Raw genomic sequence first — 72,089 nt, 5'->3', positions numbered from 1 at the left:
GATTTATAAAGGTAAACAAATGACTTAGTGCTTTAACTCATTGAAACATTATTGATTGTATAACAATAATGCTGTTTGTTGGCTCCATGAATCAAAAAAGTGGTTATAAGAGAAGAAGATAAGGTGGCTGAGGATTCTGCTGCTGCGGTGGCGATGCGGCATGATACTGAAAAGCAGAATGACAATGAGTGTGCAAAATTATAAGTGGAGAGACAAATGTGACAGACTGTGATTGACTGACAGCGACTGGTGACAGGACGAGGCAGGGAACCCACTCTTCCTCTATGGATTTTAGCTTTATAATCAAATAGTGTAAAGTTTGTACAAAGTTTAGTTATACTTCCTTGATAATGAATTCATTCACTGCTTATGACCCATCCTCATGTAAGAGCAGTGGGCAGCTGCCATAGTCACAGCCTCTCCAGATGTAGAGGTAAGAATCACCTGGCAGGAGGATTCACCTATTGTACATGTGAATGTGGAGAGAACATGCAAACTCCACAAAGACCACCCTGAATATCAAGTGCACTCACACATGACTCACCTGCAGGTCATTTGTGGTCAAAAGTTAAATACAGCTTCAGCAGGTTTTAGAATTAACTTAAATGTTTATAATTTTACAGCACCTATAATACTATGATCATTTCAGCCTTTCCTATTTGTAAAGTGCAACCATAAATCTGCTGCATTGATGTGATTGTGATTGCAGTCCCACTCGCACAAAGAATAAACACATTTGCGGCGGCGGCGGTGGACAGGTCAAGACGCGCACAGGGACACTTGGCGAGCGTGTGTGCACTGCCCTCCTGTCGCCGCTTTTATGAGAAAATCTCCCCTCCACAGAGAGCCGTGAAAACGGGCCCGTACAAGGTCACGCCTTCACCCCTCATCTGATGGATCTGATATTTAGCTCACATCTCCGCACTGTCCCATTCTCATCACGCGCTCCTCCGAATGCGCCGCTGCGGGCTCAGAAATATTCCAGCTGAAGACTGGCACTTCCATTTGAATAAACCATGCACCACCACAGGGCTGCACTCGTTATAAAGAAGCATTTTATTTTCACTGCGCCATAAAGGAAACGGTTTGGGGTTTTGGGAAGTTATAGGCATTGAGATGGACATCATATAGTGTTTATTATTACGGCATAAATTATCTGCAGCACATTCAACTGACGTTTAAGATTTATATATTGGGTCCTTTCATGCTGCTATGAAAACATTACTGAGCCCAATGTGAGAAACAACCTCATCATCCAACATGGTCAACGTGTGATTCTAAATGAGTCAGAGAGTGGGTCAAAAATGTTCTGCAGGTTGTGCAATTAATCGAATCACAGTCTGTGGTCCATTTTAGTTGTCCTTATGGGGCGTTTTAATTGTCAGATCTACAGCCAGTTCAGTATCAGCAGTGATTTGGAGTTTGGAGGAAGAATATTGTTTTGGTGAACTGGATTTGAAAGTATAAGTGTTTGATATAAACTGAGGGTTCTCTTGACAATGTCCATGAGCGATAAGCCTTTTTTAATAACTTTAAATATGCAGCAATGCCATTAATATATATATATATATATATATATATATATATATAAAAAAAAACTCTTCCTCACCCTCCGCGGGCGGTCTCTTTTTCCTCCTGCTCGGGTCCTCTACCAGAGGCCTGGGAGCTTGAGGGTTCTGCGCAGTATCTTTGCTGTTCCTAGAACTGCACTTTTCTGGACCGAGATGTCTGATGTATTTCCTGGGATCTGCTGGAGCCACTCCTCCAGTTTGGGGGTCACTGCCCCGAGTGCCCCAACGACCACGGGCACCACTGATGCCTTCACCCTCCAGGTTTTCTCCAGCTCTTCTCTGAGCCCCTGGTATTTCTCTAGTTTCTCATGTTCCTTTTTCCTGATGTTGAAGTCGCTTGGTATTGCTATGTCGATCACAACGGCTTTCCTCTGCTCTTTGTCCACCACCACAATGTCCGGTTGGTTCGCCATTACCATTGTGTCCGTCTGTATCTGGAAGTCCCACAGGATCTTGGCTCGGTCATTCTTGACCACCTTTGGAGGTGTTTCCCACTTTGACCTTGGGGTTTCCAGCCCATATTCTGCACAGATGTTCCTGTACACCAGGGGTCACCAACCTTATTTCAGCTGAGGGCTACTTTAAGAGCATTAAGTTGTTCGAGGGCTATCAGTTAAAAACAAATCCTAAAGACTTAAACGTACACTGTTCATTTATAGGATATTGACCCCATATTATATTAAAATAGCTTTATTTTAAACTCATACTGAGTCACAAGAACCGAAATAACTGTAATTTTAAGAATTAGATTAGAGAAAATGAAGTGTTTTACACTTTAGAAAAAGTCCCAAGGGCTACTGGACATGCCCCAAAGGGCCCCTGGGTGCCCGCGGGCACCACGTTGGTGACCCCTGCTGTACACTATACCAGCCACTTGGTTATGGCGCTCCATGTAAGCTTTCCCTGCCAGCATCTTACACCCTGCAGTTATGTGCTGGATTGTCTCATTGGCCTCTTTGCACAGTCTACACCTGGGGTCATGTCTGGTGTGGTAGATCTGGGCCTCTATTGCTCTGGTGCTCAAGGCCTGCTCCTGTGCAGCCATGATGAGTGCCTCTGTGCTGTCCTTTAGTCCGGCTCTGTCTAGCCATTGGTAGGATTTCTGTATATCCGCCACTTCAGTTATGTTTCGGTGGTACATGCCGTGTAGGGGCTTGTCCTCCCATGACGGGACCTCCAGCACCTCATCTTCTGTTCCCCATTGTTTGAGACATTCACTGAGCACGTCATCTGTCGGAGCCTTGTCCTTGATGTACTTATGGATCTTGGATGTTTCATCCTGGATAGTGGCTCTCACACTCACTAGTCCTCGGCCTCCTTCCTTACGGCTAGCGTACAGTCTCAGGGTGCTGGATTTGGGGTGGAACCCTCCGTGCATGGTTAGGAGCTTTCGCGTCTTAACATCTGTGGTCTGTATCTCATCCTTTGGCCAGCTTATTATTCCTGCAGGGTATCTGATTACTGGTAGGGCGTAGCTGTTTATTGCCCGGGACTTGTTCTTGCCATTGAGCTGGCTTCTTAGGACCTGCCTTACTCGTTGGAGGTATTTGGCCGTAGCCGCTTTCCTTGTCACCTCTTCGAGGGTGCCATATATATATATATATATATATATATATATGTATATATATTACTGATTCCTCCTTTGAAAATTAACTTAGTTACTTTGCTGATTACTTGATGTTAAAAGTAACTAAGTTAGATTACAAGTTACTTTATTAATTACATTCAGCAGCAGTCGACAACATCACCATCACAGCACACTAATGACAAACCCTTTTACCAACACTCAATCTGTTGGAAGTGCATTTTAACATTAACATCTACAAAGCTGACGAAGACTCAGAAAAGTAACGCATTTCTATCTCTCTCCCCAACCACTGTTAATGTTTTCAGGCTGAAAACGTGACTTGTCATATTATGTTACGTCATTCGCCAAGATGCAAAAAGAAATGTATCTTTTCCAAAGGAAAATGACAAAATAGTAACTTGCGGTGATTTGGAAAAGTAACTTAAATCTGATTTCTTTGTTTGGAAATAGTAACACGTTAGATTACTAGTTACTGAAAAAAGTAATCAGATTACAGTAATACGTTACTAAGTAATTAGTTACTGGCATCACTGATTATGATACTTTCAATTCATGTTTGATAAGGACTTTGTTGAATTTTTCCCAATCCCAATCTGAACAAGAGCCAAGGACTCGAAAGGAAAATACCACTTTCTCTGATAACGGATGAAGCAGGAATTAATGAAACTTCCACAAAGGTCATTCACACGCATTTCCAGCCCAAAAGTCTATTTCCACTTGAAACAAGGTGCTGATATCATTTATCCTAGCCATACCGCTCAGATAAGAATTGAAAGGCTCTATGAAGAAATGTGCAGGAGATCAAACTACTTGGCATTGAAGTGTCAGTATGCTCAAAGTCTGGTTCCTTTCAAACAAATGATGTGACAAATCATGTAAAAATGAACAACCATCAGAAATCTTTCAAATAAAGTGCATCCAAATACTCAAATGTATTTCATAGGCTGAAAAACAAAATGAACCATCCTGCATAGAAAGCTTTTCATCTGGATTCAGGCTCTTACTTCTGCACATAATGTACAGTTTGTGTGATGTTATCTCAAACCCCAGATCTCTACCTCTCTAAATGACGGCCGCTGACCTCGCACAGCCCTGTCCGCTGATGAGTCGGTAATAATCGACATATTCAGGGGTCATTTTGAGACAAACTCTTGTCATTTCCTCACTCTTTTTCTTCATCCACGTACTTCACCTTGAGTTAATGATTTTTTTTTTCCCTTTGTGTTTCTCCCAAAAGGCGTTTCAACAGTTGTCCGTGTCGCTGCATTCAGATGAGCCGGGAAGCGTCAAGTCTTATATTGTCACAGCAGATAGAAACTTGAAATCAAGATCTATTATTTGGCTGGTTTTTTTTTTCACATGGGTCACATACCTGATTTGTTTCGTTTACAGACACAGAAGGAGGTAGTGTGGACTTTAAAAAAAATATTGTTACTCACACCGTGGTCCAAATTACTATGCACATTGTATTTCAGTGTCATAAAGGTAAAAAAAAACAAAAGGGTTTCAATGAAACTCATGGATGGTATTGTGTCTCAGGGCTCTTTGAATCACTGACACTGTGATGATTAGTTGTCACGTGAGTCCAGTTAAGGGAAAAACTACTGAAAAAGGACGTTCCACATTATTAAGCAGTCCATAATTTTCAAGCAATAAGGGGAAAAAAAAGGGTCTCTCTGCTGATGAAAAGCGTGAACTAGTTGAATGCCTTGGATTAGGTATGAAAACCTTCGTGATTTCACAAAAGATTAAGCATAATCATTGTACTGATAAGAGATTTGTGTCTGATTCAGAGCACACGTGGGTTTGTTCAGATAAAGGCACAATGAGGACGGTTTCTGCCAGTTATTAGTGAGAGGTTTTTTTCAATCACATTCAAATGATCCTCTAAAGGCTTGAAAATTATGCTGACTGTCTTTTCAGTTGATTATTTAGAAAATCTATCATAAGAATTTTGAACGCGGTGTACAAACTCATTCCTTATTTCTAAACTAAAGCCCAGCCTTTACAAGTGAAAACAAATAGAGAGCAATCCTCATTATCACCACATTTAAGACTCATGTTATTCTCTGTGTTGAGCTGCTTATATATTCATTCTAGATTTTCCCTTTACATAACATTGGATCTACGTTGTGAAACATGCTCCAGACCATGACACAGCACATAGACGCGGTCAGTCGGTGAACACGCTGCTCTAGTCCAACTTCAGGAGTCCTGCCTCAGCGCCTTTGAGCCAATCACAGCCAAAATCAGTCCAACCATGCAGCCGCATTACAATCAGAGGACAGTGTGTTCTCCTGTGGGGCACTGTGGTGAGCCCAGAGTTCTGCTGGCGCAAGTTTCAGCTCAAAATGTGCAATATACATACAAAACATCTCCTTTTGAATTCATTGGATTTGTGGATAAAAAAAAAAAAAAAAAAAAAAAAGATCTTTTGCATGTGAATGTTGGAAAAGGGTTAGTAGTTGTAGCATGGTGGTAGTGATGCAACATTAGAGTCAAAGAAATACAAGCTGTAATAGAAGTAGTAACAGTAATTCTACTTGAGGTTGAGATTAGAAGAATAGTGGTTATAGCAAAAATATGTATATTGTGTAGATCTCTCTCACGAGGTCTGAGGGAACAGATCTCTCTCACGAGGTCTGAGGGGACAGATCTCACTCTTGAGGTCTGAGGGGACAGATCTCTCTCACGAGGTCTGAGGGAACAGATCTCTCTCACGAGGTCTGAGGGAACAGATCTCTCTCACGAGGTCTGAGGGAACAGATCTCTCTCACGAGGTCTGAGGGAACAGATCTCTCTCACGAGGTCTGAGGGAACAGATCTCTCTCACGAGGTCTGAGGGGACAGATCTCACTCTTGAGGTCTGAGGGGACAGATCAATCTCACGAGGTCTGAGGGAACAGATCTCTCTCACGAGGTCTGAGGGAACAGATCTCTCTCACGAGGTCTGAGGGGACAGATCTCACTCTTGAGGTCTGAGGGGACAGATCAATCTCACGAGGTCTGAGGGAACAGATCTCTCTCACGAGGTCTGAGGGGACAGATCTCACTCTTGAGGTCTGAGGGAACTGATCTCACTCTTGAGGTCTGAGGGGACAGATCTCACTCTTGAGGTCTGAGGGGACAGATCAATCTCACGAGGTCTGAGGGAACAGATCTCTCTCACGAGGTCTGAGGGAACAGATCTCACTCTTGAGGTCTGAGGGGACAGATCTCACTCTTGAGGTCTGAGGGGACAGATCAATCTCACGAGGTCTGAGGGAACAGATCTCTCTCACAAGGTCTGAGGGAACAGATCTCACTCTTGAGGTCTGAGGCGACAGATCTCACTCTTGAGGTCTGAGGGGACAGATCTCACTCTTGAGGTCTGAGGGAACAGATCTCTCTCACGAGGTCTGAGGGAACAGATCTCTCTCACGAGGTCTGAGGGGAAAGATCAATCTCACGAGGTCTGAGGGAACAGATCTCTCTCACAAGGTCTGAGGGAACAGATCTCACTCTTGAGGTCTGAGGCGACAGATCTCACTCTTGAGGTCTGAGGGGACAGATCTCACTCTTGAGGTCTGAGGGAACAGATCTCTCTCACGAGGTCTGAGGGAACAGATCTCTCTCACGAGGTCTGAGGGTACAGATCTCACTCTTGAGGTCTGAGGGGACAGATCTCTCTCACGAGGTCTGAGGGGACAGATCTCTCTCACGAGGTCTGAGGGAACAGATCTCTCTCACGAGGTCTGAGGGAACAGATCTCTCTCACGAGGTCTGAGGGAACAGATCTCTCTCACGAGGTCTGAGGGGACAGATCTCACTCTTGAGGTCTGAGGGAACAGATCAATCTCACGAGGTCTGAGGGAACAGATCTCTCTCACGAGGTCTGAGGGAACCGATCTCTCTCACGAGGTCTGAGGGGGGACTCTTCTCTCCATTCCTGTCTTCTCTCTCTCTCTTCCTCTTTCTCCCTCTTCCTCCTCTCTCTCTCCTACATCCTCTCTTCTCTGTCCTCTCTCATCGCTGCTAAATCTTTTGTCTTTCTCTTTGTTTCAGATGACCGGTCGTCGTATCACAGCCTTCAGCCCTTTCCCTGGAGGAACCGAACTGAAGCTCCAACTTCTGGACGTTCCCCCTTATTTACTTTAATAAAAAAAAAAATTGAAATACAATTTGCATAATAATTTGGAACATGGTGTATGAATTTGTATCACACTATATCTGCAAACTGAAGCATATTTTTAAATTTGACTTAGGGTTGAAGGGGGTTAGGGTTTACTTATCCAAGCACTTATCCAAGTTCCTTTGAGGAGAAATTACCTCGTTACAACAGCTCTTGGGAGCTTTTGGAACGATCTTGTCTCTTAGGCTTCAGAAGCTAAGAGCGATGCTACATCCATGTTTTTCAGTCTATGATTCAGACAACATGAGTTTTCCTTCTAATCATATAAAAATGAGCCAGTCCTTTGAATGGCTCTTTTAAATATTTAGTCAGTCAACAAGTAACTGTGATGTCATGAATACATGTTCAGGTGTAACCTACATTTTAAAGTAAACAAAAGCTTGCACTGACGTCTCTGAAGTCTTGCAGCACCTTTAATACTGGGTGAATTTAAACTACCCCAGAGTGAGTTTTCAAATGAAGTTCAGAAGTCGTGTGCGTTTCTGGAACAGTTTTTAGTTGGCCACCTTGGTCTATAGTGAGCTGCACTCTGTTGTTAGTATGAGCTCAGCAGCAAAAACACAGAAAAAACACTTTTCTTCTTCACTTCTGTGTTCATGTGTTCTTTTTATTTGCTATGTCAAACTTTAAATACTAAATCTGCTTCCAAAATGCGCATTATTATTAAAAAATCAAGAATGACCCGAAGCAAGTGGATAAACTTTTTAGGGTTTTAACTGCAAAATGTGTTTTTCCGTCACTCATGCAATACTTGAAAATACACATTAGAATAAGGTGATGGAATAAAACATGGACAAAAATCCTGCATACCCTCGACTTGTCCTTGTGCTTGATAACTCTTCCCCCTCTCTCTCAGTCAGTGTGATATTATTGCCCTCCTCACAGTCTCCTGCACAAACACTGTACGACTCTGTAATGGGGCCTTAAGTGATTGACATGAAAATCAATGAATCACCTTTTTCATTCACCAGTCCAGTTTATTGTTGAGATGACCACCCTCAACAAGGCGACAGTGGCACAGATGGTAGAGAGGGTCGTCTCATGATCGGAAGGTCGGGGGTTCGAATCCCACCTCCTGAAAGTGCACATTGTCGTTGTGTCCTTGGGCAAGACACTTCACCCACATTGCCCCCAGTGTCTGCGTACATTGGTGTATGAATGAGAGTATGAATGGGTGAGTGGATCCTTGCTGTAAAGCGCTTTGAGTGCCTAATGTAGGTGGAAAAGCGCTATTTAAGTTGAGACCATATACCATTTACCATATTGACTATTTCGATTGACAACATAAACTTCACGCATCAGGCTGATGTTGTCGGGATGATATTGATGAGACGCTTCACAAAAGTTTCATTCATTTTATATTTAAGGTGAGATGCTGCAGATGAACAGGGAAAACAATTACATTTAGAGATATCAATATGAATCTTTTGCTGTAGATTTGTGACATAAACTTGAGGAAAAATGTATAGATACAGACGGCATCTCGTCATAGAAGTGGCGTGGCCTCTTTTTAGCCTTTTTCTGGTGGAATATGAACTTAATTATCACTTACAAATAAAGTGTAAATCGGGTCCATATGGATATTTTCTCACAGCAACAGACTTTGTATCTTTATTTAGTAGAAAACTATATTCATAATTCAGCATTTGTTAAAGTACTTTCTGAATAATTAGAGAAAGGTCAGATTTTTAGGCGAGCGCTTCTATCAAACATGCACTAACGCACTCCTCTCGTCGTGCACGTTCCGTGCACATACATATATAATGCAAAAATCAACATTGTAATTGTACAGAGCCCACAAGTCAATGGGCGACTGGTCCTTTTTGTAGTTGTAATAATAATAATAATTTTCCATATATTATGTTTTTACTACATATTTGAGTTTCAGAATATGATATGACTCTTAAATGCAGCAGAAGTCTGAAGTTCTGTCTAAAGCAGAAGCTCCATGACTTCCTTCTTCACTTCTCAGTCTGTGACTGAAGAGCAATGAGGCCTCAGCCTTTTTACTGGAAACAAAGAGCTCACTGCATTTAGCCTCATGTTATTGTCACTCATGATCTAAAGTCTAACTCTGAAGTAAGTCAACTTACATTTACACTGAGAAGGTTGGAAGCAGTGTTAATTTCGTCGACTAAAATATTTAGTCTTAATTTTAGTCAAAGTGTTATTTTTGACGACTAAAATTGTACTAAAAATAAATTAAAAGTTTTTCATGAGAAAACTATGACTAAAATGTCCAGATATTTTAGTTGACAAAAATAAGACTAAATAAAAATGAAAGGGAGCAACTAAAACCATTCAAACTTCTATTGACCATCTGAAAGAGCCTCATATCATGTAAATTCACTGCCAAAGGATCAGCTCTGAGCTTTGTTCATGTGGAGCAGCTCCATGAAGCAGAGGAACAAGATTAAATATGATTATAATGAATATTATCAATGCAAAGTCGACTAAATTCGTTTTAAATTTAGTCGAATAAATTTACTTGAAATTTTAGTCGACTAAAACTAGACTAAAATTGAAGATATTTTTTTGACTAAAACTAGACTGAAATCGAATTACATTTTCATCAAAAGACTAAGACTAAATTAAAATATGTTGTCACCTTGCATCCAAATGCCCCGAACGTAACAGCGGGTCAAAATGACCCGCGAAGGCCACACAAGAGTTATTCTGACATCCTGAAAAGAAATCCAAGCAGAATCTGTCAAGTTTAAACTCACAAGTTTAATGGATTTAAGAATTTTGAAGCTGCTCAAAGAAGGTCCTATGGTAAAATATAACTTGACCTGTTGAGATGTTTTTGATTGAAATAGCTTTTGATTTCAGTAAATATGACCTCCTAATGCTGCAAATTCAACAAATGACCATTTTCAGTTAATTACAAGCTTTAAAATGTATTGAAACGATGAGTTGCATAATAATTTGTAACAGTAGATTGTTTTTTTTTACTATATTTATTTTTGAAAAAAATACTGTTATCACTGGGAGATTTTTTCAACCACATTTAAATTATCCTCGACCAGCTAAAGACTTAAAAATGATGCTGACTCTCATTTGAGTTGACAGTTTAGGAAATCAGAGAAAAATGTTTGCATAATAATTTGGAATGCGGTGTACACATTTTTCTCTGTATAATGTATAAATTAAGAGCAGAGTTCTCAGCATTGTCAAAAAACGTTGTTTTTTTTCTGACAAAAACTTTGTCAGATACCGAGAGGGCACATTAGCGCATTCCAAAAATCCTAAAACTAAGGGAAAAAACTTAAAAAACAAACAAACATAAAGGTAGCAATACTGTAAATTTAGATTGAGGGGGACAAAAGGGGGCAGGGCGGTCGGCGAGGGCCGATAATCACCGCTTGCGGCTATATTTTATACTGTTCCCTGTTCTCCCATACGTGACCGATGGCCTAGAAGTGTGGGGAAGCACTTACAAAACGAATCCAATTATTCAAAAAAGAGTGATCCACATTGTGAGTTAAGTGGCTTAAAGGGCTCATACAAATGAGCTTTTCATTAAACTAAAAGCACTGAAATTTATGTATGTGTTTATAATTTCAGAAAGGAAGAAATTTGAAAACTATGTCAAAACGAGTGCAACGCAAAATTGTGTTTCTTTTGTTGGGATTAATGTATGGAGTAAATTGGACCAAGAGCTAAAAGACTGTAAAAAAAAATAACTCAATTTAAAACTGTTGCTGTTTATTTATGTCTATATCTGTTAAATGTTTAAATGTCTGAATTTGAATCTGCAGAACCCGATTATTGTTCTTCAATCGGGTCATTCTCCTCGTTCTGGGAGACCTGCCAGGAAGCTCACACCTGTAGCCCAAACCGCCTGAACCTGAACAGGCTTCTCTGCAAACAACATCCTGCCGGAGTCAAGGCAAAGCTTTTACTGTCTGTGGAATACGCTGGGCAAGGATCTCAGAAACAAACAAACGAGGAAACAACACAACTTGTGGTGTCAGTCTTCTGTGAAAAATCTGCAAAACATATTTCCTTTTTAAATTCCACAATATTATAAAATCAGAATTCCTCCCCCTGTGTGCAGTGGAAGAGCAGGTGCAGCCCTGTGAGTTTTGAACACACAGGTGCCAGTCGAGGACAGGGGTTTGGAGAGGAACTTGATAAAAGATGAAAAAGAAAGCACACAAAGCACGCTCTCCTACTTCTACATCTTTGCTCTTGACTTAAAGCTGCTCTACCTGAATTAGTCCTTTATCACACCATAAAAGTGACAGGTAGTTGGAATACTGTAGGTAGTTTCTAGCTCTCACATTGTTCATTGCGAGACAGAGGTGCAATGTGAACAGGGCAGCCCACCAATGCTAACACTGCTTTAATTGTGTCCTCGGGCAAGACACTTCACCAATTTTACTCTGTAGCTCTGTCATGAACAGAAGTGAAATAAATGACGATCAAAAACTTGTGAAAAGTCACGATCTGGACATTTTATATATACTGTATATTATTGCGTTTCTTTTCTTTTTTTTCGAAGGCTGTAAAGCCGTCATTTCTCTCTGCTCTCTGGAGCACGTTTGACAAAGCAGAGTGGCTTCCCATGGAAAGATCGAAACAGTTGAGATTTGTACCTTTCTCTGACTTTTTTAATGGTTTAAATCGGTCCAAGGACGACTGAGAAACATCCTGTTTGATTGGAGAACCAGGCTGTTTAAATACACACGTGATAAAAAGCGATCGATCTGCGGCAACACGTGGTGTTTCAAAACGGATCAACAATGTTGTCATTGAAAATTGACTTGAGACGGAGATATTTAGGCATTTAGCCTTTTCCCATAACGTTAGTGTCCGGCCCAGAGAGGAGAGTAGGAGCGAGGAGTTATTCAGAAAGGAGAGTGTTTCATAAAACAAACATTATCCCCTTATCTAGAAAAACAATCACTGATTTCGATCAAAATTAGCCTTTGTACAGCTTAGATTTCTCAGGAACTGAGGCACAAGGCAGAATTAAACTGTTTTCACCTACAGAGAGCTTAGAGTCTCACCTTTCAAACGAGCATGTGTCTGAGCAAAATGGTCATGTGTCTGTTGCTGTTGGCACTCTACAGCTCAATGTGTAAACACAGCTTGTTCCATTAATATTTAATCATACTTTGTCATATTTTGCAAGATGTAAAGCAACACATTTTGGCCCTGGGTATCCTTATTCACTTGCTTCATTCACCGCACACTGTTGTTGTGTCCTTGGGCAAGACACTTCATCCTGCTTGCCTCCAGTGTCTGCATTGGTGTATGAATGAGAGGGTGACTGGGTTCTTGCTGTAAAGTGCTTTGGGCGTGATAAAGGAAGAAAAACGCTATATAAGTTGAGTCCATTTACCATGTACAGTGGGGGAAAAAAGTATTGGCCAAAATCCAATACAATGTCTATGTGAAACTGACCAAATACTTTTTTTTCCCACTGTATACATCTCAGATGCATGACCTCAGTGATTCATTGTAGCTTCTTGTGATATTGTGTCGCCTAATGTTGAGATAGCAATAACACAATAAACACATAAATTGTGTATTAATTGACTGGGGATGTATGCCATATTTGCAGCAACAAATTCTTTTCTTTAGGTACAGATCTGAACTACTCAAAATGTAAATGTCTCATTAACATCTGGTTAATAAATTCCTTTAAATGGCTCCACATAATTATCTTAGTACAACAACTGTGCTCTCTCATTTGCTGGAGCGAAGTGTAATTAACCCTCTCGTTCTGTATCTCCCTTAAGCATGTTGTGCGTCTCCTCCGGTGTAGGAGATCTTTATTTCAGGAAAACTCCGCCGGGAACACCGTGCATTTCGGTGCCTCAAAGCAAAACGTGTCCAGCTTCTAGTCAATTTTTCAAACCCTTCGGCCGCATTTGTGTAATCTTGTAGCCGCTATGCCGCACAGACAGGACGTACCAGAGTCCCCAAGCGCACTGGGAGTCAATTGTGTGTTTAAATGTAGACAGAGGTGATAATAAAGATCTGCGTTGGACAGACAAAGCATCAGAGACCACTCAGCTTCAGCGTCAGGAGTCGGTTTTATAAGACCTAATTACAGCGCTCAAAGCTTTAATTAATTGATGAACAAAGAAACTCCACTCCTCTCTTGTCTTTAAAGTGACTTAGAGGAGACTATAATTACCACTTCTATGTGAAAACACGCAAAGAATTCATATTCAAACGCAGATAAGTGGCATTAAGAAAAGCGTAATTGTGTCATTTTTTCCTTTGCATCGTCTTTTCAATAATAGGTGTCACTTTTCAACTTTACTTTCATTGCATGACCTGCTAGAGTGAAACAAAATGGGAAAAATGTGATATGAGATGCTTTTACAATCACTAGCAGTAGTAGTAGTAGTAGTCGTAGTAGTGGTGGTGCTGTTAAGAGTGAGTAATGGTCGTACTTCATACACAAGACTTTTACTGTCAATAAAGTGCATTTGAACTGCCAGTTTTGCTTTGAGAGTAGGTTTACTTCTCTGTCACGGACTCCGGACTTTCCTTGTTAAAAGTTGTGCCTTGTTGAACTGGTGCAGCCGACAGTGTCTTTACTCCCGGAGTCTCGGCTGTGCCTCTGCAGGAGGTCATTAGTTAAAAAGGTGAATCCTGCTGGAATCAGTCCACAGTCAACAGCTGCAGGAGGCGAGCGCTTTCCTTTTAAGCAACTTTTAACTGTGGGAGCCGAGAATAGTGCTGAACAATGTCAAGGCAAGAAAGCCGAAATAAGACACAAAGACAGAGATGGAAGCTGGAAATAATACTTGCACACCTGCGGATTTAGTAGTTCTAAAAACATATTCTTAGTTTTAAGATGAAGAGTGATGCTCGTTAACTAGACACCATAAACTCAAAGATTCGTTGTAGACCGTTTTTCTCATGTCCCCTTGAAAAGCTGGCTCTGTGAGAAATGCCCTGAAGCTCCGCAGAATCCAGCCGGTTAATTATCAGCATTTAAACAGCAGACAGGTTTAATCAGAGTAGCATCCACTGCCTGATTCCCTCACCCTTCTCTGAGCTTCGCACCGAGCCACTGCCCCACGACAAAGGAGCTGCTGCCTGTTTTTTTTCCTCCTTCACGACCAAACATCACCTGATGTTCCTAAGCAACTAACGGCACAAAAGAGTAAGAGAGAGAAGCAAAAAAGGATAACTCTGCCTGCGAAATGACAGAGGAAGGAAGGAGCATAAGGGTTGCAGATGAGAAGAGCAGAAGGCAATTTAGAAACACAACGCGGCTTAAGAGAGAGCAGAGGGCTCTATAGAGGAATCTCAACTAGTCACCGAAGAGTGAGGACTCTTACATAGAGAATACTAACATCAATGTGCAATTTCTTGGTTTGTCTTTGAATTCCTGTCACAATTGGGAAATGTATTTGAACTCTAAGTCGCACATTGCTCCTGCCCCGAGGCAGGCCCAACAACAGTGCAACGCCCGAGGTTCAATCTACAGATTTTGAGCCGTGATCTTGGTCAGAAGTGCCTCACTGGAAGATTAGCCTCAAGTACTGTGCATGTTAAGGAGACGAGAGACCGGGGGGGAAGAGAGGGAGAACGTCATACAAGTAATAATTAAATTGCGCCTACGCAGTCACTGGTCTGACATTTTCATGTTTATTATTGATGCAGTGACATAAAAAGAGGAAGAATTTTTCTACAGCTATGGCTACCATAGAAGCTATGTAGATGACACTTTAGAGCACATATGTCAAAGTCAAGGCCCGCGGGCCAAATCCGGCCCGCGAGAGGGTTTTTTCTGGCCCCTGGGATTATATAATTTTATTATTAGAACTGGCCCGCAGGTCACTGCACGCCAGCAGCATCCAGGTACTTTACACCCACCAACGCACTACATTTCCCACAATGCAACGGTGGCACTCCGAGCGGGAGGCCACTTCCTTTCATTATTCATCAGCGGGCATTAGCATCACTTCAAAAGTCAACTTTCAGATAGTCTACCCTTAAAAATGGCAAAACGGAAGGTGGACACTGAAAACTGGACTTTTCTGTGTGACATCACGACTCATCTGAATAGTAGTATATTTTTAGGTTTTCAGTCTGTTTAATGGGGATCACTAGACTATATGCGGTCATTACATTTTTTTCAATGAACATTCGATCAGTCCGGCCCTCGGCTTGTTCCTAAATTTTTCATTTGGCCCCCCATCCATTTGACTTTGACACCCCTGCTTTAGAGTCACCTTTGAGTTGATAAGTTAGAATGTAGAGCAGTGGTTCCCAACCATTTTTGTCTCATGTACACCTTGAGTCATTCATTTATACTTCAAGTAAGTAAGTGTTTTATTTGTCATTACAACGAAATAGTGCTGAGCCGCGCCGCCGCCACTGAGCTTGGAGGTAGAGGAAACTGTAGAACCCAGAGGAAACCTGGCTGGCTGCCTTTAGTGCTCCTCTGATCCTCTGAAACTATGCAGTGCCTTCTGGGTTTGTCCCTGTTTCAGAGCATGGTGTCCTGCACTGGTCAGCTCCACCTCCTCCTTCCTCTTCCTCCTGCGCAGCTCCCTCCACTCCACAACAGTCTTTCACCATCTTCTGGGAAGAGATTAGCAGTTAATCTGTTTTATTCTCCAGTGAACGTCCATTAGCCAGAACAGTAGAAGGCATGTGTGGCTTAGCTGTGAGTCTCGCCCGGATACCTCCTAGTTTGTCCCTGCCTTGTTTCCTGTAGCACCTCTTATGATGCCTCAACTGTGCTGCAGGTGTGGGGGCTGTAAAACAATGTGGAACATAGAAACCACAAATGCAGTTTGCTGAAAAAGGCAAACAATGCAGCCATACCGAGGGAGAGAGAGGGAGGTTGCTTCTTGTTTACACGTCACCATGACGATGAGTACCCCATAACTCAACGATTGTGCCAATATTACAAAGCGACCAACTAAACTAAGATTATTCAGTATTTAACAGTATGTTGTGTTCAAAATGAAGCTAAATTAGTCCAAATCAAACTGTTTACTGGAAAATATAATTAAAACTAACTTTCCTTTCAAATTAATAGGCTATTGAAATTCTACTCAGTTTCACTTTCTTTTTTAATCTGAAATCATTCCAAGTACCGCCCGTACCCCTGGTTGGAAAACACTGACGTAGAGGGTTTAATTTTTTTTTTTTCAGCTTTTCATCATTAAAATTGCCACTCCACTGGTGTAAAACTAGGATTAATACTTTATAAAGGCCTTATCCCATCAGACTAAGCAATTATTTGGAAAAACATGAAATCTGTCACATGTACTTTAAGGCTTTTAATTACAACAGAAAAATCTATTCTTCTCTCTGCTCAATAGTGAAATTGTTTTTCAACGTTGTAGTTTGGAGTCATGAGTTTGTTGTGTGTGGGTGGACAGAGCAGACTCGCAGTTTTGTTTTTATTTTACAGCGATGTTGCTTTTCCACAGTAATGTCTAATGGTCCAGCTGCTCTGATGGTATGACTCTGCGATGTAGCTTTATTCTCATTTCTGCACCATCATAAAACAAAGGCACAGTTGACCATATTCCTCTCTTGTCCTGCTATGTTTTTCCCCAATAATAACTCTCCTATTAGTGGTCCTGTGGTGCAGGCTGGAGCATATGTTTATGCCGCACAAGAACACAGGCATTTTCAGCAGAAAGCCAGAAAACAGCTGGTTGCTAAAGCACAATCTGCAAACATTCGGAGGTAATGTTTCTTGCTCACCTCAAATACATGGTCATATTTTTAAGAGCCGCAGTTTCCTTGTGACCTTTAACGGAAAATGAGATCCACAAAATGCTGCCTTTATTTAGAGGGGTTGTAAAAGGTGCAAAATCATTTTTTTAGAGGTTAAGGTTAACTATTCCATCAACATTTTATTCTGCCATCACAAGATCAAAGATTGCAGCCCTTTTTCATGTAAAGTAACTCATTGGGACATTTGCAAAATACTCCTGTTTTTAATAGCTTAAAGTGCAAAGCAAAAGTGCCCAACATGTAAGATTTTGCTTGTTTTCCCTTTACTGTATGTATAAATATGCTTTGTAGAAGTAAATAGGTATTGTATATGGGCAGGTATACATTTCTAGGAACTGAACTTTGGAGGTTTTCAAAGGTTGAACGGCATAATTACTTGGGCTTGTGTCCTCATAGGCAGCATCAGGCAACCCAGGTTCTTTTGTGATTGTAATGCGTTTTTTTAAGAGCACAACCAAGAAACATTAACTGCAGGGCACTTTAAACCTAATGAAGCTTAAAGGGGCAAGATCCAAGTTGGCCATTTTATGCTCACTACTGCCACCTCACCTTGTATATTAAACTTGTGCATGACGGCACTTCGGACCTGAAGTAACAACATTTGGAGTGACAGTGCAGGATTTTAGTGACAGTTGTGGTGAACAGCTCTGGGCTTATTCTACACATTAGGACATTGCTGGATGAAAGGGGAGGAAAATACATAATTCTAATCATTGTAACTAATGATTTGTTTTCTTGATTTTCATTGTGTTTTAATGCTTTTTTTGTGTTTTTAATGCTTTTTATTCTATTTTTTACTATGTTTGGTGCTACTGTGAGGCACATTGAGTTGTCATGTACATGAAATGTGCCATACAAATAAACTTGCCTTGCATTGCCTAACAGTTTTAAACTCTGTATAGTCCCTTTAAGTGTAAATTCAACCTGGAAGATCTCCATTCATCACCTCCTCTCCGACTAAACCTCACCAATCATCCAATCATCACTTCATCTCAAGCCGAACCTCGGTCACAGCATATCACTGCAGCCGCACGTTCCTGCTTCAACCACTCATCGCCCAGGATTCCCATCTTAAACCAACTTGTTCACTGCCTCGGCCGTTTCCTAGCTGTGCTGTGACCCTCCTGCGCCCCTCCTCCACCTGGCCTCACCTGTACTCTGTTCGTTGAGGCTTGTCCACTGGCTGCCTCAGACCTCATCCTCTACTACCACCAGTGTCCAGACTCTCCTACTATCAGTCATCAGGCCCATATATTTCATACCGTGGATTCACTGTCTTCCACCGGGGTCTGAGCACCAAACGTGATTCTAATGCTGCTTTGCTTCTGTACGTCTTTTCAGGTTGAAATGGGTGGTACAGGAGCGGGATTCACTCCTACCTTTGGGTCACTGGGCACTCATTAACTGAGCAATACTACCCTCCCAAACGAAATCACTAAAAAAGTCTTTAAGCTGTAATTTTCACTTATTCTGGGTCGAATAGTTTGTGATTGTAATAAAGACTGCAAGCTATCAACTTCCTATTTTACAACATTTCCTTGAGGCTACACTTGAACTTTCCTGTAAAGCAAACAACTGTTCCAATCTGGGGCACGAGTTAACAGCTCACTGTACGCAGACAGACAAAAGGCTACATGAAAATTTAACCGTATCGCTCATTCTTTCAACGCGTAACTGTAGCGAGTGCACAATCTTTCTCAGTCGTGCGATAAACTTTAGTAGGTTATAGCGCCTCATTACTGGAGCATGCTGAGGTTACAGAATGGGTGAAAAGTCACCCACAAAGTCTTTTCAATAAGTAAACTCAAGCTATACTCCGGATTTGTGGCACATTGAGGTAAAACGAGGTAAATTCCCATGTACAGCAAAGCTCGACCAGGAAGGACTGAGGTAATATTATCAGGAGCGGCCACAATAGGACAACTTTACCAACACGTGAGCCAAAATCAGTAAACCGAACCATAACCAGCACCACACAGAGCCAAATCCTTCACGAAGCACACAATAGACAGCTTACACCAAAAGCACAGGTGTTTGGGAAAAGAGATTCTACAAATATATGTCATTCAGATGGACACAGTTGGAAAAATAGACATTGATTTTTTTTTTTTCCCCGTCTGTGCTGAAACATATTTTACACTATAATAGAAAACAGGATCATACTGACGTTGAAGCTTTTATATAACTGTGAGGTACAGTTGCATTCATCTCTTTTATGTTAACATACAGTGCTTCTTGTGCTCGAGAATGTAAGTTTTTATTTATTGTGGCCCTCATTTTGTGTATAAAAAGATTAGATGATGCTTAGTTAACTGTTGCCAACAATTATATTGCAATAGCAAAAGATCAGGTATGAACAAAAAAAATGTTTTCTCCCGTTCAACTTTATCCAAATCTAAACGTTACAGCCTATAAGCCGGTGTAGCGCCTCATTTGATCACCAAAACTGATCTTTGGTGCTATTTTGTCACGTTTTTGCCGCTTTTTTGTCACCTGTTTTGCTGCTGTTTCATCACTTTTTTGTCGCTCTTTTTGTGGCTTTTTTTTAAATTGTTTTGTTCCTTTTTCCTCACTTTTTTGTCATTACATTTTTGTTGCTTTTTCATCCTCATTTACGGCTCGTTTTTGTCGCTGTTTTGACAGTTTTTTCTCGAATCTTTTAGATGTAGATTTTGTGAGGCCACACCACCTTTACTCTGCCCGATCCCGTCAGCTCTCGAAAGCTAAGCAGGGAGGGGCCTGGCTGGTACTTGGATGGGAGACCGTTTGGTAACACCTGGAAGCCTGGGTGAATGTAGTGAGTGAGTGGTTAGTGGTCCAAGGGGCCAATGGCACAGACTGCCTCTCTTCCGTCAGTCTACCCCAGGACAGCTGTGGCTACAACACTATAGCCTACCACCACAGAGTATGGCGTGAATGAATAATGACTACAGTGTTGCGCTTTGAGAAACTTGATAATACAGGCTTGTGAAGCACAATACAGTACAAGTGCAAGCCATTATTATTTGGGTAAAGCCCAACTGGAGAAAATGTTCTCGTTTAAAGGGGGTCGTTTTAGCCCAAAATGATAACAAAAGACTTCAAGGGTTTATTGAAATAGGCCTATGTAAAGCAGGTAGTAACATTTCTGTCTTAAAATGACAAGTTTTAATAATATGTATTCAATCTAACTAAACAAACCAAAACCAGTTTACCATGAGTTATTTGTAATGAACATTTCATCCATAAGAACTATTGTAGCTCATTATTCTTTGTTTGGTTGTGAACGCAGCTTGTTATCCCATGTCATCCTTGTGCCTTTGAAAATTTGCTTGCAGCATTGTTACAGGCATTACGCTTAAAATGTCTAGTGTCAATAAACTATAATACACACCTCATTTAGAGTTGACGACCATTTATTTTGAGAGCCGCTGGATGATAAACTATAAACACAGCAATATGCAAACAATCTATTAGTTCCTGTTGAGTCACTGATACATTTCCATTCTGCTGAGACCCATACATTTGTGAGCGATTTCAGGTTTTTTCCCCCAGTACTACGCTCCAGTAATGAGCCCAGCCCCGTTCGCCTCAGAGTAACACAGTGCACAGAGCTGCGCCGGCTGGTCGCGCAGTCATGCAGGACCGGCCCATAATCACCCAACCTGCGCATCCTTCCACGCCACGCCATACACACAGGAGCAAACGCATTCAAAAATTCAGCCTTCCTCGCGAACTGGGGTGGAGAGCGCCACTGCCGACAAGACTATCCGAGGACATCTGCAGGAAATCAAAAGGAGGCAGTGCTTTTTGAGTCCTGAGCGCAGAACAAGACAAAACGTGGTGAGGGGAAGGAAGCATATACGGGATGCGGAGAGGAAGAGAGTGGCTATGGAAAGACTGAATAAATTTAGATGCATATAGTTGACAGACAGTGTGGGAAATTACAAGCTGAGAAGTAATAAGGCATGAGTTTAGGGTACAGGATGAGGAAACTGCCTGAATGATGATGTGGGTACAGTGGGGATGGGTTAGAAAAGCAGAAAACACACTCTCCCAATTTATATTTCCGTAATTTCTGGTAATAAAGTAAAAAATAAATAAAGAGATGTGTGTGTGTGTCAGCCACCATGCTGCACCGATCCCGTATCCGAGGAGCGCCGTCCATTATGCTTAAGTTAAACAATGAACTATGGAGAGCTGCTTTGCCTGGGCTCCAGCCGCTGCACGACTACAACACTGCGGCTTGTGTTAAGGACTTGTTTACACGGCTGGGTTTGACTGACTGTTTCATGACACACGGGTCCCAGGGCAGCTCATTAGGATGTGCTGGGGGCACACTGAGGATCCATGCTCACTCTCTGCCGTAATCAGTCATGCATTAACCTTTAACACCAGAGCAGGTTACGCTTTAAAAATAGGAAAATATGCAAGCGGCACGTCCAGAGCGCAACCAAATCATCAGTGGCATAAACGGTCCTGCAATATTATACATAAATTGGGCTTTGCAGAATACTTAGGGGTGCACAGTTTTCACACAAACAAATACAATTGGAACATTTTAGTATTGTTAAACAGTGCACATTTGAGACATTCGTTTTTAGGCAGAAATGTGAGCTGCTGAATGCATTGCAGAACATGCTTGAAGAGGCCAGTGGTGCTCAAACTGGTATGAGACTGACATTTCCATGACATTATAAGCTGCCACCTGAATGAGAATGAAATGCTAAGCTATGTATAAAGTAAAACACCATGCTTTCCCTTTTGATTAAAGCAGTGAACAAGCCTGAAATCATGATTTCTGAAAAGAAATCGTCCTCTGCATTTTTCCATAAACCATCAATGGACCGGAACCTATGAAGTCATTACAGTGCCATGGGTTTGTCAGCATGCCACACAAGAAACAAGACCCTAAGAGAACAGCCTTTACTTTGTCTCAGTCTTCTTTTCTTTCATATTTTTTAGCTTATAAAATGTAAAATATTAGTGTGACCAAATACTGGTTTAGAAGCTACAATTATGTCGAGGTCCACAAAGGTATGCTTGCTGAATAATACACAAGTCCTGTACTCAGAGCATTATATAGATGACAGGCCCCGCTCATGTACTTTCCAAACACAATCTATTGAGGGAATATAGAAGTAAGGCCAGTTATTTGCTCCATCAGTGCAAGGTCTATTTAGCTTTAATTACTCTAAATTAACCATGTGAACTATAGCGCTAATAATAATGGACCCATTAAGACTTAATTACTTCAGTGCACTTCTACTTTCTTTGTATTCCTCCGTTCAGAGTTTGGCAGAATCATGAATAATATTTTTCAGCCCACTGGTCACATGTTAAAGAGGGGTCATTATGCTCTTTGCAGGTATTTGGTCATTATTTCAAACACATCTTTATCACTGTCTCACACGTAGAAAAAGCGGTATTGATCTAAAACGGCTGAAACTAAATATCCAGCAGCACTTTCTGATTTTCAAATGATGTGCCCTCAAGCCCCTCCCACTGCCCCTCCTTTTGTCACCCTCCAATAAAGGGAAAATCAAAAAAATAGACCACTTGTGTAACTGTGTGACTATAGTGGAGCTATGGCGAGTGGTTTTAGTCCACAATGAAAGGATTATTAGCAAGAGTAGGAAGAATAGCCTCTGGGGGAAATTTAAACATTACTCAAGTGGGTCAGAATGTTTTTGATCAGAGAACAACATTGTAACATGGTAAAAAGCTCTAAAAAAAAAAATCCCTGCTCCTTTAAAGTTAATGGTGAACCATGCACTGTACTTACAGTTTTTTCCAGGCCACTGCTCATTTCTATTTCTCACAAAATGCCTCAGTGATGACTGATCAGCCCAATCTGTGTCTGCGCAATCTGTGGATCCCCTGACCCTCTTGCCTGGATGAGTCCCTTCTTCCCCACCACCACAACAACAACAACAACCTGCTCCCGCTTTCCTGATGACTGCACGTTAGCTCTGCAGTCTTTGACATTGCATTTCTTTGTAGGTCATTATTCTTCTGTTAGATCAAATCAGAAATATTCAAAAATACCTTTCTCATATGGCAGTGTGCATCTTTTCTACAAAACAGCACCAACATGTAGTATCTATACAACTGGTATTATACACTACAACCAGAAAAGACATGTTAGGTACAGGATCTTTAAATGCCAAATTAGAGTTCACAATCACTTCAGAACAGAGGATAAAGACACCCGCTTGGTACCACGAGATAAATGAGACACATCAGTCAGAGAGAAGAACAAATCACCAAAGTGTGGGGGATTGAACTCACAATTTGCTGAACCCTGTCTCAGAGAAAGGAGTCAAAGGGTGCAACAAATGAACATATTTTAAGTGAGAAATGAAATCTTCGAGCTGGCAGAATGGTTGCAGGAAAGTCAAGGCATCATCATCATCAGGGATAGCAAACATTTGCAAAAGCCTGAATCACAATCGAAACAGCCTGTTAGATGGACAGCAACTGGTAGTTCAGCAGGAATATAAACCGTTCCCCATTCTGGAATAAAAGAAAATGCAAAGATATAGCCACATCTATTTTTTTTGCCCTCATAGGACTGTGGTTGAAGTGGTCTCTATACGTAAGTGCCCTTTTGAAACGGCTCCCACTTCGCCACTCTGCAGCTCATAACAAGCTCTGACTAGATCTGAGCGTGTGCAGGAACAATGGGCTTTCTCACCTGCTCTGAATCTGAGCAGCCGTCACAATCGTCATGGTATATTTCAAAAGCCAGGTCAGGACAAGACTTAGGATTTGTCCTGAAATGCTTGATTGGAGGATGTAAATGGGGTGGGTGGGGCCTTTCTGTGTGAGGATGTCATGTTAGTAACCCATGACATGCACTAAAATCTGGAGATGGGTCGCCTGCTGCTGCTGATAGGCCGCACAGTTGGTAAAGGATGAGTCTACAAATACAAATAAAAACTCCAAAAAAGCTACTGTAGACTTACAAAACGGATCACATAAAAGATGATCAAATTAAAGCTGGCTCCTTTCTGTTGAGCCATTCATCTTCAACTTTGGACCCGGCTCCAAGGTGAACAAAAAGGAAGCTGTTTAAAGCTGCCTATTCTTAATTCGCAATAGACTTTTGTGTTTTGGCCTTCGTCTTCTTCATGAATTAAGTCTGCATTGAGTTAGCGTAAAAATGCAATACCTCTCGCTCGCTTCAGTCAGATGAAGACATGTGTTTTAAATGCTTTGACGTGAAGGTTATCTTCTATACTAAGAGCTCCACTTATACTGAACACTGCTGTAGTGCCTGTTGCAATTTCAATGGTTAAATCTATAGCAATTTGGGAAACAGCTCCTATAGCACTGTTAGGTTTTGAATGCTTAAGAGGGAAGCCGTCACTGAGGTAAGATTGAAGAGGGTTACGTTTTCATACACGTGATTTTTTTTTCTAGTGATAAAGTAGTTGCAGTCAGTGAGATAGCTGCATTCATTCTATCATAAATTCCAACAACTGCCTGAGTTTGTAGCCTATATGATAATACTTTAAAGTTTAAAGTATAGTCCTCAAACTGCAGTAGACTTTATTCATTTTAATTCCATATAGGCTTTGGAAATGCATTGATTGGCCTTGTGGTACTTGGAAGGTCAAATATGTTATGACTGTCGGTACTTTGAGTTTGAGCACGGCCGATTTGTGTTTGTGCTGCAGGTAAATAAACCAATACATTTACAGTCGCATCCAAATGTGATTTTCTCTTGGCATTTTGCGACAGTATCTCAGTTGGAGACACACAGGGACAAACGAGGAGAAGGTAGTTAGGTACTGTTGTGGGGCGGAGGGAGCTGCGCAGGAGGAAGAGGAAAGAGGAGCTGACCAGTGAGGGACACCACGCTCTGAAACAAGGACAAACCCAGGAGGCGCTGACTTGTTTCAGAGGAGAACTGAAGGCAAAAACATGCTGGTCAGGCTGGCCCACATTGGCGGCGCGTTCAGTCGCAGTGGCTCAGGACAAACCCAACACCTGGACGCATTTTAGTTGGACAATTGTTTGACACCACAAGGAGACAGCAAACAAAAGGTGCTGGGATCAAAAAGAAAACAGCTCAAACTAGCCTGGTCTTACCACTCCCTCCTACTCATTTCGTACAGAGGGTCTGGAGCTTAACAATTGTGTTCCATTTTCAGGTGGGAGGGGTGAACTCCTTTTTAAAGTTTGAAACGATTGGATCTGATTTTACCGCCGGAGTGAGTGAAGCAAGCTATCATCTTGGGAATTGAAGAGCTTCCTTTACTTTTGCATTCGCCGACATTGCCAAACTACAACCAGCAAATCCGGTGCAAACACTTGACATCACCTACATCACCCGCCAACCCTGCTCGCTGAATGGTAAGTTGAACTTCAACCGATGTAACCGATGTAACTGAGATCAAACCCAGACGTACATGTGGAGAAATGATAATTGACCGGAGTTTACGGATGGCTAAGACTAGACTAGTTCTTTACATGTTGTTTGTGTATGTTTTTACTGCAAATGAATTTACTCACAGAGACAATACATGTTCTCCTACTGAATGTGGTTAAAAAGCTGCCAAATGGTTCAGCCCGACTTGGCAGTCGATAAAACATGGTCCACACTGACGTGACCCCTTGGCCATAGTTTGGAAATCCCTGCACGAGAGTAAAGAAAGTGACATTGGCCACACTCCGCCGGAGATAAGATGAGATGATCAGGACTTGGGCTTAGTTTAGCTGCGCCTCTCCTTCCCCTGGATCTCCTGGTCACACTCGCCTGCCTCAGTCTGCATCTCATTTTGCCGCTGCACTGATGAATAGTTTCATGAATATCTCAGCCGTGAGATATGAAGGCACAGCCACAGCGGCAGCGAGCGGCCCACCCAGCGACCTTGTAAATAAAACTCCCTCAGCTATAGCTCTGAATGGGAGCCATAAAGAACAGGCGGCTGTAGATTGCATCCCGCTGCTCCTGAAGGAACAGAGAAGATCCAAGGCATCTGTGGTAAAGGCCTTTCAAGTCGGCTAACCTTGAGGGGAGTGTTAAGTCTCAAAGGAAAACGATGTGCACCTTCAGATTATTCACATTCTGCAGAAACACCAGCTGTAGTGTCACACTTAAGATGACTTATTTGATATTAAGAAGTAGCCTACTGAATAGAAACGGGAACATTTCACATTTCCCCATTACAATCTGGACATTGCAAAAATATTTAACTTTGCCAGAACCTTAGTTGCTTACCTTAAATGTAAAACAAAGGCCGCTGAACTCTCCATGAGGAAATTCATGGCCAGACATGAATAGACGATTTGAATGGACGGACTTGCACAATGTTTTGAGGTTTTTCACCAGTACTGGCGGTAACTAATCTCCTTGGCCATTCCGAATCCTGCCTTCACCTAGATTGTTGATTATCTGATTATATTTGTCACAATGAGATTCAGACACTTTATTAGGCAAGCTCCATTCAGCAAAGACCCCACTGGAATTGAGTCGAACCCGTGAAGACCTTGTTGCAGTGAGGTGAGAGTGCTAACCACAGCATTACAAGCAGACTAACACTTATTGTTGGTTGCGTCTGTGCGCCCAAGTAATTTCATTTAAGTGCACCAGGGCATAGCTTAGGCGCACCACTTTAGAAATGTTCCACTGCCAGTGTCTTCCATATCCATACATGTTACATAATAATAAATAACATGTTTTCGTGCTTGAGTGTCATATGTCTGGTGAAGCATTTGTTCATCACACAGCTCTAAAGGAAGTGCACAATGTTATATGAGCTGATCATATAACATTCCCAAAATGGGGCTTTCGGGTGAGGGTTAAATCCAGATAATAAAGCTGCATCGATTCAGAATCCTTTCAGTGTAATTGATGATGTGTCTAAAACGCGTTGTGTCCTTGGGCAAGACGCTTCACCCTACTTGCCTCCAGTGTCTGCGTACATGGGTGTATGAATTAGATTGTGAATGAGTGACTGTTTTTTTTTTTTACTGTAAAGTGATTTGGGCCTGATAAAGGTAGAAAAGTGCAAAATAAGTTGAGTCCATTTACCATTTAAAACAAAAAAAAAATCGGTGCGACTCAGGTAAAATGTTTAGTCGTACGAGTGAAAATGGTCGCCCTTTTGAGCCCTGAAAGCCCATTGCCAAAACCAGAGTGGACCCTTGACACTTGGGAATTCGTATTTTTTCAATGACGGTGCGACGGTGGAGAGTAGAGCGGGTACGTGGTCTTGTGATTGGCGGTTCGAATCCCGCAGGTGCACACTGTCGTTGTGTCCTTGGGCAAGACACTTCACCCACCTTACCACTAGTGTCTGTGTACACTGGTGTGAATGGGTGACTGGTTCCTTGATGTAAAGCGCTTTAGGTGGTTAAAGCTGATTTTTTTTAAAAGGCGCTAGCTTTATAAAAAGTTACAATTTACCATTTCAATGCATGCAAGCCTTTGAATTGAATGCCAAACAGAAAGCTGTTACCCATGGGTTATAATCATTTATTCTATGTCTGACACGAGTTGAACAAATTTATTCTTTGTAACATATTGCCAAGCTCTTATAAGTTGACAAAGACAGGGCTGAACCGGGAGTAGCTACACGGAGCACCGCAGGAACTGTCAGGGGGAACACGCCCACGAGTTCCAGGTTGAAAGGCGACGTTTACTGGAGCTGAAAATTGTCACTTTAATTTGGCAACTCTGCTTGTAAACGCGTTGCGCACAAACTCAACAAATTTCAAGAACGGTAAGTGACATGTAAAAGAAATACATTAGCTTTCATGCCAGCGGGTTCACGGTCCAGACCTACCCTGTGATGTGACGCGCTCCTCCCGCCTCCCCTCCTGCCTGCAGTCTGCTGGGAACAAGTCATTTGAATATTTCCCCTCCTGTCGCTCAAAACTTTTCTCTCTCCGCGGCGCTGCCTTCAGTCTGAGCGGGGACCGAGGCGGAGCTGGGTGTGATGCCGGAGCTTGTGTGGTCACCCTGCCGCATGTCGGAGCTCTCTCTTTGCGGCGAGGACAGCGAGGACCAGCGGACACAGCAGCAGCGGACACAGGCGGAGCGGTAGGAGGACTGCGCCCCGGGCACGAGAGGCAGCATGCGGCTCCTGTTGAGCCTCCTGTACCCCGTCCTTTCCCTCACGGTCTTCGGGTTGTACCCTTCTCTGGTGAGTTTGCTGATTTCCATTCATTTTGCTTGAGAATTCACGTTTGTTAATGTGGGCTTTTGTGCGTAAAAAACATGCTCCTAATTAATCTGCAAGCCCGTCTCACACTTTGCCCTGTATGAACTTATTTTTTTTTTTCAATACATTTTTTTGTGCGTAAAACATAAGCCCTTTCACACTCTTCATTTAGTTTTTCGCTGCTTAATCATGCCTTCCAGCATTGCTTTTGTGCTTAAAACACGCTCCTAATGAGTCTGCAAGCCCACTTCACATAGCCTGTTTGAACTTCCAAAGACATAAAGAGCATAGTTACAATATTTAGAAGCTGTAACAAGTGTGAGTTGGGCTCATTATGACATGTCTCTTCTTTATGGCAACCTGTGTAAATGTCCTCCACACTGTGCTGCGTATTGACGCGTAGGGAAGTGCATTCTCTAAGTTAATATCCTTGTCAATATATCATCATTGAGAGAACTTGTTTCCACAGGGCATCCCATGAATCTGCTTTTGCTTCTGATTGTGTTATGGCAAAACCTCATAAGATTTGCTCTTTTTTTTTTTTGGTACACTTTTTATATTGAAGCCATGAGACTATGGGGACGCAATTCATCATTCATAAAGGCAAGACATGGAGGAGGAATCGTACTCAGCGAGCGGCATCTCATCTAATTATATTTGGGATGATCTGGTTGAGGACTAAAGGCAAGCGCTGCAATTTCTTTCGTGACATATGGATTTTGTCTTGTTCGGAGCTTAATGGGGTGTAATGTAATTGCTAGAAGAAGCTACATTAGGCAACACAATCAGGGCATAGTCAAGATATTGATTGTAGTTTTGTTGAAATGGCTGGGAAGGTTTGGTAGAAGGTAATGAGAAATGTAGTCTGCATTTTTAATCTGACTTTTTGTGTTGCTTTAGGGCAATAAAAAAAAAGCGCTGGTGTCTCGAAGCGTAGATGTCTATTAAGGGAAAAGGACAGAATTAAGGAAACAAAAGCTGACAGCGCCTCCGTACTGCTGCATGATTTATGGCCCAATCAATGTGGAGCTGTTCGTCGTTGTGGTGCTGAAACTTCTCAATGTTCACAGCAATGCAAAAGAAGCACCGATGGGAGAAGACAGGTTTCCCAGGATAATAAACACTGTAGAGAAATCCATGGAGAATCGGGAAGACTGGAGTAAAACCCCAAGACCTTATCCTCAAAGCAATAATGTTTATTATTATTACTTTTCGTACACAGATTTGTCTGACTTTCAGCAAGGTACAGGAGAGAGGAGGATTTTCTGTCAATGTTTTTCAGCTGTAAAGTGACGCTGTTTATTTCTAAAGGTTAATTTGAATTTCCTCAGCCTCCTAGCATAATTAAAGTCATAATTTAAGATTTTCACAAGGAATAGAAAAAAACACCTCAGATTGCTTGTTGAAATGCCTGAGACAGAAGGCGCTTCTTTGGTTGCAACAGGTTTTCTGATCGGCTGAGGACATAGCCAATGATACACATAGTACATGCTGCAGATGTTTCCAAGCAACTCAGGAGTGGAAATATAATATACTTTAATGTAATGTTGTGTATTTTTAGGCATTGAATTTGATTTAACAATTATTTATGTTTTCATTTTCACCTAAAAATTTGACTTTTTACCTCCCAAAAAAAGGCCTATTGATTGCAGTTATAATTAGACTGACATTTTAGCAGATTAGCAGCCAAAAATGAATCCCGTTTCAAAGAGAGAGAAGGTCACCTGGCACATCCACAAAATGGCTTTGTTTAAACTAAATGATCACGCTGTCAGAATATGAGCGTCTCCAGTATATTTCCTATCATAAACTTCCACTCGGCTCGTGATAGGTTCTTGGCATCCTTACTGTCCTTTAATTTATCCCCAGTTTATTTGTCACCACATCATTGCACACTTGTGGACTATGTGCCAATGTTGGAGAGATATTGCAGCGACTGGCCCTGCATGCAAATGTCCGGCGTGTCTCACAGGCCTCTCTGCTCCACAGTTTGAAGCCACGAGCAAAGCTTTTATGTCCCAACACTGAGCTGATGACTGCTCTGTCACTCAGCCCCGCCACAAACAGACTCTGGCAGTTAGCTAAGACTGGGATTTTAATACATCATCTGGCTTTAAAGGTTTACTGACTCTTTGTACTCTTCCAAAAGGTTTTAGCACTTCTTAAGCAGCAGGTGTAGCATATAGAAAAGGTGCTATTTCAGAGGTCTTAAGAGCTTAATTTAACAGTGAAATATTGTGTTTTTAAGCAATTACTGAATGTAGTCAAGGCAACACTCGACGCCACAAGTCAGTTATATTTGTCACCCCCAAGTCAAGATTAAATTGGAGGATTATTAAAATACCTATGAACTTGCTGCATTATATGTATTATTGACTGTGGTTATATTGTCAAAATACTTTTTTCAAACTGAATTTAAAGATTAAATTGCGAGATTAGATTACTTAGATTAGGCACTACAAAGAACCACTCACTAGGGCTGGGTGATATGGACCAAAAGTCATATCCCGATAGATTTAGGTAGAATATCGATATATGAGCGGACTTAAAGGGACTATACGGAGTTTTTGTTACAATTATGTATTTTCCTCCCCCTACATGTTCAGCCATGTCCCAGAATGAGCCCAGACCTATTCAAAACAACCTATTCACAACAATTTGCATCTAGATGCAAGTTCGTCATTGTATGCTCACTACTGCCACCTCAGGTCTTATGCGTAACTGCAGCTTCTATATTAAGCTCGTGCATGACGGCGCTTCGGATCCGAATTAACATCTTTTTGAGTGACAGTGCAGGATTTTAGAGGCAGTTGTGGTCAACAGGTCTGAGCTCATTCTACATATTAGGACATGGCTGGAACATGTAGGGGGAAGAAAATACTTTTTAAACTCTGTATAGTCCCTTTAAGTCGAAGTCAGAGCCAAATACAAGTAGTTTTATAGAAAACTCACTATAAAATGTAAACATAAACACTATATAACAAAGCTATGTAAGGTACATATTTAAATAAAAAAGATCTTAAAGGAATAGGCCACCGTTTTTACATACTGAGATATGTTCTTACCTAACCTTAGACGAGTTAATATATACCCGTCAGGTCTTTGTCCGTGCGCTCTGTCACGCTCTGTCACGCCTCTCCCACATATAGCTCCAAAAAAGCTCACTGATCGACATGCTACATTTCTGTGTAAATACACTTTGCATGAAAACAGGTTAGGTAAGAACATATCTCAGTATGTAAAAACGTTGGCCTATTCCTTTAAGTAAAAATAAACAATAAATAAAATAAGTAAATCTTTTTCTGAGGGCATTTATATAAAAATAAATAACAAAATAAAGTGCTCAGTTTAAGATAAACCTTTGACCTGTTTCTTTGTGTCAACTTAATAGCTTATCTGAACAGTCTCAGCCAGTTGCACAAGAAAAAGACTATCAACTCAATAAACATGTTCTTTTTTTACTTTGCTAAACAGTAGCGCTGTCTTGAAGTACACACTAGAAGACAGACAAGCGTGTCCTCCTTCATTTAAAGATTTTGTACAAGAAACACCAGCCTGTCAGAGATGCTCTGTGGGAGGTCACGATATTGCCACTGCCCTGAAGCAAGTATTACTGTGCAAATTTGAACTATTTCCATATTTACAATACGGTCTAATTCCATATATCATTTAAAAATATATTGATCGCCCAGCCCTACCACTCACCCATTCACACACCAATGTTCGCAGACACTGGAGGCAAAGTGGGTGAAGTGTCTTGCCCAAGGACACAACGACAGTGTGCACCTGCAGGAGCCGGGATTCGAACTTCCGACCTTCTGATCCTGAGACGACCCGCTCTCTGCACCACTGTTGCCCCAAATAACTTTATAAACAAGCAAGCACATGAGTAAATAATTGTCGGAGAACGAGAATTATTTATTTCTTTTGTTTGACCTTTATTTAACCAGGAAAGTCCCACTGAGAATGTCTTTTTCTGAGGAATCCTGACCCCGATATATAACATAAAACAAACATCATCTAACATTTCACGTCGCCTTGCTCTGAAGTGAGTAAAGCCGTGGCTTCTTTTTGTAGTTGCTGCACTCATACAGGGCCTACAAGTCAGGGCAGACGTTACCTTATACAGGGAGTGTACACAGAGAATCCCTGTGGAGCCTTTCTGAGTAGATTAAACATTTGCATAGTCCTTTCCCCTTATGGTCCACAGCCGGCCAGTAATTACTCGGGCGCTGATAGAGGTACATCGTGATCTCAGCAGTGTCAGATATTTGTGTTTGATGATTACACATTATACTTCACACCTGGAGGATATATCGATCCACGACAAAGATGGACTCTGAGTACAGTGACGTCAGTGAAGTACAAGAGCTCACTTAAGATTTCATAGAGAAGTGTTGAATTGCTGCAATTTACCCTGAAAACACGTCTCAGGTGTTGGGCTTTTGTCTGAACATAAAAGCAGCAATGTGTGTTTCACATTTATTATGACTGCACACAAAGGGCTGAACGTTTTAAAACCCCCAAAAGAACAATTTACAGTATATACAGTTATAATTATATTGATCAATCTCAATTTTCGGTTGACTTTTTTTTAACTACTAAGGAGTATTACTTTGTAGAACTATAACATGTTGCAGTAGTGATGCATATCTGGGCATCTGAAATATGCAATGAGACATGCAGCAGATGTTACAGGAGATTACGCTATGTGTGATATCCAATATTCCGTTCACTCCGGCAATCAAGCTACAAAATAAGCTTTAAAAAGAATTTGTATTGGTCTCATATTGAGTTTGACGTCTTTCTTTCATCAAATAATTACACTGTATGAATTTGGTTGCATTACAGTATGGGTATCTGAGTACTACAACTACTACCATTATGACTTTGACTTTTATGACTGCTTTGCCTCTACTCAAACACACCTCAGTATGATCTGTTCACACCATCACTCCCCTTCTTTCCCATCAATGATTTTTTCCCCCCGCACTCCTACAGTGCATTATACACTTTTGTAATGTCACACTTCAAACCAGTCCAAACATGTACTGTCGCTTGTGGCCAACTTTGTTCTCGTTCAATCGTCCGCGCTGGATCAAAGTGCTCGCCTGCTGCTCTTCAGGGACCGCACAGCAGTGGGAGAAACATGTGTAGGCACTATCCTCTCCATTTGAAATACTTTGCAGGTTGTGGATAACTCACTCCTACATGCACTAGTGATCCGAACACGCTCGGCTTTTTGCAGCGGTTAGCTTGTGTTAAAATGTTCAGCTGCAAAATGTGACATCTTTTACTTCAGGTGCAGGGCAGGAGCTTTTAGACGGTGTGCAATTTCATCATTTTCATTTGAAACCCCCTAACCTTAGATTAGATTAGATGAAATTTAATTGTCCCTTGCAAGAAATTTGTCTTGGGCTCATAGATGCTTAGTTTAGTTTAGTTTATTTGTTCATTTGAGCAGTTAAAATTCTGCTCAAAAGGAGTAGGCCGAAGCAAAAGCTTATAAACTCCTACCCTGAAATCATTACAATAAAAGTGTATATCACAACAGTAGTACAAAAGAACATGCTTGCTGAATTACACAACATTACATACAATACAACATGGATAAATACAGTATACTACAGCACAGATAGTCTATACATCTAACACACCTCAAAGTCGTGTGGCTGGCATTGCACTGAAGAAAGTACAGCCAAAAACACAACACAACACAACACTAATGCCTGACTTGTTCAAAAGACTCACCTATTTAGGGACAAAAGAAAGCTTAAAGCGGTTGTTCTTGTATTTAAGCGCCCTGGACCACCTGCCAGAGGGGAGAACCTCATATTCCCCGTTCAGTAAGTGGCCAGGATTTGTGATGATTTTTCTTGCCATGTCAAGAGCTAGTCTGCCGTGAATGTTTTTTAAAGATGGATATTCACTTTCATTGCATTTTTGTCTTTCAGTTTTAGCTCTGCTCTGAACAGTGAGAGACCCAAACCCGACTGCCATCTCGTACCTGATGACACTCTCCAACACAGAATTGTAAAAACATGACATGATTTTAGTGCTCACTCCGAACAGTCTGAGCCGTCTTTGGGAGTGTAGTCTCTGACAGAGCTTGGAGCACAGGGAGTCCACATGAATGTTCCATTTCATAAGATTGTCAACACAGATCCCCAAATAGTTAAAAGTCTCCACCTGTTCGATCGAACTGGCATTTATCTGCACAGGGTCATGAGTTACAAAAACAACATTTCTTTGGTTTTGACCACATTTAAAGAAGGATAATGGTCCTCGCTGGCCTGGCCTTAGCCATCCGTAAACTCTGGTCAATTATAATTTCCCTACATGTACGCCTGGGTCTAATCTCAGTGGCCGCGTTACATCGGTTGAATTTCAACCTACGATTCAGCGAGCAGGGGAGGCGGGGCTTGTAGGTGATGTCAAGCATTTGCGCTGCATTTGCTGGTTGTAGTTCGGCAATGGCGGCAGATACGAAAGTAATGGAAGCTCTTCAATCCGTCCTGGCTCGGCTCCCGAATATCCAGAAATTATAATTGAAACCTTGGAATGTGCAAGGAATGTCCCCAAGAGTTATGATTGAGCTGCTTCACTCACTCGGGCTCATTACATACGTCACGACCAAACGCTAGCGAAAATTAGATCCAATTGTTTCAAAGGAGTTCACCCCTCCCACCTGATAACGGAGCTCAATTGTGAAGGTCCAGACCCTTGTACGAAACGCAATGAGTACGAGGGTATGTTAAAACCAGGCTAGGTCCTCGCACCAAGACTTGGTTTCAACCTCTAGAGATTGCCGCAAGAACAGTGTTGGTCCACACAAGACTGTCATCTTGCAAGTGCGCAACTGATGTGCCATATGACTGAAGCTAGAGGACACTGGTTAGAAAAATGAAGTCCACTGATGTGTGGTGTGTTGTTCTCACTGCAAAGAGAGCTGCTTTCCCTGTGCAGCCTTAACATCTTTTCCTCCTTTACATCGTGCTGCCTTGTGTACTCCATTCAGCATTTAGGCCACATCCTTAAGCTCTTCCAGGACAAACTACAAACTTTATTTATCCCACTGCAAGTTAACCATTGGCCGTTTACAAAGAGAAAGAATATACAGCTTGCCCCGCTCTTACAATGGTATAAAGGAGCGCGGGGCTCTCCACACAGCAGAGATCCAAACAAAAACATGTGTTAACACTCACCTCTTTTCCCCCTCGCCACTTTCCGGCCGCGTAAAGAGTCTGGTACAGTCTGTAGCAGGAAAAAGGTTTTTCTACATAACATCACCAGTGGCCATGATTGTCTGTCCAGGCCACTTACTACGTCAGGTCTGGAGCAAAAAGATCTGAATGGCCCTCGTCAGCAACAAAGTCTAGTCTACATTGACACAATAATTCAAAGCTGACACTCACTTCGTTTCTGTCGCCAGGCTTTGACATCATCATCTGCATACCAGAAATATAACTGTATTTTGGGTTGTTGGGTAAAATCTATATTTGTTTAACCTTAAGATTTGAACATTGTCCCCTCCTCGAGATTAAATTTCGACTTCTTTAATATGTTGATGTCACTGTGACTACTTGATGCTTGTCCTTCAGATAAGATCAGTATTTGTGGGGCTTGAGGATGGACTATTACTGCACAGCCAGACCCACCGGCGCCATGACAAGACAAAAATCTGGAACGTTATTGCAATACTTTACTTTCAACAGAGCACGTTCAATTCAATTAAACACAACCATCACCATTGTGTCAAAATTTAAATACGTACAGAATATGTATAAATCTCACATTGCTTCACCTATGACTGTGATAACAATGACTTGGGGATCATTTGTGCAGTCCTATTAGTGTATTCTCTTTTCAGTATGTTCTTATTACTAAATGTAGGGGTGAGTTATCAACAACCCAGTTAGCCAGAGTGTGTGTTCTGTTAAGCAACCCATTCAAGCCGCATCATGTTGATCATATAAATGAGGCATTTTTAATAGTGTTGCTTTGTGCTCTGTTTGACACCGAAGCATCCATTAGCTTTTTCACAGATAATAGAAGAATAATGTATCTTGAAAGGAAATTGACATATAAATATGTTGTTGACACACTCGTTGGAAGGAAGTAAAGATGAATATCTCACATCACAGTCTCCATCAGGGGCCAAATTAAAGGAGGCGTCCTCAAACTACGTGTCCACACAAACAAACAGCAGCTCTGCCAGCCCGGTCATTAGATGCGGCACGCGGCATGCTTCAAAGTGGAAGCCTGCGCCACTGGAGTGGAAATTTACCGTACACAAGATGGATCGGAGTCGTTTAGAGTGAGCAAAACTGTAAATAAATAAAACGGCTCCTTTCTCAGAGTGATGTTGTACCTGCCAGGAAGCCACGAGTTTCTTGGACACGATCTTTGAAAACCTAGATTTAGGAATTGCCAACCACACACTGAGGAGATGGCACTTTGCATGAATTATTCAGCTGAGCGCTTTCCCCCAAACAACTATAATGCGCTGTAAGGGTGTGATAAGAAATCAGGGCAACTTGAAGCAGCCCATGATATGAAACTCAAGGCTTATGGGCCAAGTGTAGAACTTTTGAATGGATGCGAGTTAACTAAGTGAAGGATTATGTGCTCGGAATGTCTCGCTATTGCCTTCTATAAGGTCAAGGTTAATCGATAAACTCATAAAGCAATTTCAAAACAAGTCGGGCGTCTTGACAGTTGAGAAAAAGGTGATACATTTTTAAGCTGTTTGGTCAAATTAAAATAATAATAGAGTTTTCTTTGGTGTTGTCCATAATTGTAATCTCTGGTTGGATAACTGGACCAGGGCTTTTCTGTGTGGAGTTCGCTTGTTCTCTCCGTGTCTGAATAGGTTCTTCTGGGTTTCGGGTGTCCACTACTCCTAAAAACATGCACAATAGGGTCCGTTCTGAGGCAGGACTCTCCGGAAAAAGCGATTCGGAAATCTCTTAAGTAGAGGTCAACAGATATATCAGTCAGCTATTTAGGGATTTTACAATATCGGCTATCGGATTGCGCCGGAGAAAGCCGATATCTCTGGGACCGAAAGTGAAAGAGACTTCCAGTTTTTTGCATTGGAAAGAGCGAAGTCAGGGACTTAAAACGAGTCCCACAACTCCCTAGGCTCAGGGGAACAAACATCGTAATGAAAATTGGTTTCTTACAAGTTTTTTTAAACACAAGTTTCACTAAACCTCCATCAATAAAGACATGCTGCGTGTCATTTTGAATCACAGAATCTGGAGAACTCAATAGCTGAGTTTTAACCTCCGCAATTGTGTTTTTGATCGTTGTGCAAAATGCCACGGCTAGCAACAGTATGCTAATGCTAAAGGAAGGACGGCTGGATTGCTAATGCTAACGAAACTAATCAAAGCTGGGAAAAAAACTATGATTGAATCACCTAAAGTAATAACATAAAATTGGCCACTGCTGGAGCGGCCAAGTATTTATGTTTTACAGGATTATAGACCAGACATTGGGGAAAATCGACCAAAAATATTGGCCAAAAATATCGGCATCGGCCAATAAAACCCATATCGGTCGACCTCTACTCTTAAGGGCCTCTCTACTTTAATCTACTTTAATCCCACCTCCTGGAAGTGTACACTGTCGTTGTGTCCTTGGGCAAGACACTTCACCCACATTGCCCCCAGTGTCTGCGTACATTGGTGTATGAATGGGAGTATGAATGGGTGAGTGGATCCTTGCTGTAAAGCGCTTTGAGTGCCTAATGTAGGTGGGAAAGCGCTATAGAAGTTGAGACCATTTACCATTAAATTTTTTTTATTTTTTATATGTGATAAAGTTAGACAGTGCGACATCCCTTTCTGTCACACTGTTGCTAAATGAATGTTGCTTTTTTTTTTTTAATTAAATGCCAAGTAATTAAAACAAATTGCAACTCAAAACACAAGCACTTCGAGAGCGCATATCTCCGTTCTCGCAACACATAGCAAGTGTCATGGATATTGCACCAGTGTTAATTTCGTCGACTAAAATATTTAGTCTTAATTTTAGTCAAAGTGTTATTTTTAACGACTAAAATTGGACTAAAACTAAATTAAAAGTTGTTGATGAGACTAAAACTATGACTAAAATGTCCAGATATTTTAGTCGACTAAAATAAGACTAAATAAAAATGAAAGGGAGAGACTAAAATCATCCAAACTTCTATTGACCGTCTGAAAGAGCCACAGATCATGTCAATTCACTGCCAAAGGATCAGCTCTGAGCTTTGTTCATGTGGAGCAGCTCCATGAAGCAGAGGAACAAGATTAAATATGATTATAATGAATATTATCAATGCAAAGTCGACTAAATTCGTCTTAAATTTAGTCGACTAAATCTACTTGCTATTTTAGTCGACTAAAACTAGACTAAAATTTAAGATTTTTTTTGACTAAAACGAGACTAAAATCGAATTACATTTTCGTCAAAAGACTAAGACTAAAACTAAATTAAAATATGTTGTCAAAATTAACACTGTATTGCACTATAATTCTGTGATTTAGGAAAAATCACACTATTTCCCAAAGTACCAATTTCTCTGATTCGGTTTAACGAAACAAAAGGCATTAACAACGCGCTATTTACCTTTTTCCATCCATCCAGTCAAATTAATTTCGCCAAAAAAAACCAGCAGCTTTTCCACAAGTTTCAGTGAAATCATTTACATTTATTGCAAACCTTTATCCTCCTGCTCCTCCTTAGTTAATATGAGCCTGTGGATAATTGCAGGTGCGGAGAATGTGCTGTCAGACACATCGGGCCACGTCTCTCCCTCTTGTTCCCCACAGCTATAATCACTGTTCTCTCATTGCAGGACAGGGTCTCCGAGGCTGCTGCAGAGGCCAGACAGACACTCTCTATAAATTTATACTGTACTCACTCAGCCGGGGAGATGATTATGGGCTCTGCTTGTTAATTTCTTAGTAGCAGGGATAAAATGTGCTATCAGTTGTTAAGTAGCTGCAAAAGGAGGCAGATGTTGAGATGGATCAGCGGTGAGAGGAGGTTATAAAAGTGACGACGTTCAAGTTCAAGAAAAGTGAGGAAAGAGAGTGGGGAAACTTTTTCATTGGAAGTTATGGTGCGTGTCCCGATATTTTATAGCTTTGTGCGTCCTCTTTGTGAGGTCCTAGGCCTGCAAGGTCTTTTGCGATCAAATAGAAATACAGAGGATCGCAATTACTAAAAACAACAAACACCCCGTGGATAGATTAAAGCCACACCGCGTAGAATTTTACCCAAAAAATAAAATTGAAATACAAGCTTTTCTTTTATGACAGACATTTTCATCATTGAAAAATACCCCATCAATGTACAAACAAACATGTGATTTTGCTGTGAGCGGCTCAGCAGTGGGTATTCACCTTATTCCGCCCCGCCCACTTTTGCCACTTTTTGCTTTGTCTCGGCACTTCCGTTGTACAGACACTTCCGGTCGAGCGCAAAGCCCGTTCATTTAAACGGAGAGCGAGGGAAAATATTCTCCGCTCAAATCTGATGTTTCGTCAATTGATTTGTGTAAAATGGCCAATGTTCATTTGCACCAACATGTCAACACTGCACTGTGTCTCTGCGCGGCCGAAAAACGGCTTTGTTTTCGTGTAGTGACTGATTTTATGTGGACTTCTCTAGTCCCATGTTAACACATAGGAGAAAAAGGGGCGGGCACAATTAATGGTGACGCCCACGCGAGCCTCTGGAATAGGGTGAATACGTCTCCAGCTCGTTTCCATGGAGATGTCCACTAAAGTCAGCAGAATTTGACATTTAAACAGGCTAGGTCCCCATCCAAATCCATTCTTTCATCACCCACTGCAGAAATAGCGTTTTCTGTGTCGAGCTGGTCAGTAGCATGTTTTGTACTGATGGCAACAGTATAGTCCAAAATGTTAGGCATAAAACTAGAGGTGATCGGTACAATGCGCCGATCCGACTGGCCAATCCAACATAGATTTCACATACTTTCTTTCGAAGTAGCGCCGCGATAAACAGAACACAACAGCTCCGGATACACCGCTCTAAGTGCCGGCTGTATCCCTCTGCGCCTCGTTTCCAGACTGCTGCAACGAAACAAAACAACCACAGCGCTCGAGCTATTCCGCTATGGTTTAAGACAAAAGCATATTGAAGATTCATGACCATAAAGTATCCGCGTATGGCACTTCTAACAGGAGTCGAAGGAGACAAAGTGCCATGTGCCTTAATTTACCTTTGCATCTACCGCACACATGCGCTCCCGTAGGCACAGACGCGAGAAGATATTAACACTAAACTGCTGTACGAAAGTGTTGGAAACTACGATCAGAGGCAGGAATCCGTGTCCTACCTTATTTCGCTGAGAAAATGTGGTATCACTTTATTTTACAGTACCTTGATACATTGTACCTAACTAAATTTAGTACAATGTAATGTGCTCTGTAGCAATCTGTTATAACTTGTTCCTATGGGTTACATACACAATGGAATAACTTGTAAAAGTAATAAAACAATACGCTATAAACCAATACAACTTTAGGTAACATTCTATTTTACACTATCTTGATACTTTGTACTAAATTTTATTAGGTACAATGTAATCTGCTTTGTATATGTATAACTTGTATCTATTAGTACACAATGGAATAAAGTGTATTAGTACTTTGCAGGTACATAATGTAATAAGACGTATGACCTTTAGGGTTAGGATTTAAGGTAAGAGTTAGAGTTGGGGTCTTCTGTATTTATTATTATTATTCTGTATTTATCCCCTCCTGGAGCCGCCACCTTAACGTGGTAGAGGGGTTTGAGCACCCGAATGATCCTGGGAGCTCTATTGTCGGGGGCTTTGTGCCCCTGGTAGGGTCTCCCAGGGCAAACAGGTCCTAGGTGACGGGTCAGGCAAGGAGCGGTTCAGAAGCCCCTTATGAGAGACCAACAGGCCCGGTTTGAACCATGAGGCCGTCCTTCCGTGGACCCACCACCTGCAGGAGGAGCCATGAGGGGCTGGTGCAGTGTGGTTTGGGCAGCTCCAACGGCTGCCCCCACGACCCGGAAACGGAAAAGTGGAAGAAGATGGATGGATGGATGGATGGATGGATGGATGGATGGATGGATGGATGGATGGATTCTATATTTATTATGTATTACATTATGTACCTGCAAAGTACTAATACACATTATTCCATTGTGTATTTAATCCTTAGGTATAAGTTATTACACATTGTTACAAAGCCCATTACAGCCCCTGCATTGCATTAATATCAGTAATAATAAATATAATAATCATAATAAAGTTGGAGGTAAAGCAGGACAATGCACAGATTTGTAGCCAGTGTGTAATATTCAAATCGAAATATACATTTAAAATGAATTCACTCAGTGCAGAAATTCAAATCCTGATCGGTGCACCTCTACAAAAAACCTTTTCATCCTGTTGCTTCAGTAAACGAGTTCGGCTATGTAGTCATTTTTATTTGTAAAGATATGATTCATCATTTAGTTTTTCTTCATGCATAAACCTGAGCCTACAAGCTTTTTATTACATTTCAGCAAAAACTGCAATCTTCTTCTACCACCTCCTTTACCTTTGGGTTGGATGATTGAGCGTGTGGGATAAAAAATGGAAATTAGAGAAATTACCCTGCGCGCAATGACACTAATACAGCGGAAATGTAAACCATGTAACTCACACACCCACAGTTTTCCCTGGTCCTTTTGTGATTGCGACATTCCAGTATTTGTAATTCCTGCACGTGTCCCTATCTTTTTTGGCACCCTCTTTATTCCAGCGCGAGAATAAATGAACGCGGGCCTATGTCGCCTCATCAGCTCGGCAGCACACATGGCTGCTGCCGAGCGCAATTAGAAAAAAAAAAAAAAAAAAAAAAAGAATCCCAAAGGTTGCGAGTGAAATAAGAGGTGCTGAGGTGGTGCCGCTTTTCTACAACGTGACGTTAAGTGTTCGTGTTGGCCTATTCTGTGGCATTCACATGGCAGGAGTGTCCTTTTACAAAGTTGGAAAAAAAGCTGGAGAGATCTTCCTGCGCAATACTAATGAGCTGACTCTTACTTTACAAACACTTGTAAGCGGAGAGGCAGTCCCGACACATGCATTTTGATGAGAGATTGGATTCTGGCGTCAATTAAGCAACGGTTTCTCTTATCTCTGCAAGTGCCTCACCGGAATGACTAAAATTATTGGAAAAGTCAGGCATGTGTGATGAGCATCGCAAGCTTGCTACGTGTGTCAGTAGGATTAGTGATTCTGAATTGTATGTTGCAAATGAATGTATTAGAATGGCTAATCAACCATCTTTGGCAGTGACTAAGGCCAATAGGTGCGGAATACAAATTTGATTGCACAATTTATAAACATGGAGCAGTTTCCAAAGTGCTGCACAGAAATACTTGATGTAAGGCAGTAAAACAGAAAAGCCTCCAGTCTTTATTAAACAGTATAAATGAGCAAAACCAAGTTAATAGTATATAAAGGCTGTAATAAAACCAAAATAAATTAAGTAAAAAGACACAGAGGGCAACACAACTCATGCCAAAGCGTAAAGGCGGGTCTTACGATGAGCTTTAAAGAAGCACTGAGTAACTTGTTTACCTAATAAATCCTTTCCGTAGTCCCTCTGGGGGTCGTTCATCTCCCCCTGGTGTCTCAGGCCAGAAAACCACACTTGCAGATTTTCTGTCTCCGGGTCGGAGGCGCAATAAACACTAATAGAATCACGAAGAAGAAGCTAACAGGCTAATGGGCAAAGCTAACTGCGGGCTAGCGCCACTTAAACGGTATTTACAGCCACGTTTCAGTGAAAAAAAATCTCTCCATTGTGTATGGATGTACAGTATCCCTCTTTCCCTTTGTCTTTTTTATCAGTGTAGTATTTACTCTCACAATTAATGAGTAAAAAAACACAACATGCTACAACACCTGCAGTGGCGCTTATGGCCTCTCGGGACATGAGTTACTTTGTTCTGCTTTAAAGGCTGCCTAAACTAAACCTGTTGTTTTTATGAGGATCTCGAAACAAATGGCATTTGAAATGAACAGAACTCATTTGGGAGCAGCCTTATCCAGCCCAAATCACTTGAGGTTCGTGCTGGTTAACCTTTATTACGAGCACTTTCTTTTATCCCGGCTTTGAAATGGAAGCAAAAGTATGTTTTGCAAATACATTAACCAGTTTCACTTTACAGCACTGTAACTGGATTATAATAGTATGGACATAGATAACAAGGAATAACGTGGGATATTGCAGTTTTTGCAGCCCTGTTTCTTCATTATTAGCAAGAAAATAGATACCTTGAAATAGAATGATCGGCTTGTGTTCAGTTTTCATGTTTAAATACCTAAAAAAGGTGCATCACATTGAGTATTTTTTTAATTAGATTTTTCCATTAACAAAGACCTCAATAAAATGCAGTGTTCTTTTCCCCACAAATGTCTGCTTTTACAATATACTGAAGGAGAAAGAAAACAAATTCCATTCCAGGTACAGAAAAAAAAGTTTGGTTCAGGGCCTTTGAGGGTTGTTCTTTTCTGTTTGACATGTCTCCCTGAATGTCAGGAAGCCCACCACCATTCCTGCTTTTGGACATTATCCACTGCCTGTGTAGAGCCATCCATCTCTCTGAAAGATTTATTCAGCAGCGGACTTTATGTGAGCAAACAGAGAAATGGCCAGATTCCTGTCTCGGCTGTTTGGTATTCAGAGTGTGGCGGGCGCGTGCCGCTCTTGTGCCGTTTGGTGCGGCCCGGAGCTGTCCGCGGCTTCACTCTGGAGATAATGTCTGATGACTGTTTCATTATCGTCCTCACCGCTGCTTATGACGGACGTCTCTACTCCAGACCAAGGAGCACAGCAGGGAACAGTGTGATAATATTCTGGGCAAATAATCAAATGAAGATAAGTAAAAATGTCTTGATTTCTGCCAGTATAGAGTAGTGTCTAAAAAGTAAACAAAAACAATGCCAACACACCTCTGGTAAAACTTGGGCTTAGTCTTTCTCTTGACAATTCACACAATAAGTTCCATTTCACTGGCTAAACTTTCCTTAATCGAAAAATTGCAGCTTCAAAGTCAGTTTCCCACAATGCATCTTTCTCACATTGTTCAGCAATTTGGCAAATTAAAGTAGCACCTACAGACACCAAGGGGGTCATTTATCAAGAATGCAAGCTGGAAAATAGCATATATAGCTTGTTGTGGAAGTGTTGCTCGAAATGTGCCTTTTGAAATTGCCTGTACTACAGTATTCGGGCCCCAAATGTGTTATGTAAATGAGAGCATGCTGTGTGACAAAAATAAGTGTAAATGACTCTGCTGCTTATCCACTATTACACATGGTTTTGCACATGAGCAATCAGTAAATGACCCCCCAGATGTGCAGTGTTGTACTTAACAATAATTTAAAGATGAACAATTCTTGGTTTTATCTACATGTTTTCCTCCTTACATTAATACAAGTACAAAAAGCTCCACTTTTGCGCCTAGGAGATTTAATGACTGTGTTCGTGCCGTTCATATTTGATCATCTAATATTTTTCCATATAGATGAGCTGTTGCAGGAACTCATTGTGAGTGCATCTATGCTCCTCTACTCCATTATCTATTCCACGTTCTCGCCACTGGGTCAGAGCAGGCCAGGAGAAGTCATGCCTGGAGGAAATGAGTCTCCCCTGTGGCCTTTCATCAGCGTCACACCTGAGAACAAAGATGGCTCCTCTCTACATCCCTCCACCGTGAAGCATATCTCTCTTTCCCCATCTAGATCCTGTATTGGGGCTAGTGTTGCGCTTTAGCTGCGTTTGAAAAGGTTGTAGTGTTTGCGATCGCCGCCGCTGATGTCTCTTTCAAAGAGTGGACTTTGTTTAAGTGATGGTCAAATGGTTGTGTGCTGCCAATCTGTCAATACTGACAAACTAATATCATCAGGGACAGTTGAATTGAACCAATCACAGTGATGTTTTAACTATTAGAAGAGGCAGATAACATGTATTATCTCTTCAGCATAATGTGCGACGAAGCACTAGCCCGATTAAACATGATCAAATGGACCTACATGTGACCTAAATCGATCTATGGTGCCACTTTGGTCAAATTATCCATCCATCTTGTTTCACTTATCCGCCCTGGGTCGCGGAGGCAGCACACTAAGCTGCCTGGACCCGTCTGCATCAGCCTCTTGGCTCTTGGCTGTTGGTACCTCAAGAACCTGCCTTGTTGGTCTCTCATCAATGGGGCGACGGTGGATTGGAAGGTTGTGGGTTCAAATCCCAGCTCCCGCAAATGCACACTGTCGTTGTGTCCTTGGGCAAGACATTTCACCCTACTTCACCCTATGGCAAATGTCATGTAAGTTGTGCTTCACTCACACATATTTTACACATACTTTTAGAAACCACAGTAAAAGGTCTTGGTTTTTAAATGAGGTATCACACTGACACTGACCTGTCAATATGTTTTGGGATTTGGATATGAATAATTGCTAACCCTAAACCTAACCCTAAGATGGCATTTAACAGGTTAATTGCTTTGTCTGGCCCATCATTTAGGATCTGTTTGCCATGGGAGACCCAGACCCTGCCAGGGCACGAAGCCATTGACAACATGGCTTCCTGTAGGACTGGACGAGATGGAAAAATCTTGATTTTTGATTAGATTTTTTTTTGATTAAAATAAATACATGTAGCTGAATAATGAACTTAGACACATCTTTTATACAAACCTCAGCTCAAATGTTTTCCTCCAGTTTCATTTAACACACAAAAATAATTCATTGTCTCGTCCAAACTCCAAAGCCAGGTGCTGTTTCTGCCAAAGAAATGGCTGTAAAATGGTCAATTATAAAGTCCCATGATGATTATGATCATGAGATTGAGTAGGGATTGTGTTTTCGATTTCATTTCGATTAATTGTCTAGCCCTATACCTTCCTGGATCCACTCCACTCCAGTCCGGTGCTTAAACTGCTCCACCACGCGAAGGTGATGATTCGAGGAGGGGATGGTTACTTTAATTCTGTATAATTGTATAATTTCGTAATCTTGTGGCAAAATTCCCAGTTGTTTGGTCATATTTGCATTTAAAGTCCTGTTGCCTCAGTGGACGGAGGCTCGTGGATGGACAAACAGGTATTGTGACATCACCAAGCTTTCAGATCAGAATTGTTTTGCTGTGAGTGTTGTGGCGGAGCTGCGTCTACTACACCCATAATTCATGCAACTTTTGTTTCAGATTTTCTCCATATATCTCCTCGCTGTTTGACATCTGCATCAGTCTAAAGTTGCAAAGCCGGTTGCACGCGCAAGTTCATCTTCCCTGCCATTACAGCTAAAATGTTAACTCATTTAAACACTATGATCATCAGTTACAGCAGTGACGCGCACACTCCACTTCACTTGGCTCCAATGCCCTGGTGGCTTTTTGTTTGGACAGGTTGATAGATGACTGGAGAGATAGCATCTGTTTAGGGCCCTGTCTGGTGGCAGGGACGACGGCGGTGCCATTGTGATATGAGATTTAGCATTTTGCTGCCACCGCTGGCACACAGATTTGTTATAGAATGGAGTAAATGGGCGTTTTCGAGGTTTTTCTGATGAAAGCTAATCGGACGTATAGAGGCAGAGGAAAGTAGATAAGGAATAATACTTGGCATGTTGAGGTTGATAACTTCAATAGGAAACAGTTTGTGTGGCTTCTATTTCGACAAGATTATAATCATTTGGCAAGTCTTTTCAACAGTTCCCCGTTTTGTGTGGGTCAGTGTTGGTTGGTTCGTGCAAGATTGTTTGGATTTACTAAACAAAACAAACGTCATATAACGTTTATATAAACGTTCTCATAGTTGATGGTTCAGTGGTTTGTTTTTGCTTTTGCTTATGAAACATGTTTACAATAATACATGTAATATTACATGTACATATTTAGGGCTAGTAGCTACCCCGAGGCGACACCAGGCCAGCTCGGAGACATAGTCCCACCAGCGTGCCCTGGGCCTTCCACGAGGCCTTGTCCCAACAAGGGACAAGGGCTAGATACCGTTAAAATGTTTTCAATAACAGTATTTTAATGATACTTGGTTTACGATACTGATAACTTACTTTTTTCAACACCTATACTGAAATATTTGTCATCTAGAACCAAAAAACAAAGCAATAATGTTAATTCATTCCATAAAAAAACAATTTCCGTATTTTCCGGAGTATAAGTTACACTTTTTTTTTTCATAGTTTGGCTGGAGGTGCAACTTATATTCAGGTGCGACTTATATATCAAAATATATAATTTCACATGTTTGTTATTTTCATACTGACTGCCGCTAGAGGGCGCTCTAGGCTTGTGTACAGTGTGGATTAGCACAAGAAAAGTGAGTGAGCGAGAAACTTGTTAGGAACTGGCGAAAGGTTACTTTTACTGCAATGAAGAAAACTAAAAAAGTCAGTCAAATCGTGAGCTAAAAGCTGGATGACCACAGCGAGAGGAAATGAGTTTGCAAATGGGCTGGTGCGACTTATACTCCGGAGAATACGTGTCTTTTAAATTTGTATGTTTTATCTGAGCTGTAAGTAATGTCCTTTAATAATGTCCTTGGACCAACAGGCATCACAACTTGGTTAAGGTATAATATATTTTTTGGCACCTGATACCAGCAGTACCTAAACGTTTTTTTTTTATACCATGCTGGCATTGTTTAATGGTACCCAGCCCTCCATATATTCATCATAGAAAAAGGGTCCTTAATCCATCAACAACGTTCACTTGTCCTCAGGCCTACAAGAACCCAGAACAGATTGACAAACACATTGCACATTCAAGCTATAAAAGCCATTTACGCAAACCTTATTTTATTTTTTTCTTGTAAAAGTTGCATTTACTCTGTTTCATGCTCTAGTTGTAAGTGTTTGTTTTTTCAAATTTCCACATTTTGTATTTATTTTAGTCAGCCTATACGCTTCAGAAAAAGCAAAGTGTGTGTGAGTCTCTTTGCTTTGCCGTGCGTATTATCCGCGTTCCTTTGAGGCCGTTGAACGATGAGGCTCTCTCCGTCTCTGCTCATAATGGATTGATTTGTGCTGCTGCCACTGACAAAGCTTTTAATTTTCCTGCGCGGCTCCTCACCTGTGCCGCCTCCTGAGACTCTCTAACAAGGCTCTCGTCACTCTGCAGCGCCGGGGCAAATGGCATCATCCTGTATGAGCCCGGCAGAAGGGAATTAGAGGGGCCTCGACGCACAGGGGGAGGTCCAAGAGCTGCCGACAGTCGACTCTCTCTTGCAATCCGCAACACATAATTGATTCATTTCGAACTGAGCTCCTCTGCAGAGGAGTGGACTAAGAGTGGCTTTCAAATTATGAGGGCAATTTTAAGTATTGTTTTTTTTCACATTTTCTAGGCAGAGTTTCAAATAAATGTCTTCGTAAAACACAAGGGGACGGGAGACGTGGGATTTATTCAAGAGCAAATAGAGCTTCGGTGATTGATTTTATATCGCTATAACCGTAAATTGCAAACAAGCTCATAGTTAAAAAGGAGACTAGAGGGCACCTTGGTGACTCATATTAAGAAGTTATCTGAAATTGCGAGTTCTTTTCTCCTCTACAATCTTTTTTTTACTCTCAATTGAAAGGTCTATTATCAACTACTATGCTCTCTTTGCTTTTGTTTTTACTAACTATTATCTCCCCAAATATCTTTTCATTTGGAATCGAAGGCACAGCTTTTATATTGGATGCCCCATCCTGATAAAAGTACATGCTCTTGAGACTGGCTGAAAGAGCACATATTGGCTTCTGACTCTTCAGGCTTGCGTTGCTTAGTTTCTGGATTGCTGCTCAAGTCTCCGATCAAAAGTGCAAACGTTACTTCTAATGTGATGCAGTGTCATTCATGGCGAAGTGGTTGAAGTGGTGGAGAAGTAAAACTATTTCTGTTCTTGGATTGACTCAGCAGAGAATCAATCTTTAAAAGGAACTGAGCTCTTTTATTGGAAATAAAAGGATCCTCGGTAACTTTAACTGCTGTTTCAAAGAGAGCCTCTTAACTTTTTCATTTGTTTGCTTGTTCAAGAGTTTGTCTGGGAAAGATAAAAAAATAAACAGCAAAACATTGTTAAAACCAGCACCAAATCATTGGAGTTAGACAAAGAGGAGACTAGCAGGCGCCAATGAAGGCTAATATTGGGTCAGCCTCTTCATGCTCTGTCCTAATAGTTTTCCTTCATGCCTTCTGGACATCGTTTTTATGTAACTTCTCGGAAAGCTAATCAGTTCTCCAACTCTTTTGTCCCGTCTTTCACTGAGCTTTTGAATTCTGGAGGGAGGTGTGTTTGTTAAAGGAGAATTAAGTAACTGTTGCCCCTAAAGGCCACAAGCGCCTCTGCAGCTGTCATGGCATGTTGTTGTTTTTTTTACTCATTAATTGTCTGTGAGAGTATGCTGAGAAAAGACAAAGGGAGAGAGGGATATTGTACATTGTGCTACAACCTAATTATACAATGGAGATATTTTTTTCACTCAAACTTGGCTGTAGATACTGCTGAAGTGGCCCCCAGATAGCCTGTTAGCTTCTTCTCAAGTTCAAATGTATTCATCATATGCGTCAAGTACAAGTGACCAAAAGCAATGAAAAGAGTTTTGCCCTGGCACTCTCTCTGCTGAACAAGAAAACGAATCTACATATAAAAACATGAATACAACACAAACAAAGCATTCCAGCAATAAAACACAAAACCTCAGCTCTCCTTTAGGCTAATAGGCTGACCTTGATAAACCAAGTAACAACGTCAACACACCGAAAGCTGTAGAAAGAATACAGTCAGGACTTACCTGGTCGGAGGCAGGCAAAGTTGCAGGTGAGGTTTTCTGGCCAGAGACACCAGGGGGAGATGAAAAAAAAAACAATCATCCCATTAACACTTGTATTACCCCCAGAGGGACTATGAAAAGGATTTATTAAGGTAAAAAAGTTAATTTGTTCTGCTTTTAAAGGGACTATATGGAGTATAAAAATGTTAAAGTTAAGTATTTTCCTCCCCCTACATGTTCCAGCCATGTTCTAATGTGTAGAATGAGCCCAGACCTGTTCACTACAACTGTCTCTAAAATCATGCACTGTCACTCTAAAAGGTGTTAATTCGGGTCCTAAGTGCCGTCATGCACGAGCTTAATATAGAAGCTGCAGTTAGCCGTAAGACCTGAGGTGGCAGTAGTGAGTATAAAAATGACCAACTTGCATCTAGTCTCTTCAAGTAAGACATACAATTTGAAATGTGCTCTGTTTTTTTATGACTGCTATGGACTATTGTTTATCTTGATCCTCAACTCTTGTCTGAACTGTTTGTGAAAATGTTCTGTGGTTTCCTACAAATCAATTGCCCTTTAGGATCAATGAAGTTTTCTCAATCTGAATAAATGGCTTCTCTGGGCCGTCATCAGGGCATGATCATTAAAAGAGTCAAAATGTCTTGTGATGCTCTCCAGCCGGATCGTCAGTAACACAGTGTTGTAAACCAGATTTTCAAAGATTGCCGTTCTTTAAGCACATCTCTGTAAAATGTACTATGTCGAGGAAGCGTCCCATTGCCACCTTTAGTGACTAATGCTTCACCAAGTCACTTTAGGTCTATGTTTTGCTACATTAATGCCAATTAGCAGGCCGGCAGAGAAGACTCCAATGAAGACTGAATGAGAATTGAATCGTTTGTTCAATAGAGCGTGGGATTGTGTCGTTAAACCCGCTACGAATTCGATTCATTTGCACATTCTACTCTATAATTACACATCATTGAAATGAAAATACTGGAGTCATCGTTCACATAAAAGTATGACATTTATCGGCTCTGTAGCGGCTGCAGTTGTGACAGGGAAGTTTACTTTTTTATAGCATGTGTCTGCGCCTCTGTGGATGTTGCCTGTTGCCCACGACTTTCAGTTTCAACCATTGAAGTCTCTAAAGCAAACACATTCACAGGAAACGTCCGTGGCTTAGGTGAGTGCTTTAAATTACTCATAATGCCTCTGCTGAACTGCAGTAATTTGCTCATTTGTGGCCAGGACGATGGCAGATTCGGTCATGGAAGCGCACTCCCTCCCGGTGCAGTGAGGCATGATAATGTCTAATTCTCAGTCTGCGAAGGTCGTCCTGTAAAAGTCCAGTGCTAATGTGGACTGAGAGCGCGATTCACCTTCTGCACCTCAACAGAAGAAAATATGTTCTGCTCGGCATTTATTATGTGGAGCTGTTTTAGTTTTAGTCGTACCTTTGAACCAGCAAATGATATTTAAATATAAACCCCCAACAACAAGGCAATCAGATGACCTTAGCTACCGAATTACATTTTTTTCCTCAGGCTTTTATCACATATTTGGACATTTTCCCATTGATAATTCATGTTGTATGTATGGAACTACTTATATACTTTTTGAATATATATGCACACAGCAAAATGTCAGCTAAATTGGATGCCATGAACATTGATTGATATCCACACTACTTCCGAAAAGGTTAGCTGTTTGCAAAACTACACAACATGAGCCGCATATATGGGTTTTTTTGAATGTCATATTTGTTTGATGTTTGATTTATTGCACAGGCTTTATACTATGGAGCTCTGTTGTCACTGCGCTGTGAGACATCCAGGGGCAGCGGATTTTCTCATTTGTGAGAGACTGAAATGTGGCATGCATCAGCATATCCTCTCGTTTTGCAGCGTTTTGTGGTTTTCTCTGTAAACATATCGAATGCTGGCACCAACGCTGTCTGTAGGGGAGCTCAGTGTAGTGATATTGATGACTGGTGTGGTTCAGAGATCCACATCTCGGAGTCAGTAAAGCCATATTCCCAGAGCTTTAGAAATAAGGATTATCAAGGGGGCATTGCTGTGGTGGTAGTGGGTGATAGTGGTTGCTGGACAAAGTTAAGTGGAGAAAGTTGAGTCAAAAATAAGCTACTTGGGCTTTTTTAGGTGGTACTTAGAGTCATCTGCAATTTTACACTTATAGGATTCATCTACATTTGAGAAAAGTTCATATATGCTTTAGAAATGCATTTAAGTTGGGTGATTTTCTGTTTTACATAAAGTTTACAGGATTATGTCCAATTTGGGTTTATTTGAGACAGTTTGAAACCCAGTTTACCCCCCATTTGATCATGGCCTGGGGGTGTATGGAAGGTCAAATATTTTATGAGGTTTTACTTGGTGTAAATACTGTCAACCACAGTTTTAAAGCGTTCTTGAGTTTAAAAAAAAAGACACATTTTCAATTTATAATAGTATACATTAAAGGGACTATACAGAGTTTAAAAATTTTGAAATATTTTTTTCTCTAGGACGCTCCAGGATCAATTGTTTGGAAGGTTTTCTCTGCTGACAGAAAAATGACAAAACAATTGATCCTGGAGCACTTTAGAGGCCACCTTGATAGAAAGTAAAGGCGCCATGCTTACCACTCATAAAACCACTTGGTCACTACAAGGTCAAATACACACAAATATCAACTTTTGCATAAAATGTTGCGTAATGTCTCTTTAACAATGTTGTTTCAAGTTACACTTCAGTAATTGTTAAGATTTGCAACTAACCTTGAGTAAGTGGCCTCTTACAACTCTTGGCCTTGAGTAAGTAATGCTTGACTGTATTTAATCAAAATTACAACCAGTGATTCAGTAATGAGTGAAAAAGTAAAGTTGATGCATACATTTAGCCAAATTCACAATTTTAAAGCAACAGTAGTGAAAATTCTTTTTTGTATACTTAATATTATTGTATATCAATGTTACGAGCACAGTTATGATAATCTAATTTTCATCATCAAAAGTGACATTGAAATATATACAGCAAATTTGCGAAGTCAATGCAGTTCAAATGAAAAGAGCAAATCGTTCATCAATTATGTCCACTCTTTAAATGTTTATACTTTGTTATTTATTTACAGCATGGGTGGGCAATGTTGACCAAAATATATAGCTCAGTATTTCTGGGGACTTACTTGACAACAGTGATGAAGCAGTATTTTTGCAAACCATCAACAAAAATGTGCTGCCAAACATCTAAATCTACATTGCTTTGTCACTCAAAAGATAATTGCAAATGACAAAAGTGCAGAAAAAACCCCTCAATACCCTTATTAGAGAGACTACACACCGAGTTTGCTTTACTTAAAGGGACTATACGGAGTTAAAAAATGTTAAAATTATGTATTATGAAGTTGCCATCATGCACAAGCTTAATATAGAAGGTGCAGTTATGCGTAAGACCTGAGGTGGCAGTAGTGAGTATAAAATGGCTAACTTGCATCTAGCCCATATAAGCCTGAAATACCTTCCATTAATATACTGTATATATAATGTAATGTACTTTTCTCCTGACACTACTTAAAGAATAAAGAGCGACCTGACCCTGAGTGATATATTGTGGGACTTGGCCTAAAGATCTGGTGTAACTGCAGAAGTCGGCAGCTACTACAGCCAGAGCCCCGTGAGTCACCATCCGCAAACTCAGGCTGGAAGTGTTAAAACCCCTTGTGGAGGCGGGGTTGTTTTCTGCACTAATGCGACTACAGCAACTACCACTACGGCTAAGTGTAGCTCCTTTCTTCTTCTGATATACAGTACTATAGCTGTGTGCTGGAGCAGTCTTGGTGGCTATAGGGACAGTGCTGAGCTGGTGTTTGTGAGGAAGATTAATGACTGGTCTGTGGCAGGGTGTGCTCTGTGTGAATCCACTGTAGCCTCAGTGCTTGAACTTGTATCTAACCATTGGAGACAGACAGAAAACATAGAAAAGGGGATCGTTTCTGCATCGCCGGCTGCATTGTTTCACAAGTGTAATTATGTCTTCATTACCTGCAGAGGCTGTAGGTGATGCATTTGAATTAGCAACGTAAGAAGTCATCAGCAAAGAACTATTAATCAAAAATGGCATTGTGTGGATGTATTATAAAGATTTTTCTTTTTCATGAGGTGATTTGCAGCATGTAGAGGTTTGGGGCTTGCTCCGTACTCTATTAATATGGGGCGATGAATGGGATTTTTCATATTATTGTTACATTTTTTGTCTTTTAATGTGTCGAGAATGCACTAACCATGTGATTATTTGCCAAGCATTAAGCATATATATTGGCTTCCCACTTGTAAATTACTTATATTTTCCGGCAACTTTCATTGAAAACTTAAGCTCAGAAATGTTGGGAATTTTCAGAAATTGAAAACTGCCAAAATGCTTATAAAACATCATATTTTTGCTTTTTTTTTGTTGAATAAACAATTGGTGAATCAATAGCTACCCATTAATTATGTTTTTGAGCCAAAAAAAACATGCATGTGAGTGATGTCACACCCCTGACCCAAGTGTGAGGACCATATCTTTAAAAACAATATAATACTGTAAAACTGCACAGCAGCTGTATTACAATGATGAATATGTAAGATGGATACAAACACTGTCCTCTTCAAACACTGGTGCTCAGACATCGCAAAAATGATTTCTTTGAGACTTTTCATCTCTGCTGTGGTAGATAACTCAGTGTATAACAAATTTATATATATTTTTTCCCATTAATTCCCATGGAAAATGTCTCACGTTGAAAATACCCAGAATTTTGCAACTCTACTTTCCACACTTTACCTGAATCATCCGATGGCGCGAATCCAATGTTACTGGCCGACTATAGCGCTGTGTTGTATTAGAAAGTTGTCTGAATGCAGTCTTGTTTACAAAAAGCTTCTCTTGCTTTTACATTTCATGGCCAGACTGCTTTCTGTGCTGTCCTCCTTGCTACAATATGTCTGGCTGCATGTCTGTGTCTGCTGTGCTGTCCCTGAGTCTCCACGCTAATTGACAGTCAAGTCCGTTTCCTTGTTCTATGTCGGCGCTGTGCCTTTACTTTCAATACTTTCCTGTGTTTGGAATGTTTACCTCCACAAGTTGCTCTTTATCCCTTCTGCATTTTGTATTTTATCATCTTTGCATTCTGAGCTATCTTTTTCCTTTTACTATACAACCTCTGAGCCCTTGGTGGAGGACGTTCATAATTATTTTAGGCATCTTCAAGGCTTGTTTGACGGTTTTGTTTGATTTGTGAAGGGCCAGGGCTACAGCTGAATCTCTGTTTGGGTGGATGTTTGCTGACATTATTTGCAAGAAAAAAAAGGATGACTAGCAAAGCAGTATATCTTGTGTGTAAATTTCCTAGCCGCCCTGCAGACAAGCTCCGGGCGCTGCAGAGTGATGGGAGCCACAGGCCTGTAAATTATGTCCATAATTCAGGCAGGCCAAAGAGCACTCTCCACCCACCCTCCCTCAGCAGCGATTCATCTGGACTTTGTTTAACGGAGCAGAAAATTAATGTTTTATCTGTGGTCAAGGTGTCGACGAGACAGACAGATTTGATTATTTAAAGTGTGCAATGTCAACGTGTTGTCTGTCAAAAGCATGCAAGAAAGACAATTCAATTCAAGAAACACATAGGCACCAGTGCAAATTATGCAATAGTAATAACAGTAAGAAATGTTAGGTTTTCAGTTTGACTTAAATCAATGGACTGATTGACATTGACCCAATGGCCGCTGGGTGCACTGCTTTAAGACCACAACACTAGGGGCCGACATTGTCCGCCATTGCTGCAGTACCTCCATATGTGGGCAGCAAAAGAAGCTAGTTATCTATTAGTTAGCATTGCACTTTCCACACGTTTGAAGCAACTGTAAAGCCTGGTTTCTAGTTTTTTGGAACTTGCTACACCTAGATATTGCTCCTGTGATGACGCTGGGTTAGTTACAATTACAGAAACCAGGCTGGTTTTCGTAAGAACATTTTTAGAAATCTTGTATTCACCTTATTCCGGAGGCTTGCGTGGACGCCGCCATTAATTATGCCCGCCCCTTTTCTCCTATCTGTTAACATGGGACTGGAGAAGTCCACATAAAATCAGTTACTACACGAAAACAAAGCCGTTTTTTGGCTGCACAAAGAAACGGTGCAGTGTTGACTCGTTGGTGCAAGTGAACATTTGATATTTTACACAAATCAATCTGCTAAACATCAGATTTGAGCGGAGAATGTTTTCCCTTGTTCTCCGTTTAAATGAACGGGCTTTGCGCTCGACCGGAAGTGTCTGGACAACGGAAGTGCCGAAACAAAGCAAAAAGTGGCAAAAGTGGGCGGGGCAGAATAAGGTGGATACTAAAGAGGGCCGGACTTTGATTGATTGACAGGCCGTCAGCTTTCGAGCTAATGGCGCAGGCGTGGCCGAACTGCACAGTCTACAGTGAAGATCCCGCCCTTATGCCCTTTTTCGGAACATGCTCCGTCACAGCAGGGTAGCAGGAGTCTGTAAATCTGCAATGATTTCCCCCTCGAACGTAGTTATTATGGCAAATGTGGAGGAGTGAGGAGACGGAGTAATATTAATCTATTAATATTATGTCTGTGCATTGACCATTGTTTTGTGTGTGTTTTTGTGCAGACGATTGGTCCAAAGGAGGGCTGGCAGGTGTACAGCTCTGCGCAGGATGCTGACGGGAGGTGTATCTGTACAGTGGTGGCTCCTGAACAGAGTCTGTGCTCCAGAGATGCCAAGAGCCGACAGCTCCGGCAGCTACTGGAGAAGGTAATGACACATGGTGGCCCCAACTCATTTCTAGCTCTCATAATACCTCCTGCACATCCTCATTCTTCACATGAATTGGATTTCTTTTCTCATATTGATCAATTTCAATCGATCTACAGCCGGCTACAGCATGCGCAGGAGGGGCTTAGAGGAAAAAAAAGGTTGAACTTATAACAAAAATCTTCCAGCATCTGATCCAAACTACAAAATTAGGTTCTGTTTCTGCTAAATAGCTGCAGACCTGACAAGTATAAAGACCTGTGACTATTGAGATTGAGAGAAGAGGAGGAACGTACACCAAAAGTGGTAACAACAGGTGCAGATATTGAGGAAAATCATCAAAAATAAAGAAAAACAGCATCGCAAACTCATAGCCGATGGATTTATTCAAGATTATGTTTCGGCATAGCCTTTAATGATCTAAAGAAAGCAATGCTGAAACGTAATTTTTAATTAGTCCATGTTTTCACATCGCTTATAAGTGTGCGATGCTGTTTGTTTTAATTTTTGATTATTGAGATTGACCTAAAGAGAGATTACGATTTCTATATTCACATTTTGATCAATTGCTCAGCTCTAGAGGAAAATATGCTATATTTAGATACATGGGAGACTTTTACCAAGCGTTTTTCCATGTGCAAAACGAGTTGCGCGTGCAAAGATGGATCAGCAGCACAGTCATACTCCAATAGCATTTTCTCATTTACATATCAGATTTATGGCTCATCATTTCAAATGCTAAATCAGGTGCAACACCGTCATAAAATTGTGCATTTTTTTTTTTTTTTTTTCATTTTTGCTTGCACTCTCTATTTAGCACCTGTCTTGATAAATGACGTCAGTTTCTACAATATATGGTGTATGGTTTCTAAAGGAATTTACTCAAATGCAAGAAAATAAATCACTATCCCAGCTTATAGGTGGATAGCTACAGGGTATTTGGAATTTAGATATTTTCCCCCACTCAGTTTGAAACATTTGGGAACCACATTTTCATAAGATATGTTTCATGAAAGCATCTCTTGTAGTTGTTTGTTATTGTGGTTTCAGGTGCAAAACATGTCCCAGTCCATTGAGGTTTTGAACCTGCGCACTCAGAGGGACTTTCAGTACGTGATGAAGATGGAGAGCCAGATGAAAGGCCTGAGGACCAAGTTCAGACAGATCGAGGACGACAGGAAATCCATCATGGCCCGAAACTTCCAGGTCTGAGCAGCCGCCTTTAATCTCAGTCTCCTTTGGAACAGATCAATATGCTTCATGTCTGTGCACTTTTATTATTTATTATCGGGCCATTGATTTTACTAACGCAGCAACAACACAGCATCTGGAGGCAAATGCTGGCATGCATTTTGTATCGTACTTAATTGCATTCATGGGAATATTTGCAGTCTGCATTTGACTGTCTTCCTCTTTTCATCTGGCACAGTGAGGTACTGCAGAACTAAGTTAGGTCAGAGTTTTTACATTGTTATTGAGACGCAGCAAACTTTTTGGGGATGAAAATGAAAAAGCCACTTGAGATGTAGCATATCGTTTACAAGGGGGTCCTACAGGATCAGCAATAAACAATAACAATCACAGTAAACTCATTCATACCTACACTCACACCACAGTTCTCCTTTTTGATCCAACCATCAAGCAATCCATAATATCAGATCAACATTTCTAGGCAGCAGACTGTATTATAAACACAAACCTTAAAAACATGGATAGTCGAGATAGAGCGGACTGAGCTGGGTAAATTATTCCAGTCGGCGGGAGCTTTGAATTTAAAGGATCGCTGACCAACTTATTTTTTTTATGTGTATCGAATTAGTATTGAAAAAAATCCAATAGACGTTGCTGCTCATGTCCGTGCCACTATGTCTGGCTCGTACATTGTTTTGGTCTGAGATGTTTTATAAATATTCTATCAGGTCTCCCAAAAATAGCTTTTTAATTTTTTGTGTGTGATGTAGTTCATTAAACTGGGATATTTTTTTTGGCACTCTTGTGTGGAAAATCACTTATGAGTGTCTATTGTGCATGTTTTAATAGTGTTAAAGGAACAGGCCACTGTTTTTACATACTGAGATATGTTCTTACCTGAGGTTAGACGACCTGTCTGGTCACTGAGAGAGGCCAAATGCAACCACGTCTTTGGTTGTTTTTCGTGACTGAGGGCACGTACAAAGACCAGATAAGTACACATCAACTCGTCTAAGCTCAGGCAAGAACATAAGCCAGTATGTAAAAATGGTGGCCTGTTCCTTAAACAGAGTTCCCAGTGGAAAGCACATTTATGGAGAGAACATGCTAATACTATATCCGGGCTCAGTCTAGGACTTGAACCAGGGACTCTCTTGCTGTCAGGCGACAGTGCTGCTAGCCACTCAGCCACTGTGCTGCCAGTGTTTGTAATAGTGTAGGAGTGACAGTTCATCACTTCAGTCTGATCCTTGCTTCGAGCTTTGCATGGTGACGTGTCCTTGGGCAAAACACTTCACCCACCTTTCCTTTGTGAATGTGTGGTGAAAGGTGTGTGACAGTGAATGATGGAGGTTGTTTAGGTCGCACCCAAGGCGACTGTGGATACAGAAGTGAGTGTGGCCATGGAGTGAATGAAAACTGAATAATGAGGACATAGGAGCGTGTCGAGCTAAAGTGTTATATAAATGCTTATTATAACTACTACACTATTCCAATTATTCCATTGGAGTGCTTTTAAAGAAGCGATCTAACTGTATAACATAGCACTTAAGTATTTTCTGTACTGTAGCTCAACTGAGTGTGCGAGGGAGGGATTTTAAGTTAAGTTTGCAAAAGTTGCATAAAAAACGATCTACTTACATCTCTAGACTAATTATTAACCAGGAACTAGGATGACAAACGGCACTTTAATCATTTCGGTTTCTGTAGCTGATGCAAATTAACATTTCATTATTGTCACACACTATAGAAGAAATAGGTAAAAACGTTTGAGTCTAAAGACACAAACATTTTTACAAAATCCATAGTCCTTTGATGCAGAATAGTGTGACAAATTTGCAATGCTGGTTGTGAAGGCCGTTTGCTGCAGTGGTCTCTTGTGTGGTTAGATGGAGACAGCTGGTGTGGGACCAGGGAGCTTTGCAGTGGAGACTTTAACACACTCAGATGGAAAATAAACGCATGGAAGTAACGGCCACACGGCGGGAACATTATATAAACTGCCACGGTTTAATGAGCGGCAAAATGTTACTGTATTCTCTAAAGGACAGGGACAAATGTGTGAAAATGTGTGTCTGTTTTGAGCTAACAAAATTAACTGTTGAAGCAGAGGCCACCTTATGTTGCCTTATTTTGTTTAGCCTGAAATACCACTACTTTATACATCACAATGGCTTATGGGGACCTACAGAAGCCCTAAAGGGACATGGCACTGTGTTGCCAAATGCGCACACAATGTAGGTTATAGTACATAGATAATCAACGCCATTTACCTGCTCTTTTTGGTATTGATTTTACTCCAAGTGTCGTCCCCGACTCGAAATAAACTCGTGGCTGGGTTAAATCTATCTCATTTTTAAATTCCATTTTCATTCCCTGTATGTTACACATCCACTAATTATCGCAGTTTGTACAGAAAGCAATTCAAGTTATTTACAGCTACATGAATTACAAGAAAGCGAACAAAAACACACACAAAAAACAAACTGATTATTAATTACACAAACTGGCTAGAAAGTTTGTGATATGCACAGCTGAATAGAACTGTTTTCAGCCTATATTTGAACATTATCACAACGTCTTCTGCCCCAGATTTTAGCTGCAGAAAACTGAGTCTGAGACCAGCGGGAAACCCCTCCTTGAGGATCTCACATCCCGGAATTGTTCATGTGGCTCTAAGATGTGCTTTGGCATTGAGCTATGTTGCTATGTTTTCTATCATTTTGCAGAAACAAAACTACAAGACTTAAATAGAAATGGCTTAATATTTTCATTGCACTAATACAGTGCCATGCAAAGGGTAACATACAACTGCAGTCCTCCATATAGCCTATGTAATGTGTTTCTTCCTTCAGTTAAGAGCCGAAACATGCACAGGAGGCTACGTCATCCAGCTAGGTACTCGTGATAGGTTGTCCTGAGGCACTAGATGGGTCAAACGCAGACAGCAAATTTCCCCACACTGACAATAACGTCCACAAAATAATAAAAAGGCTTGACCTCCTTGTGTCTGTGTCTGTTGCCTTCAGGAGCTCAAGGAGAAAATGGATGAGCTGAAGCCGCTCATCCCGGTGCTGGAGCAGTATAAGATGGACGCGGCGCTTATCTCTCAGTTTAAGGAGGAGATCCGAAACCTGTCCATGGTCCTCACCGGGATCCAAGAGGAGCTGGGGGCCTACGACTACGATGAGCTCTACCAGAGAGTTCTGCGGCTGGACAGCAGGCTGCGCTCCTGTATGGGCAAGCTCAGTAAGTATTTAGCAGTCACATTTGCATTGAATTTGCTGGTTAAGTTCATGTCTGAAGTTTCAGTGATAGTTTTTCACAAGTTTAACTTCTATTGCAGTTTGTGTGATACAACCAGACAGAAAGTAGTTGATTTAGAATGTAAATTTCAATGTGTATTTCACTGAGTTGTAATGAGTTGTTAAAGCAGTACTAAGTAGCCACATAAGCGCCACTGCAGGTGTCGTAGAATGTTGCGTTTTTTTCCTCCTTAATTGTCCGTGAGTGTAAATACTACGCTTACAGAAAAGACAAAGGGAGAGAGGGATATTGTACATCCAATTATACAATGGAGATAATAATTTTTTTCACTGAAACTTGACTGTAAATACTGTTTAAGTGGCGCTAGCCCACAGTTAGCTTTGCCCGTTAGCCTGTTAGCTTCTTCTTCGTGATTCCATTAGTGTGTATTGGAGCAGGGAAGTTGCAGTTGTGGTTTTCTGGCCAGAGACACCAGGGGGAGATGAAAGACCCCACAATCATCCCTTTAACACTTGTATTACCCCCAGAGGGACTACGGAAAGGATTTATTAAGGTAAACAAGTTACTTAGTACTGCTTTAAAAGTGGGGGGAAAAGGTTTGTTTTCTTAAAGGAACAGGCCACCGTTTTTCCATACTGAGATATGTTCTTACCTGAGCTTAGACAAGTTGATGCGTACCTGTCTGGTCTTTGTGCATGCCCGTGGAAGAGCGTGGTAGCTTCCAACTTCACCTATAGGAGCTATAGGAATATGCTGGGAGAAGCCAAATGCTAACAACATCTTTGGTCGTTGTGCGTCACTGAACGCATGCACAAAGACCAGACAGCTGCGCATCAACTCGTCTAAGCTCAGGTAAGAACATATCTCAGTATTTAAAAATGCTGGCCTGTTACTTTAAGGCCAACTGCAGCCAATTGTCCAAAAAGCCGTCCGACCCTATACCTAAAGTTCCAGGTTATGGCAACCCCATCTTTGTCTATAATTGTGTAGCGCCATCTCAAAACAGTAATGTGGGCATGTTACAAACTCTACATTTAGACGTTTTAACCAAACATTGATTCACTCCACTGTCACACACAGTTGGGAGCTATAATTAGATCTGCTTCGTTGCGGAGTTACAGAAATGTTGCATTCAGCAACACTACCACAACTCAAAATCAAACTGAAGTTTTGTTTTTCTACACAGGTTTTATAACAAGGGAACATTCAGCATAAAAGGATGTGCAGCATGTGTTGTAGGCAGTAGCTTTAACCACTTCACTACCCAGCAGCACAAACCAATGTTCATTATCATTGCAAATCCCCTGCAAAAAAGCCAAAAAGAACAGAATGCTAAATGTTTACTTTAATTCAAATCTTCATTAAAAATTCCATCTCCCCTTACACCTAAAGCCTGGTCCTAAATGGTCAGCGTATTTTTTCTATTCTTGTCCTTGTTTCGAGGTTTTGAAGAAAACAACCCAATCTAGAGTATAGGAAATAGCACGGTGGTTTGAGATAGCGGACCTCTCGGGGATGGTTACTTTCAGGCCTATTTCCAACGGCTCAAATTCTAGTTATTTGGATGTTTCATCCCAAAACTAAATTGATATCCTGTGTTCTGCAGGGTGTAAATTTTCCTTAGCTGCTGCAGAAAAATTGTTTCTGATGCGGGGGACTTTTTTGTGTAGTAGTGTCTGCTGCGCTGGCACATCCAAATGAAAAGGAATGGAAGTTGCCTAGACATAATAAGCCTGATGTGATTGCATTGTAAGTGTAGAGCGGGGAAGTTTGTCTACACAGCATTGAGGGTACAAAACAACAGTAAATACATGGCAACATTTTTGGAAATTTATATATGAAATGTATTAAACAAGTATAATGTTAGCCTATTCTTTAGTCTATTCTCCTCTGTTTCTTTCTTTCTAAAGCATTTCAAATATAAAGAGAAAGAAGTGTGTATGGCTAACCAGGCTAGTAAAATGTACGCATTAAAGCACTGCTACACATGAAGGAAGCTGGATGAAAACGGATCAACAATCACTGGATAGGAGGATGCACCGAAAAATGTGTAAAATGTTGTGTTCATGAGTTATTTCACCTTCACCATCTGTGAGTGCTTTGTTGACAACAGAGTTTCCGCTGGGAATAATAAAGCATTAAAAGTCATTAAAGAACACAATTGCTGCTAAAATTCTGCACTGTCACTCCGAAGTGCCGTCATGCACGAGCTTAATATAGAAACTGCAGTTACACGTAAGACCTGAGGTGGCAGTAGTGAGTATAAAAATGACAACTTCATTGTGCCAAAATCAAGTCCTTAAATATCATTAAATTGGATTCAAACTGGTGATTCAAACTAAGTTCCTTGGAAAATTATGCCACTGCTCAACAGTCAATCAAAATTACCCAAATTATGGTCTAAAATGTTGCACTTTTGGCTGAAATTAACAATTTTTTTTGGTTAAAAGTTGCCCATTATGTCCAAATCTCTAATTCTCTCAACCAAATGTTTCCTCTGATTGATAATATTAATAATATGTGCAGATTTGTGGAATTAAAATATAGTATTTGGGCATTAAAAATGGTCAGGGTCATGTGAAACTTGGGCAACTACAATGGCAGTACACACAGTTCTTATTCACTAATATACAATCAGTCAAACCTATGTGTAAACTGGATATTTCAATTATACTTTTTCAAACAGGTGCTGTTTACAGTCCCGCATACCCCGCCTCCGAGGTTTATGTCCCTAAAGCTAATTTACTTTTACCATTATTGCATTACGTGGAATAAGCCGCTGCTCTGTTGTTGCAGTGTGACCCCAGGGCAGACTCTCCGGTGGCATGAAATTGGCTTGAGAAATCTACTTAGAGACAGAAAGCGGCACAGCCCTCATCTAATCACAGCATTTCTTTATTAACAGCATGTGGCAAATTAATGAAAATCACCGGACCCGTTACCATAAAGACTTCGGGGACGCGCTTCGGGGCATGGATGACTGACCCGCTGGCAGCAACCAGGAACAACAGGGTGAGTGAGGAGGAGGGAGGGGGGGAAATGTCTGTCTTATTATTACAGGTATACACATATGGAATAAGAGCATAAAATAATGTGTTTTAATGTGCTAACCATTCAACTGTATTCTTCCTGGATGGCATGGGCATATTCCAAGTTGAGAATGTAAGAATGAATGAGGCTGAAATTGTGAAAGAGTGGTTCAGGGAGCATGAGATATGATTTTTCACACAAGGACTGGCCACCACTGAGTCCAGGCTTTGACTCGGAGTCAAAAAGTGCATATGCAAGTCTCATAGTATAAATATATATAAATTTCAGCTCTGCATGTGTTCCTTTGACTTCCTTGTGAACGGGAACACCTTCATATTAAGGTGGTATCTTCCTTTTTTTTTTATTATGCAAACGAATGTCTAAAAAATGGGAAAAGAGACTCAACCCTGTACTCTAAACTAGTTCCCTCTGGGGGTCGCAAGGCACTGAGGTGGGGGTCATGAGATGTTTTGAAGACAATATTTTAAAAATTCATAGCATTGAATTTGATGCATTTTTGGAAGAAAGCAGCATATTAGAGTGAAACCAAGTGAAGTATCAAAATAGACATTAATAAATACATATTATATTTTACATTGGGGGGTCCTGTGATGTTCGTCTGGAGATTTTGGGGGTGGAATCCTGAAACTTTTCAGAACGTGACCCTCAAAATCACTCACCAACAACCTCGGGACCCCCTTCTGTAAAATGCAATTAGCACTTATAATAATTCTAGGTGCAAAATCTGTTAGTTTGGATACTGTATTTTTATACTTATAATTTCATTGCCTCAAAACTATCTTGCGACCCCCACTTGCGTGTCCCCACTTTGGGAAGCACAGCTCTAAACAACAGGCAGCAGAGGAGTCCCCCAAGGCACAGTCTTCTCATCACTTCTATTAACTTTTTTTTTTTTTACCATTGACTGTATCAGCTCACATCCAGATCAGTTTATGGTCAAGTTAAATTATGGATATCAGGATATAAAAAAAAAAAAAAAAAAAAGAAATCCACCTATAAGTGACATATATAAGTGAAGTGCAAATTGATATGTCAATGAGCTGAACTTGTAACAATTGTGTGTGCTAAATAACATTGACGTTAAGCTGGGAAGATCATGTGTATGTCCAATCCTCCACCAGTATTGACACAGGCTCAGAAAATCCAACTCTTCACTCATACTCAACTCTCAATACAAGCTGCCGCAGTCTGGGAGGAGGTTTAGGATTCCCCTAAATAAAAAATAACTGCTACAACTGCTCCTTTGTTCCATACTCCATCAAAGTAATGAATAACAGCTGAATATACAGAATGCGTGTAGCCTTATGCCACTGTGGGTGCTTTGTTTTTTGTAATGTCCTTTTTATATTGTGTTAATGCTTGCAGCTGACTCTCCTCCAAATCAAATTTCTCCCTTTGGAGGACAAAATAATAAATGAAATCTGAAACCTGAAGATTTTCGAGAAATTGACTTAACACAGGACAGAAATAAATCCTTTGTTGTTGCAGAAGCTTGTCAAAACAATGCCAAAGTGAAAGACTGCCTAAATCAAAGCTCCAGGCAGTCCAGAAGGAAATTTGGTGGCAATTTGTTTTTGGCTAAGTAGTGTATTATCCACTAAGTGATGGGAGGCAAACTACTGTATTTCTTATCATATTTGAGAATTAAATATTGTTTCATTATTATAATCACTATACTCATTTCTCATTTCCAAACCAGTAGGTTATCACAGCAGTTACTACCAGATAGGTTTGATTGAAATCCTTGGTCGCGTGTTTCCGCTGTGTTCATAATAATTGAAAGATCTTTTTTTTTTAGAGCTTGAGGGGACCGTATTCTGACTAAAGCAAGAAATGATAAAGCATTGGCTAGCTGATCCCAGAAAGCAGGAGTTTTGTGACCTTACATAGCTCTCTATTGGAGGAGCTTCACTGATTTACAATTTATATTTGAATGTGACTTGAATTTATTTAGCTGGAGATACCTTATCTTGTGTCCTTCATTCCGTGCTGCTACGTGGAAAAACATATTTAAATGTTGGCAATTTAAATAAAACGTTATCAGGATGAGGTTATGAGGAACACCAACATCAACCTCTATTTCATTTTTGGGTTCGATGGTTTGGACACTGCAGACATTACATTTATATTGTACTTGTAGGTACCACGCTAGTACAGTGCATTAAAGAACATCGTGATAGAAAATCATCATTACTAGAAAATCACCCCTTTCTTGTTTTTCCCTCACCTCCTCTGATGCAGGTGTGGTACATGGACAGCTACACCAACAGCAAGATTGTGCGCGAATACAAAAACGCTGATGACTTTGTCACCGGAGTCGTCTCCAGAACCTACAGCCTGCCGTTTAAGTGGGAGGGCACCAACCACCTGGTCTACAACGGCTCCCTGTACTACAACAAGTACCAGAGCAACATCATCGTCAAGTACAGCTTCGAGACCGGCAGCGTCTTGGCCCAGAGGGCGCTGGAATTCGCCGGCTTTCACAACATGTATCCCTACACGTGGGGCGGCTACTCCGACATCGACGTCATGGCGGACGAGCTGGGGATGTGGGCCGTCTACGCGACCAATCAGAACGCGGGGAACGTCGTGATATCCCAAATCGACCCGGATACGCTGCAAGTGCTGAATACGTGGAATACCGAGTACTCCAAGAGGAACGCCGGCGAGTCTTTTATGATTTGCGGGACGCTGTACATTACAAATTCGCACCTGTCGGGAGCCAAAGTGTACTACGCATACTCCACCAAAACGTCGACATATGAGTACATTGATATTCCCTTCCACAATCAGTACTTTCACATCTCAATGCTTGACTACAATGCCCGGGAGAGAGCGCTGTACGCCTGGAACAACGGGCACCAGGTGATCTTCAATGTCACCCTCTTCCACGTCATTAAAACAGAGGATGACTCTTAGATGGGACTTGACTTTGGAGGAACACTTCTGAAGCAGCACTTATTGTGATACAAAGGACCTCAGAATTGGAGCAATTTGTGTAAATGGACCCTAAATGGACTTGTTGCTATTACTTGAACTTTTTTTTTTCTAAAATGTAAATTGAGATTTGCGGCTAAGTCAAGCATGGACTCCAATGACTGGAAACGACACCAATCTGGCATAACATCCTATTGTGGGAAGAAGATTTTAACGTCCTCGTCTGTGCCAGGTTTTACGCTGAGAACATTTCACCTCTCCACAGTACATAAATGACGCAGTACAGATGACACCTATGAAACCCTTTTTCAACAACGGTAAACTCCGGTACAGCTGCGAGATTACAAACATTATTGTTATTGGTTGTATTTGCCTCCTGTCTCTCGTTCATCAATGTCCTGTCCGAGGGTGCTTTCTCCAGTTCAGCTTTATCCAAATCAAAAATCTTCTTGGCCGGAACTATATAGGCCAGAGTGACACCTCATTTGAAAGCTAAGACCTACAAAACTGATCGTAAGGTTTTTTGTCGCCTTTTTTGAAGCATTTTTGTCAAGTTTTTGTCTCTTTTTTCGTCTGTTTTTTGTAGGGTTTTTGTATTTTTTTGTTGTTTTGCCTTTTGACACATTTTTGTTGTGTTCTCGTCCACGGTTTTGTCACTTTTTAGTCCTGTTTTTGACGCTTTTTTCTTGTCTAATTGTTGCTTTTCTGGCACTCTTTTGTTGCTTCTTTGTGGCTCTTTTGTGGCTTTTTCACCACTTTTTAGTCGTGTTTATGGCGCTTTTTTCTTGTGTTACTGTTGCTTTTTATGGCTCGTTTTTGTTGCTCTTTTGCTGCTTTTCCACCACTTTTTAATCGTGTTTTCGCCGCTGTTTTGACACTTTGTTCAAAACACTTTAAGATTTGGATAAAGCCAAACTGGAGAAAATGTGCTTGGTTCAGGTGGGGGTTAAGAGGCTAACAGCTGTATTTATTTATTTTATTTATTAATTTATTTATTTGTGCTGTTGGGACCATGGGTTTTCTGTGACAGGACAGTATAGCATGAAATGGGGCGAGTACATGGGTGCAAACATGAGCAAATCAACGGATCTGAAACTCAAACTTGCCATTGCATGATTTTAGTTGTCTACTTTTGAAAGCCAGTCATGGGGAAAGTACATAAGCATAAATATTTGGGTGAATCCGAAAATTTCACCTGTCAGTGTCCTTAACGCTTGATTGGTGTATACTACGTTTCCAGCCTTTTTTCCCATTTTACTGCTGCGCCTTATGTTGGTCCACCAGCCAAAGACCCTTCAAAGCTTTCTGCATGAATGTCACACATCTTGTCATAATGCTAGACAGTGTTACGTTGCTTATAACTGCTGCTGCTGCTGCTGCTGTTGTTGTGTTTTGTCTACCTAAATACAGTCTATGTAGAGTATTTGAGCCTTATAGAAGCTACAAAAAAGTTTATTTAAATGAGCCTGTAAATACTGCTGCTGCATTTGTCTGTGGAAGAAAAAAATATTTGTATTTTTTTATAACAAACAAATCAGACCTGTACATTTTCATTACAATAATAAAAAAAAAAAGTTGTACATTTCATTATTGCCTTGTCGGTTGTAAAGTTAGCACAACATTTTAAAAGGATCGCTAAGTCATTAAAAATAATCATGTGAGAACAGTTATTTAAGACAGAGAGATTATTTGTCAAGTTTACACATTTATAAAACTCTCATCACTGCCCAAAACCAGAATAAACACAACAATATATAAAAAACTTTCCTTTCTATCCAAAATGATTTTTTACCATGACTTACTCAGGTCATTATAAAGCATCTTTTAGGTGGAAATTAATCTGTGAATGTCAATGGTGTAATTGAACAAAGATGGCGTAAAATCCATGTAAACTTTAATCAATCTTGTTAATTTGACAGTCTATATATGAATTTAGCAGAGCAATAATTAAAACCTTTGATACTGTTAGATTCAAATTCATCTCATAGAACAGTAGTAACTTCTCAACTGTTGTAGCTTTCTCACCCAGCCACTTTCAATGAATTAGATTTAATTATTGTCTCCAAACAGGAGAAATTCTTTTTTGGATCAAGCTGCAACCCAAATTACTGGGCTTATTAAAATTTATAATAAAAACAATTTGAGAATTGGCCTTGTTTTAGCATATTTTTATATTAAAATACAGGATCTCATATAAAAATAATTCTGATGAAAAATAATTAAAACATGTCAAAATTATGTATCAACTGTGCAAAGGCCCACAACCCCCCATATTTGTAAATTACTTCCATTAAAAAAATATATTTTATATCCAGTAAGTAAGTAAGTAAGTGCTTCATTTGTCATTGTACAAGCGTACAATGAAATAGCGTTCAGGTGTTAGTCCTGAGCCGTGCCACCACTGTGGGCCAACCTGACCTGCATGTTTTTGGAGGGGAAACCGTAGCACCCAGAGGAAACCTGGCTGGCTGCCTTCAGTGCTCCTCTGATCCTCTGAAACAGTGCACCGCCTCTAGCCTGGGAATACCCGTGCTGCTGTGTGCGCTCGAATCATTTCAAACTTCACAGCAGTCTGGAGACATCTTCACATGGATTTGTGGACCAATCACAGAACGAGGAGGGACGGCAAGACGATGACGCGCTATTCGACATAAGGAAGCTTGTGTTTGTTTACGGATGAAAAGGTCTTTTTTTTTGTTATTGTTTACAAATCCAACATGACAGCAGCAGACGCGACACCATCTGTCAATTAAGCTTTAGACCGTGTTCTAAATAGTTTAGCTCGAAAGTTTACAGCAAGTACGTCATGGGATACAATGATACGATTGGCTGTGGCTACGTGCAGACGCATGATAGACATTCGTAGCGCCCGATCCAATAAACGGCTATGGACGATCGTAAACCACACCTCTCCTACGAGAAAAGGAATTGGTGGTCCCCAGACTAAATATAACGGGATATTTTGTCTAACGATAGCCATGCTACACCACCTCCTGGGTTTGTCCCTGTTCCAGAGCGTGGTGTCCTGCACTGGTCAGCTCCACTTCCTCTTCCCCCTACGCCACTCCCTGCACTCCACAGCAGTCTTTCACCATCTTCTGGGAAGAGCTTCGCAGTTAATCTATTTTATTCCTCAGTGAACGTCCGCTAGCCAGAACAATAAATGTGTGGCTTTGCTGTGAGTCTCACCCGGATACCTCGTTTGTCCCTTTTTTGTTTCCTGTAGCTCCTCTTGTGCTCTTGTCTTCTGTGCTGCAGGTGTGGGGGCTCTCGGTGCCTCTTCAGTGTCTCAGAAGAAGAAATGTGTGGGGCTCAAATGGATTTAGCTGATTAATTTTACAAAGCTGCTTTCTTCAGGACCATTATGGACTGTGCAGTAAAAAAAAATCCAGCGATCCAAGCAAAAACACGGCAAAGACATAGAAAAGTATCCAGTAAAAACAATGTGGAGCACAGAAACCACAAATGCAGTTAGCAGAAAAAGGCAAACAATGCAGCTGTACCGAGAGAGAGAGGGAGGTTGCTGCCTGTTTACACGTCGCCAGGACATATGTAGGACTAAACTAAATGGGGCCAAACCTTGGAGAGAGTAACAAGGGCAGACAAAAAGAGGATAAAAAACATAAATAAAAGTGTCTTTAATCCACTGTCTAGACCTTCAAAGTAGCCCGAGGACAATCTGAAGCATCTTGCGTACCACCAGTGATACCCATACCACCGCTTGAGAACCAGTAAACCAGACATTTGAGCATGAGGCTGCTTCATGGAGCATCTGGAAAAGGATTGTACTTAATAACACCCGAAATGATTATGAGAATATCAGTATCTCATGACATTTGAAGGATAATCAATCATCATTTGTGAGTCATGTCTGCCCCACTTCCCTACGACATTTATTAAAATTACCTCCAGCTCACCCGTGTCTGCTTTGTTTACTCTGTGTGAGATGCAGATGTCATAACACGGCCCCTTTACGGCGAGCCCACACACAGACACGTTCTGCGGTAAGATTGAGCTGAGCCGGAGGGAGGCTCATTAGCATTCAGCTCCGTAAACAAACAGATGTACGCCTGGATTAGTAACAATCTATTAGTCTCATCTCCTTCAGCGCAGACACTAGGGAGACTCGGATGACCTTTTCATTCACGACTCGGGTCAATTTCACCTCTGCCACTTAACTGTAAGGCTTTTTTGGGTTTCTGTAAATGTACAAATGCAAGAAAAACATGTCTTTGTGGCTCAGTGCAAAAAAAAAAAAATATGGTAGGATCAAGCTAAGAACTCGTAAAGATACTGTACTATCAACAAGGGGTCTGAAAACGGATGAAGGACCAAAAGGAGAACTTTATTTGTATAAGCCTTTCCCAGCATGGTCAGAAAGAGCTTTACACATTTATCTGGCCTTTGCACATGTTTTTTAGGTAAGCAAAACTGGAGAACCTGGAGGAAACCAACCTACAAACATGGGCAGAATATGCAAACTCCATACAGGAAAGCCTGTCCAGCCCGTGGTTCAAATGATATGATATGGGGAGACTGTGGCTATTTGTCACACTTTTTTTCTAGAGTTTGCTGCTCATGAACAGAAAATCCCACAAGAGTCAGACCTGCATTAAATGAAAGCTTGACTCCTTGACTTGAAGGAGACTTAACCATACAGCCTCTATAATGTTAAAATAAAGTGATCAGAAAAACAAATCAGACACAAAATAAAAATATGTCCACCATGTTATACCCCATGTGAAAAATGACCCCTCAGTTTTTGTGACAAATAACCCAGAGTGTCCATATTACCAACAAT

The 72,089-nt window shown here is 41.0% G+C and overlaps 1 protein-coding gene across 1 annotated transcript; it reads left to right on the top strand.

Annotated features, from left to right (window-relative positions):
* The first annotated feature begins 27,753 nt into the window (after window positions 1-27,753).
* olfm3a (olfactomedin 3a) lies at window positions 27,754-67,677 on the top strand. The gene is made up of 6 exons (XM_079576598.1): window positions 27,754-28,197; window positions 56,699-56,842; window positions 57,893-58,048; window positions 61,063-61,282; window positions 64,206-64,312; window positions 66,593-67,677. Exons 1-6 carry the CDS (start codon window positions 28,129-28,131, stop codon window positions 67,268-67,270), a joined length of 1,374 nt encoding a protein of 457 aa, XP_079432724.1. The 5' UTR covers window positions 27,754-28,128; the 3' UTR covers window positions 67,271-67,677.
* The last annotated feature ends 4,412 nt before the right edge of the window (window positions 67,678-72,089 follow it).

Source organism: Gobius niger (assembly GCF_951799975.1).
Source record: "Gobius niger genome assembly, chromosome: 18".
NCBI lineage: Eukaryota > Metazoa > Chordata > Actinopteri > Gobiiformes > Gobiidae > Gobius > Gobius niger.
The sequence above is the reverse complement of the archived record's forward strand: the minus strand, read 5'-3'. Positions and strand labels throughout refer to the sequence as shown.

What these genes read in the sequence shown, in the direction of transcription:
- olfm3a (XM_079576598.1), top strand. Translation starts at nt 28,129, where the DNA reads ATGCGGCTCCTGTTGAGCCTCCTGTACCCCGTCCTTTCCCTCACGGTC. An exon ending in TCCGGCAGCTACTGGAGAAG is followed by an intron (nt 56,843 to 57,892) that starts GTAATGACACAT and finishes TTGTGGTTTCAG; the next exon opens with GTGCAAAACATGTCCCAGTC. An exon ending in CAGCAACCAGGAACAACAGG is followed by an intron (nt 64,313 to 66,592) that starts GTGAGTGAGGAG and finishes CCTCTGATGCAG; the next exon opens with GTGTGGTACATGGACAGCTA.